The sequence below is a fragment of the Abrus precatorius genome, unplaced genomic scaffold (assembly GCF_003935025.1).
Source record: "Abrus precatorius isolate BTA unplaced genomic scaffold, Abrus_2018 Scaffold9, whole genome shotgun sequence".
Lineage (NCBI taxonomy): Eukaryota > Viridiplantae > Streptophyta > Magnoliopsida > Fabales > Fabaceae > Abrus > Abrus precatorius.
In genome coordinates, this window is record NW_020874439.1 from 11,310,055 (window position 1) to 11,373,375 (window position 63,321).

General features: G+C 28.8%; 7 protein-coding genes across 10 annotated transcripts in view; 3 read left to right on the forward strand and 4 right to left on the reverse strand.

Annotated features, from left to right (window-relative positions):
• LOC113850799 (methylesterase 3-like) overlaps positions 1 to 3,086 on the forward strand; it is a 4,160-nt gene extending 1,074 nt beyond the window's left edge. Inside the window, exons 4-7 of the mRNA XM_027481335.1 lie at positions 1,075 to 1,142; positions 1,203 to 1,547; positions 2,320 to 2,454; positions 2,799 to 3,086. Of these exons, the coding sequence (XP_027337136.1) occupies positions 1,075 to 1,142; positions 1,203 to 1,547; positions 2,320 to 2,454; positions 2,799 to 3,086 (836 nt within the window). The remainder of the gene's footprint in view (positions 1 to 1,074; positions 1,143 to 1,202; positions 1,548 to 2,319; positions 2,455 to 2,798) is intronic.
• A 2,366-nt stretch (positions 3,087 to 5,452) lies between these two features.
• Positions 5,453 to 8,698, reverse strand: LOC113850800 (cytochrome P450 714C2-like). Its single transcript, XM_027481336.1, has 5 exons — positions 8,401 to 8,698; positions 7,514 to 7,740; positions 6,967 to 7,208; positions 6,427 to 6,799; positions 5,453 to 5,878 (listed from the first exon to the last, which is right to left on the reverse strand). The coding sequence occupies exons 1-5, from the start codon at positions 8,696 to 8,698 to the stop codon at positions 5,453 to 5,455; spliced, it is 1,566 nt and encodes a 521-aa protein (XP_027337137.1).
• Positions 8,699 to 9,995: 1,297 nt separating this feature from the next.
• LOC113849973 (acetylornithine aminotransferase, mitochondrial) lies at positions 9,996 to 13,402 on the reverse strand. The gene is made up of 4 exons (XM_027480257.1): positions 13,279 to 13,402; positions 12,285 to 12,743; positions 11,123 to 11,557; positions 9,996 to 10,707 (listed from the first exon to the last, which is right to left on the reverse strand). The coding sequence occupies exons 2-4, from the start codon at positions 12,711 to 12,713 to the stop codon at positions 10,174 to 10,176; spliced, it is 1,398 nt and encodes a 465-aa protein (XP_027336058.1). The 5' UTR covers positions 12,714 to 12,743; positions 13,279 to 13,402; the 3' UTR covers positions 9,996 to 10,173.
• Positions 13,403 to 30,394: 16,992 nt separating this feature from the next.
• LOC113850099 (phosphatidylinositol 4-phosphate 5-kinase 4-like) lies at positions 30,395 to 34,590 on the forward strand. The gene is made up of 3 exons (XM_027480466.1): positions 30,395 to 31,297; positions 32,889 to 33,150; positions 33,853 to 34,590. The coding sequence occupies exons 1-3, from the start codon at positions 30,450 to 30,452 to the stop codon at positions 34,030 to 34,032; spliced, it is 1,290 nt and encodes a 429-aa protein (XP_027336267.1). The 5' UTR covers positions 30,395 to 30,449; the 3' UTR covers positions 34,033 to 34,590.
• A 4,665-nt stretch (positions 34,591 to 39,255) lies between these two features.
• LOC113850319 (60S ribosomal protein L37a) lies at positions 39,256 to 40,794 on the reverse strand. The gene is made up of 5 exons (XM_027480814.1): positions 40,717 to 40,794; positions 40,547 to 40,586; positions 39,660 to 39,748; positions 39,490 to 39,572; positions 39,256 to 39,394 (listed from the first exon to the last, which is right to left on the reverse strand). Exons 1-5 carry the CDS (start codon positions 40,717 to 40,719, stop codon positions 39,331 to 39,333), a joined length of 279 nt encoding a protein of 92 aa, XP_027336615.1. The 5' UTR covers positions 40,720 to 40,794; the 3' UTR covers positions 39,256 to 39,330.
• A 2,543-nt stretch (positions 40,795 to 43,337) lies between these two features.
• On the reverse strand, positions 43,338 to 48,256 carry LOC113849559 (beta-fructofuranosidase, cell wall isozyme-like). 3 transcript variants are annotated; one of them, XM_027479549.1, is made up of 7 exons: positions 48,099 to 48,256; positions 47,967 to 47,975; positions 45,929 to 46,806; positions 45,623 to 45,781; positions 44,948 to 45,189; positions 44,784 to 44,874; positions 43,338 to 43,517 (listed from the first exon to the last, which is right to left on the reverse strand). In XM_027479549.1, exons 1-7 carry the CDS (start codon positions 48,253 to 48,255, stop codon positions 43,338 to 43,340), a joined length of 1,716 nt encoding a protein of 571 aa, XP_027335350.1. In that variant the 5' UTR covers position 48,256. The 3 variants fall into 3 exon arrangements, with proteins under 3 accessions (XP_027335350.1, XP_027335351.1, XP_027335353.1); XM_027479550.1 differs by lacking the exon at positions 47,967 to 47,975; XM_027479552.1 differs by lacking the exon at positions 45,623 to 45,781.
• Positions 48,257 to 49,250: 994 nt separating this feature from the next.
• LOC113849065 (actin-related protein 4-like) lies at positions 49,251 to 60,418 on the forward strand. 2 transcript variants are annotated; one of them, XM_027478658.1, is made up of 21 exons: positions 49,251 to 49,517; positions 49,597 to 49,688; positions 49,826 to 49,917; positions 50,021 to 50,197; positions 50,307 to 50,380; positions 51,672 to 51,752; positions 51,840 to 51,900; positions 52,001 to 52,050; positions 53,102 to 53,156; positions 53,807 to 53,884; positions 53,984 to 54,037; positions 54,595 to 54,648; positions 54,722 to 54,782; positions 55,196 to 55,247; positions 55,419 to 55,485; positions 57,285 to 57,347; positions 57,441 to 57,503; positions 57,996 to 58,058; positions 58,997 to 59,061; positions 59,741 to 59,809; positions 59,982 to 60,402. In XM_027478658.1, exons 4-21 carry the CDS (start codon positions 50,042 to 50,044, stop codon positions 60,025 to 60,027), a joined length of 1,212 nt encoding a protein of 403 aa, XP_027334459.1. In that variant the 5' UTR covers positions 49,251 to 49,517; positions 49,597 to 49,688; positions 49,826 to 49,917; positions 50,021 to 50,041; the 3' UTR covers positions 60,028 to 60,402. The 2 variants fall into 2 exon arrangements, with proteins under 2 accessions (XP_027334459.1, XP_027334458.1); XM_027478657.1 differs by lacking the exon at positions 49,826 to 49,917 and having other exon boundaries at positions 59,982 to 60,418.
• The last annotated feature ends 2,903 nt before the right edge of the window (positions 60,419 to 63,321 follow it).

Consider the following 63,321-nt stretch of genomic DNA (forward strand, 5'->3'; position numbering starts at 1 on the left):
CACTTCCATGATTTATGATATATTAAATATAATTCTAATTTTAATTAGTAAATAAAATAAACAGAACTAAAAAATAACTAATAAGTTTTATCCAAAATAACTAACTTAGAACTACTGCATATACAGGACCAGATAATCTATAGTTCTATCAGGAATATCATTCTATGTTTATTTTATTCTCTTTAATTTCTCTTCCCTTATTTTCATTTTTATCCAAATAGAATGATGAAGTTTATTTTTAAAAACAATTTAAAGTTAAACTTTTGTCATTAAATAAATAAATTCAACTTAATTTATTTAATAAATAAGTTTGAAAGTAACCAAAGTCTGATATAAATTAGATTATAAGTTTCCAACAACTAACTTGTTTTCCAAAAGTCTTGTGTTACAACAAATCATCGCTGGAACCACGATTCAGAAACCTACTTTCATCTTTCAAAACTTTACCTTATGTAACAACAAAAACAATCGCTGCAACCACGATTCAAAACATCACTGAAAAAGAAAACATCATGAAGAAGAGAGAAATTTTAAGATGTGACATAAATGAAGTCTATGATCACAAGAAGTTTCAGATATAATTTAAATGTTAATAAAATGTATAGCGTGCAAATAAAATTGATACAGGATGTGATTCCAAAATCTATAATCCTGATATCAGTAATAGAAATAATTACTATTACACTGAAAAGTAATTGCACCTAATGCATAGTGGATTGGAAAACTTATATAACATACTAGATGACCTAAGAAGGCTCCTTCACCTTGTGAGAAATGAGTGCATTTTACTCAAATTTTGAAATTAGCTTTGTATGGCTTGACTTTCATCATGAGCTAGTTATGTACAAGTACCTACTCCTTTTATTTTTTTTTCATCCCGTGCTGCAGAGGGTATATTATATTATATTACATTGCATTATATACATATATACATATATATATATATATATATATAGTAAATAAATTATTTATGAAGTCAACAAATATATAATTAAACAATTAATTATTCTAGGGAAAAATAACGTATTTTAGTAGACATATGTGTATAAAAAGACCAAGACTCGGTATTTCTAGCAAAAACCATCAACAAATTAAGGAAAGAGAAGGCCAAAATTTTGAAGATGTTGAAAAAGGAGAGGCACATTTTGGTGGTCCTTGTCCTATTCTTTGTCTCACTGATCCATTGTGTTAATGGGAAGCACTTTGTGCTGGTCCATGGAGCCATTCATGGTGCATGGTGTTGGTACAAAGTGGCTAATCAGCTGAAATTAGCTGGTCATAATGTCACAACTCTAGACATGGCTGCTTCTGGTATTAATCCAAAGCAAATGCAAGAGATTCATTCAATTTCAGAGTACCATGAACCCTTGATGAAATCCATTGCCTCTCTTCCTCCAAATGAAAAGGTGATTTTGGTGGGTCATAGTCTTGGTGGGCTATCTGTGTCTATTGCTATGGAAAAGTACCCTCAGAAAATCTCTGTTGGAGTTTTTGTCACTGGGGTTGTTGTCTCTCAAAACTTCACTTACCTAGCTTTTCTTAAAGAGGTACTTTTTCTCACTATATTTACATCTAATAATCAATACCCACTAGCTGCATGTTTGCTTCAACTTAGTTTGGACTAGTTAGTTTAATTTTGGTATGTTTAGATAAATAATTTAATTGATTATGAACTTATTTCATAATTTTTTATATAAAATTTCATGTCATAATTTTGATAATAAAAGTTATTATGATAAATTAAAAAATGCTTATTTTGATAAAATATATATAAAAAATTAATTAAGTTAAAAGAAGCTTATAAGAGTTCCAAGTTATTTTGTAAATTTTATATAAACTCTTCAAAATGTTCTTTTAACAAAATTTAAAAGATATTTTTAAAAATTAATTTGTTTGAGATTTAACTGTACTTTTAAATTTATTTAATTTGGATTATTTACATTTATTTTTTTAAGTTTTTTAAAATAATTATATTATGTTTTTGTTTTTAAATTAATTTTATTTATTTATTTAATATATATATATATATATATATATATATAAGACTCCTCTAATGAAAAAGTGATCATATATATATATATATATATATAAAGGGAGCATACCAATCTGAACCTTATTTAATTTAAATTGTGACTGTGAAACTGTAGCTAGAATGAATGTAGCACACAAAAGTGCTTGAAAACGGCTTTCATCTTTTGTTATTTGTCATTTGAATCCATTAAAGCACTACTTTTTTATATGGTATAAATGTCAAAACACTTTATTAAATTAGTACTGTGAATATAGACAATTTGAGGAATTTTTGCTTGGATCGTGTAGCAAAGTAGAAGATTGGGCTCCATTTTAAACATTCAATATTTCATATTTAATGGGACGTCCAACAATCCTCCCATCCTCTCATCGCTTGGAATCGAATTCTTAACATCCAGATTGTACCAATTATCACCACCTGAGGTAATTACATTTTCAAATGAATTTTTGTCTATATCTTTCCTACAGTACAATTTGATTTTTGTCTATATCTTTATTTTATTTCATATTTGGTTTTAATCCGAATCAAACCTGATTTTAACTGTGAATGGTGTATATAATCACATAAAAGATACATATTTAGTTTTAAATGTAAAAATAAAAATTTATGAGTTAAAAGAGGAAGAATTGTGAGTTAGCATGTATCAAGGGTCATCATAATTTATTAGTTAAAAGATTATAATTCTTATAAACTATATCTTTTGTATATATGTACAATGTAGGTTTACTTATTATTGAAGCCAAATTAAACCCAATTATTCATGCAGGATTTGACGCTTGCTTTATCTTTGGTGAGGCCTTTACCTCCCTTTGCAAATGATGTTAAACTATTGGCAGAACAAACAGCTGTTACCAACAAGAACAATGGAAGGGTATCTAAAGTCTTCATCATCAGTGAAAAAGACAATTTGGTAAATGCGGATTTTCAAAAGTGGATAATTGAGAAAACAGGTCCATATGCTGAGGTGAAAATGGTAGATTCAGATCGTATGGTGATGTTCTCCAATCCAAAAGACCTTAGCTCCGAATTATTAGAGATTGCTTACAAATATTAATCTCTAAAGTTTCATGTAATATGCACCATGAAAATAAAGAATGTTTACTACCATGTATAATAAATTTAAAGGTCTTTTCATTTTCTTTTTCAGTAATAAAACACTACATATGTACTAATAAATATGTGTTGATCCATGGAGGCCTTCATGGTGCATGGTGTTGGTATAAGGTGGCAAATCAGCTTAAATCAGCAGCTGGCCACAATGTCACAGCTCTGGACATGGCTGCTTCTGGCATCAATCCAAAGCAAATGGAAGAGATTCATAAAATTTCACAATACTATGAACCTTTGATGACATTCATGGATTCTCATTTTTATTTTTTTTAAACAAATTTACAAAAAAAAATTAAATTTCTGTTTAAATATAGTTTTACTCCTTATAGTTATCACTTAATTATAAATTAGTCTTTATACTTAAAAAAAATATATATTTTAGTTCTTATACGAGTATTTTATTATGTTTTAATTTTTATCATTATAACATTATTAACACGATTAATGACAGAGACTAAAATATAATATTTGTAAGTATAGAAATTAATTCATAGATGTGTGTCAACTCTAAGATTAAATATATAGTTTTACTTTAAATTATTTATAAATTTGTTATTGCAAATCCATGGAAACTAGAAATTTTGTTTGGATGGTGAGAAGATTTGGCTCCGTTTTGGAGAAATAATATTTCATATTGGATGGGACCAATTATGACCACTTGGAGTCGAATTGATGGCATCCAGATTGTACCAATTATCACCACCTCAGGTATACATTAAAAATTCCAGTAACACAGATTATACATCTAAAATTTAATGAGTTTAAATTTATATTTTATACTTAAAAAGCTGGTCCAAACATGATTAAAATTTAAATCACAAATCCTATGTTTAGTGGAGTTAATCGGACAAACCTATTTTATAAGTGATGTTAAATCATTGTTAGAACAAACAACAGTTACCAAGAACAAGAATGGAAGGGTATCTAAAGTATTCATCATCAGTGAAAAAGACAATTTGCAAACACAGGAATTTGAAATGTGGATAATTGAGAAATCTGGTCCATATGCTGATGTACCATGCATTATAAAAATAAATAATGTTTACATACCATTGGTATCATAAATTAGAAGGTATATGTTTCACCGAAGGTTTTTGTCTAATGTTTTAGTCGAATATGTATTTTAAATTAATTAATATAGTTTTAGTTTTGTTTTTTTTTTAACCCTTATCATTTTTAAAAGATTAAATGTTTGATTGTCATATTAAAATATGTATATTTTAATTCAAAAATTAACCTAAAAATAATTAAAATATTAACAATTAAAATCAATATTCAAAATTATTTTAATTATATTTTACTGTGTTATCCTTAAAATGAAATAAGCTGTAAGAGTGGATAGAGGAAAAAAATTTATTAATATTTTGTGAAATGTAACATCTAATATTTATATAAATAAAATCTTATCAAAAAGTATAATTTTGTAAAAGAATATGAATATTAAAATGGCCGCATAACATGACAATCATATCAAAAAGCTATTGTATTAGGAGTATCTATGAAAGAAAAATGCTAGCAACACATTTTTATCTATTAGCTAAAATTTATTAAAAATTATAGAAATACCAAAAAAATAAAATTAAGAATAAAAAAGAGTTTAAACTAATATAAATTTTATAGTTTCTAATAAATTTTAACCAATAATTAAGCCTGTATTACAAAAAGGTATTACTAGTATTCATTTTTTTACTATCATCCCTTAACAGTTTCTTTCAAAATACAAAATTGTGCAGTGACCCATTTTGATGTTTTCAATGAAACCCTTGATAACAAAAAGTTACATTAAGCTTCAAGTAATACAAATCAAGTAGAGTATAAAACTCTTAGGACCTATTTTTCTTAATCACAAAAATCAAATCCAAGACCTTACTTTCGAGGAACAAGTTTCTTATCACTTGAGGCAACAAGCTTTGGCTGGATGTTTACATTCTGAACAGATTATATCTATATTTCTTACTCCCAACATCTCATATCATCTGTTACTTTAAGATTTCAAAACTTGTCACTCAAAATATTTGTCACTTCAAGTTCTTTCCTCCATGTTTTAATCTTTTCATCATTCATTAGCAAGAAAAACAATTGTCACATGATTATCTACGTTTATTTATTGTAACTCATACGTTAAATCCACATTTACTGATCTTCTAACGTAAATCCAAACATACACTGTGTCAACCATCCCATTTAGCAAGCACAAAACATTTCCTGCATGTTTTCATCATTCATTTGCAAGATTATGTCAACCATCCCATAATTCCCAAGCACAAAAACAAAAAGGGACTCCAACTAACAAGGGAAGAACCCTTTTAGTTACATTCTTGTCATCTTAAGAACTACTCCATGGCCAGGTTCTATAACCAAATGGAAAGCAGGTGCATGGCAGTAACTTGGTGAGAGAGAGAGTTGAAACTTCATCAGAATGAGAGATAAAATCACCTTCAGTTCTGTCATGGCTAAATGCTGTCCAACGCAGACCCGTGCGCCTACTCCAAATGGTAAATAAGCTCCTGGTACCTTGCATGCCTCAAGCACCCCATTTTCAAATCTTCCTGGATTGAATATGTGAGCATCAGGACCCCAGAATTCAGGATCTTGATGCAGTAATGGAATTGGAATCTGAATATTCATTCCTTTTGGAATTAGGATACCCTTTAAACTAACATCTTGGAAAGCTGTTCTAACAGAAAATGCTGCTGGTGAATAAAGCCTTAAAGTCTCTTGAATCACCATGGTTAACTGCAAATGTAACATTTTTATACAAGGTAAGAATGCTTATAAACCTTTGAAATGATTTACTACAATTCTATTATATTCATGACTAAGACATACATATGTTGAATTCAGAAAGGCCTCTTTTAATTTATCTATGTTGCTTCTTGTTTTCAACTCTTTTTTGCATGTATTATCCATTTTAGGCCAACAAAATCTTGAGCAAGGAAATTGTATATAAAATCCTTTTGACAAAACCATTAGATATACCATGACACAGTGATCTCTCGATTTGTTTCTTCTTTTCAAGGAGATCACGGTGAATTGAAACAGGATAATATCGTAATGAATTTGTAATGAAATTTCTACAATTACAGACCCTCTTTTTAACTTACACAAAAACAGTATGAAATACATTGAATGTTATTTGTACAATGTTTCCAACAAAAATTTTATGGAATTAGATTTTCCATGTCATTTTCTATGTCCAAAATCAATATAATTAATCCAGGGGAAATAACTTCAATGTATTTCATGGAAACACTTAGCTTTAGCACATACTCTGTATAGCATACCGTTTTCATGCTCTTAAGCATACTTGCATCTGGAGCACCGTTTCCACAAACTTCAAGCACCTCAGCACGAGCACGATCTTGCCAATCTTGGTGTACAGCTAACAGCATTAAGCACCATGATGCTGTGATTGCAGTAGTCTCATGTCCAGCAAAGAATATATTTTTGCAATTATCTATCACAAACCTTTCACGTGAGATGGAATTTGAAAATAGGCCATCACTACTCTTGCAATTCTTTGCACCCTCAAGTATCATTTGTAAAAGATCCTGCTCATGAGTTTCCTCCTGGCGTTGTCTTACAATCTTTAATATCTTTGAGTGTATCTCTTTCTCCAATCTCCACATCTGTCTGTTGCTTTTGTTTGGCAAGAATCTAAAACAGATTATGACACCATTTTTCATATTAGTAGCATCACTAACAAAAACATAATATACAAATATATGATAAAGATACAAGCAAAAGGAAAACATTACAGTGGAGAACATGCGCATTACATCTCTCACAATTCATGAAAAAAAAAAAAAAACGTTCACACATACCGATAGCCTGGAATTCCAGCATGTATCTTGGACAAGAGTTTTTGAAGGTCTCTAAGCATTGAGAATATTTCTTTCCCTTCACTATAATTGCTCCCAAAACAAGCTCTGGTGATTATGTCAGCTGACAAACTTCGGAGATCTTCATCAATTTTAATCTCTAAAACTCCTCCCTCACTATCAAGTCTAGTCTCCCAAGACCTTAGTATTATATTTGTTGATTCAACTATCAGATTAACCATTGCCTTCACATGATTTACAGCAAAAAAATTATTAGATTGCTACTAAATTCAATGTTTAGGCAATATCAGGTTGATCAATGTTAATACATTCACTATTCTTTTCAACATGATTTACAGCAAGAGATAATTATCAGTTCAAGAAACAAGCAGTTGCATGTGACAGCAATATCATTACTACTGCTTATACGCCTGTCGTTTGGCTCTTGTAGAATAGTTTTCAAGATTAAAATACTTCAGCATACTAACTTTTTCTCTCTGAAGTATTCCATTTCTTTTGTGCAGGACAGGGTAGAGCATAATACACTTACCTTCACCTTATCAAGGTATAGTTCAGGAGCAATTATCTTCCTCTGATGTGCCCAAATTGGCCCACTTGATGACAATATACCTTGGCCCAAGAGTGGCCCCAAATCTTTGGATAGATATGTAGGCTTCCCTAGGTTCAAAGATGTGTGCATGATGACCTCCTTCACCATCTCTATATCTGCCACCATTAGCCACTGTATATTCCCAGAAGAAAACAAGTATATGGGCCCTGCATGTATCTAATAGAAATTAAATTTTGGACTATAAAATCACCTCAACTTACACTCAATTCTTGGGAGACTAAACTTTCCATTTAGTATTATATCAACCCTTATCAGCACTTCCTGCAAAGTATCAATTTTTCCTATGACTTTGATTATTGCAAGTGTCAACTTGTCATTGGAACACAAAACACCATTCCACCCATTCTCATAAAGAAAGTTACAGCGATGACAAATTTCTTCTCTTGAGAATTGAGAATCCGATTCTTTCTGCCTAAAATTGAGAATGCCACTACTGAAACCATTTCAAATTTGGCATCTGAATCTAAATCACAATGCTATGGAATCTGAAATTGGGTCTACCCATAGAACATCTCTGTCAACTTTATCAGATCAAAGAACACAAATGAGTTCATAATAGACCATCACCAAACTAAATTCATAAACTCAGAACACATGAAAGAACTCAAAACCCCCCAAATGAAAACATCAAGTGTGTGCTTTCATTTTGCATTTATAACATTTTATAATCAAAATATCGCCAGAAAACTCTTTAAAAAGTACTGTTTTAATTTATTAAAAACCACACATGAACTAAATAAAAAGAACAGTGAGTGATTGTTGATTGATTTCTCAACATGTTCATAAGAGAGTACAAAGTAACTGACCATATTTTTGGATCCACTTTTGGACGTGAGGGAACAAAGTGAAGGGCCATGTATGAGAAATAGAAACATGTTTGTCTTGGACTTGTATGGTTGGTGCTGACTGAACTTGAAGCAAAAGGGTCTTCATTTCTGGGATGTTGCCAAAGTAGAAGTGAGGTGAAGGACCATGAATCCCTTGCCTCTGAAGCTTTGCTCTCAGTGATCTTGGCCTCAACACCAACACTTTGAATACATGCATCAACACCACCAACACTGCTCCCAGCACAACATGCAGTGTGTTCATCTTCAACACTTGCATCTTCCTCTCCCTTCGCACTACAGCACAAAGTCCCCCTGACTCAAATTGAAGTTTATTGGTGGTTGAAAAGGTGAAAGCTCCATCATCTAAAAGCGTAGTATATTTCAATAAACTATTAAATAAATAAATAAATATTTTAAGGATAAAAGAAAAACATGAATGTAGTAATAATAGAAGATAATCATTTCATATGATAGAAATAGAAGATAAATACAAAATTTTAAATTCAAAGCCAAGATAATATTGCAGGTTATTTATTCAATGTCATTTGAAAGATTGATCTTTAATATTTTTATGTGTAAATTATTTAAATCAAATTTTTGATTTATTTTTAGCGAATACTATAGCTATTTCCACAATTAACAGTAGAAGATTATTCCTCTCAAAACGTGAATATTATTGATGAGTTTTATTTCTCTAATTTTAATTAGAAAATAATATAAAAAATATTCATAGTACTCAACATAGGTTTTTTCTTCTTCTGGTCCTCCACGAGTTCTCCTTGGCAAGTATGGTCACTGTGATGAGTCAAACAATGACTTCAAAGTTATAGATTCAAACCCATTTCATACCTAGTTTCCAACATACGCAACTTGCTAAACCAATCCCTGTTGTCTATAAGGACATGAATGAAAATCATGGCTACTTAAAAATGTTACATTTTGATTTGCTCACGAGCATTAATCACTTGCACTTATAAAACTTACTATATCGATACGTCTCTGTCTCTATGCACTGTCAACAACATATGAATCTCCCCGTAATAAAAGCTCTCATGGAATCTTCATATAACGTGGATTCATAAACGTGCTACAAGTTGTAAACTTCAGCAATATAGATTGATAGATTAGTAAACAGTAAATGACCGAAAGAAAAACAAAACACGTGTGTTTATAAAGATGGCGATAACTTTACATCACACAACATTTTTCGAAGAACCTAGTATCCCAATCTTGATTTTCACAAACAAAAACTCTTTTGCTTGCATCATTAATGCATTATAAAATAATCATTTTTTAATCAATACAGAACTTCACGACACCGGTAATAATAATAATAATAAAATTATTATTATTATTATTATTATGTATGAACAAATAAAAGTATATTCATTTTAATTTACAGTACATCGCACTAAAATTCAAAGACATAAATTTGAGAAAATATAACTTTAAGAGGCATTTACTAAAAAAAAGCAGATAAATATACTGGAAAAAAACATGGTTAACCACACAATTTCATTTTAAATTAAAAAAAAAAAAAAAAAAAAAAAACTCAAGTAAAAACGCCTACATGAGCACCACAAAAACAATATTTCCAGAAAGTCAGTCCATCCACATCCAGACTATGAGAGGTTTTCTCGTATCACTCTATGAGAGAAAGAAGGCTCAAAATTAACATATACCAAAAGATGGTTTATATAAATATAGATAATGATAACTGAGAAGACCCTGCAGTTATTGCTATGCTACACTTTATTTATTCTCATCAAGAACATCTAAAGTTTGGCACAAAATGTCAGCTGCTTGCTCAAGCTCCTTCTCTGTTATGATCAATGGCGGAACAAGTCTGACAACGTTTCCTTTTCCAGCAGTTAATACCAAAAGGCCAGAATTTCGGCATGCATCTACCATGGGTGCAGCGGAGACATCTAAATCAATTCCTACAATTAGCCCAAGACCACGGATTTCTTTCACATGCCGGTTCCCTCCTAACTTCTGCTTAAGTAGTTCTTTGAAGTAGAGGCCTTTCTTTGCTACAGATGACAAGAAATCAGGTTTTGATATTTTATCCAAAACAGCAAGAGCAGCATTGCAAACAAGCGGATTTCCTGCGAAAGTGCTTCCATGATCGCCATAGTTTATAGCAGAAGCAACTCTCTCAGTCACTAGGACTGCTCCAATAGGTAGGCCTCCAGCAAGAGGCTTTGCGAGGGTCATCATATCTGGGAAGACACCATATGCCTCATGGGCCCAAAGAAACCCTGATCTACCTAAGCCACATTGAACCTACAAATCATAGAAATAATATTAATACCCAAATGGAATAATTAAATATATGTTATAAATAGGACAGCTATACTTTGTCATTCAATGAAATAAGAAATTTCAGTAGATTTACAATAAGGTCACAGTATTAGATGATTTCATTCTGCTTTGTACCATTCAATCAATCAACCAACAATGATAAAAAGGCATAGTTAAACTAACCAATCATTTCAAGTGACAATGTTATTTTGAGTAAGATATTAAACAATCTTTTCCAAAGCTTCTTAATGCAACTGAAAAAATATTTAAAAGTGAAAACTAATTGTGTCTTTGCCTTTTACATACGGAAATTTCTGTTTCAAAAAATTAACTAACACAAGGCATTTGCAAACAACTATACAAATATTGTTGCATATCAGTGTTAGATAGCGGATACCTCATCAAACACAAGAAGTGCCCCAGCTTCATCACAAGCATTACGCAGAGACTGTAGAAATTCTTTTGTAGCACTATAAATTCCGCCTTCCCCTTGGATGGGTTCTACAAAAACTGCAGCAATGTTGCACTGCTTTATTAATTCTATTGCAGCCTGCGCATTTCCATACTCTACAAAGGTCACCCCAGGCATAACAGGTTCAAAAGGTGTTCTGTATTGCACTTTACTTGTCAAAGCAAGTGCACCCAAGGTTCTTCCATGAAAGCAGTTACTGAAAGCCATAAACTCTGTTGCTGGAACTTTCTCATCAGTAGTTGTGTGTCTCTGGTACTTTCTTGCAAATTTAATAGCTGCTTCATTTGCCTCAGTTCCAGAATTTGTAAAAAATACACGATCAGCAAAAGAAGCATGCACAAGACGCTTTGCAAGTTCTACCTGCATCAATCCAGACTAATTATAGAAACACATAAAGATATACTGCAACACTGTTCAGACGCAACATGCGGTTACAAGATATGAGCTAAAGTACAATGAAGCAACTATAAACAACAACAAAAGCCTTATCTAGAGTTCTAGAAAAACTAGAGTTTATAGAATTACAAAATGCACTTTAAGGTTTAGTAAACCTGGATAACAACAGTTGAGTTTCTCTTTGTTGAGAGAACGGTTCAGTATAAAACAAGTCTTCAATGCTGGAAATTTTCTTTTCTCAGAAGCTATGATAGATTACCTTTAAAGAGAACATGTTCCATGATCAAGTCTAAAATTTTCTTAGTATTCACTTTGTTAAATATCCTGACTCATCTATACCTTTCTCAAAACAACAGTTAAGGGTACAAAAATTTCAATCTTCTCCCTTGTCAATATAAGTTCGGTAATATTAATCCAGAATCTGCATTGAAGAAAAAACAAAGAGTTGACATACACCAGATCAAGGCAACATAAAGTAAGAGGATATAGTAAAGCTCATAATTTAATAACCATTCACACTTCCGATGATCCAACCCTGACATTGAAAACCAAGTTCTCTTGAAAGCATTTATAAAATTAAGCATACCTAAACAAATCAAAGAAATCCCAAACAAGCCAAAATTATGTAAGTTTGAATAATTTATAACAAACAAGTAAAAACTCAAACAGAAAAACAATAGCATGCCCAAACCTGAGGTATTGTGTAGAAAATATTGCTGGTATGAGTGAGGGTGCCAGCTTGCTCTATAACAGCTTTCAACCAGTCTGCATCCCCATGCCCTAATGCATTGACAGCAATCCCAGAACTCAAATCTAAATATTCTCTCCCTTCAACATCATACACCTTACAACCTTCTCCTCGCTCAAGCACCACCGGTGTTCTTGCATATGTGCCCACTAAAAACTTCCCTTCATTCTCAATCACAGCTTTAGTTTTCTCCAATGCTATCTTCCTAGCACTAGGTGCATTAACATCCACATTAAGACACGCACTCACACTCAAAGCACTCCGCGAATTCATTTGAACAACTGAATATCCACCTGTTAAAGCTCTCCCTCTCTCCAAATCAAAAGATTGACTTGGCTTATAACATGATTGACAAACGTGAACAGTACTCATTGTATTCAATTCTCCCCCTTTTCGTCTATGCTGAAAACAAAAGAAAGGCATGAACAAACAGCTTGCCATATAGTTCAGACTTCAAACATTCCATTTGAAGCAAAAGTTTTCAGGTTACCAACACTCATTGAAATAAAACCGATATACATTGTAAGTTTAAAAGGCCTTGTATAACTTGCAGAGAAGAAAGAGCAAAAACACATAAAAACAAAATCAAGATTTAGAAACATCAACAATGAAATTCAAATGCATGACAATGTTGGCCAGCAAACGAACCACAAAGCTCCACATAAAACCTTTACTTGGTTTGATTCCCCCAAAGCTACCATTCTACAGTCTATGATAAATTTTTACCCATATAATTAGTTTACAAGAAATTGAAACTGTGATGCAGTTTTCCATGCAAAACTACACTCACTAAACTCAACAAAGTAACAAACTTTTGGTACTTGAGAAACTGTCAATCTATTTTAAATTTTCAGCTTGCGGGTATCAAACACCTCTTCCCTAAACGCAATTTTGAAACACCCCTTTGCCCCAAAAATCAAAAAGAGCATAAACATACCTTTCTTCGTGCACGTTCCCAACTTGTAACGCGTGGTCTTGGGTGAGGGGAGATACAAGGCTATTAGCTATATGTAAGAGACGAATTAACCTAAAACCAGAGGAGGGCTAAAACAGCTTCCTGTGATCTATTTTTAAAACAGCTTTATGTTTTTAAAACTAAATTCTAATATAATATCAAACATATTTTTAAAATCTTTAATATTTGAAATTTTTATGAATAGTAGATAGGAAACTGAATTGACTAATAATCAATTTTATCTTAACAAAATTAGAAAAAAAATTCAAAAGGTAAAACAAACAAAAAAATAGTTGATAAAATTTTAAATTGTAATTACTTACAAATATGGTCAGATTTTAAAATGTTTATAAAAAAAATTTTGTTTAAAATATACAAACAAAAAGATTATAATTAAATAAATTTTTATTTTAAAAAAATAATTCACCATATAAACTTTAGTATTAAATCGATAATAAAATTTAGTATCAAATAGATGTGTAAACAATAATCAATTTATTTTTTTAACTTTATAAAATTACATATTTTTCTTATTTGAAAAATTATTAATTTTAATTTTTTAAATTTATTTTTTATTATCATTTTTATTAAAATAATTAAAATAATGTCCTTTTATAAAATTAAATAATTTACACTTATATAAAAAATTAAAATAAATATTTACTTAATACTATTTGATAAATAAATAATAATATTATGAGTAATTTTATTAACATCAACTTTTAAATTTAAATTTAAATATTAAAAATAACTCATTTATTATTAAAAATTATAAAAATATAATAAATTTTTTAATTAAAATTTTATTATTATTAAGAATTATTATTTAAATTCAACTTTAAATTTTAAATTTGATATTTTTTATTATTAAAATATTAGAAACGCTTTGATAAAATATGCAATAGATGTCTGGTACTGTTTAATGAACAAGGTATACTAATTTTAAAATAATACAAAAACTCAATACAGCAGAATACTGTAGACATAGGGTGGGGTGGACGGTGATGTTGACAGGAGCACGTGGAACAAGGTTTAAATTTTTTGTTTAAGAAAATACCCAATATTAATAATTGTTCACAAGAAGTGATTATAAAAAAAATATTATTAAAACATTTTCATCATAATTTTTAATGTAATTATACTGTGAGTTTTAATAAATTTTCTTATTTATTAATTCTTTATGATATGTGTGGTGAATAGAGTTTAATATAAAAGAAAAATAAAATTGTAATAGAAAAAAGATAAAATTTTTATTTTTAATTTATTTTCTAACAAAAATAAAAATTTAATATAAATTTTATATATTAATTATTTATTTATTTTTAATTTTTAATTCAAAATAGAAAATTATCAATTTTTTGACTTCTAAACATATCTTCAATGTTGCTTTTTCAATAAGTTAACAGGATGCTCAAGAAATATGTTTTTCTTTTTGTTTCTTTTTTTTTTAATTTTATAGAAAGTTACTTTAAAAATTTAACGTATTTTGTTTTATTTGACAAAATGTCAAATTTTTATTGATAATGATTTTTTTTAATTTTTTTTATTAATAACTTTTTATTGACAATAAATTTTGTAAATTCAATTGTTAAATTAAAATTTTTATTAAATAAATTAAATTTATAAAATTTAATTTAATTTAAAAATTATTTAACACTTTATCAATCTTTTTCATTTTAATAAATATTATATTTTTATAATATAAATAAATATTAATATAAAATAATATACTCGGATATTAAACTCAAATTATTTTGAACAATTCTTTTTTAAAACATGATAGAAGGTATCAGATAATTCCTATTTGTACTTAATTATGATATGTTAGTTATGATATTTTACTTAGATAGGCTAAGCAAGTTAAAAGTGTAGAAGAAATAAGATATTACATTATTACTAGTCATTTGTGTGGAAGGATTATGACTTTTAGCCATTGAAAATTAATAAGGTCTCTTGAATACCTAAGTTGCACAAAAGAATAATACAATATTTATAGAAATTAGTACAATAAAGAAACAAAACACAATCAACTTACATGTTTATTATATCTCACTATATTTATATCAATTTATTTTACAATTTAAAAGAAAATTTTCTCTATTAAAATATTGTTTATAATAAACTATAATTTTTAAGAATTTAAAATAAGTCATTTTAATTTTAATACACCTAAACATTGTTAAATTAAATATTTTGTTTAGATTGAATTAAAATGTTTTCAAATAATTATTTTATAAAACAAATATTCTTTTTATAAAAATGCTAGAATGTTCTTATACAATTTTGATGAAGATTAACTTTAAATCTGGATATAAACTCAAAATTTCATAGAAAAATTATTGTCGTTTACAAATTTCGCTTAGTGGCTTTGTCCATAATCAAAATATCACCTTACAAATTATAACAACAAAATTTTAAGTCCATTGTTAACTTTGACCCAAAAAAAGTTATTTTGATACGACACTCCTTATCAATTCTCCCAAACCTTTACCACCAATAAAAATAACGAAGAAGATAAAGGATCGTCTTATTTGAGACATCTACCATTCGTCACTTCCTCCATTGGGCTCCCATTAATTAGATCATAAATGACCACCATAAATACAAGTCAACATCTATATTATACACTTCTCTCTAAAGCTAAACTTTCTTAACATATATAACTTATATTCCAATCCACTAAATTATATGCTTTCTTATAATCTACTTTCAATACTAATCACTTCTTTTTACTCTTTTTAGCATAATTCATCACCTCGTTAACAACAAGTATATGATTTAACATGTTTCTCCCTAATATAAATGTTGATTGTTGCTCATTTATTACATTCATTAACACACCCCGTATTATATTTGCAATCACCTTTGAAATAATTGTATAAAGACACTATAATAAAGAGATAAGTCTATACTCACTTAACTCTTAGGACTCTTTGTCTTTGGAATGAGTGATTCAAATTAAGAAAGCAACCATTTGCATTACCTCACCCCTCACTAAGTCCCAAAACAATTTTACAAATATGAAATTGAATCTATCAAGATCCAAACTCTTGTCCATTTGCACTCCCTTATCATACTTGACACTTTTTCCATCGTAAAAGCATTCTCCAATTCCTCCCTCTGATCCTCTAACATGCTTGGCATATTATATTGTCAATTGTTGGTTTATCTCATTCATGAGCAACATATTGATCATGGAAAAAATTTAAAATATAAAATTTTACCTCGTTTATATCAATGTTTTTTCCATTTCTCATTTTTCCCTATTTTTTAGTGTTTTCTTTTTTTGTTTTCATCATTCTAGTAGAAGTGGAAATTTTGAAAATCTTTAGAATTTTGAATTTGATAAATCTCAAAAAGTTATATAAAATAGGTATATAATTTGTAAAAATCAAAGTTTTGTATCGAAAGTTATACCCTTTCAAAATTTTAAAAATTACAAACACGGACTTTTCTTAAGTTTCTACAACTTCTTGGAACAAAGAGCAAACATGACATGAATGAATAGGTATATCAATAGTTTTATCTTACTTCATTTTGTGTTTTCTTCCTTATTGTTAAACGATATTGACGAACAAGGATATCAATGGTTTTATCTTACTTCATTCTGTGTTTACTTCCTTATTATTAAATGATATTGATGAACATTGCAGTTTAACGATGAAACAATAAACATGACAAACCCGATGAAACGATGAACATGATGAAGAGAAACATAACTTTTAATTTAAATAGTGTTTTAAATCTTGAGACAAACACTAAATTGTCAGAGAAGAGAAATATTGACGCCATTGACAAATATGAACAAGACTAGAAGAATATTTTCTACATCGGTTATTATAAAAGACAGATGTAAAAAGTTTTAGATTTTCTATATAGCCTGTTTCTACATTAGTTGTAGAACTGACATAAAATATCTTTTTTAATTCATGTACAATATCTTTTTTCTACTACTGCTTTCTCTTTTACAATTTCTTTTTCTAATATTGTGTTGCATCAAACTCGCTTAAAAGTATTATTATGCATTAAATACAAAAAGGGACATGAACTAAATTTTAGGACGTAAGATTTATCATTTTGTTATTCTTTCTTCTTCTTCTTTTCAGTTCAAAGTTATCATGTTGTTTAAGTAACGTCATACAGTAGTCCAGTTTAATTTTTACTGGACTAAACCCTTGTTTTGGTACTTGAAATAGTAAGTGTCAGACATTTTAGTCTCTGAAATTTTAAAAATGTCATGTCCTTAACTTTCATCTCCGTCGGGCATTTAAGTCTCTAGACCTAGATATTGTTAATAGATAATAACAGAATGTTAACATGTTACGTTAAGTAACATGTGTGATTAATTGCGTGGCAAAAATGGCGTTGTATATGGTATGATATATATTTTCATTTTATTTTATCCTAAAATTTTAAAAGTATCAAATTAATCCCTAACTTCCATATCAGTCGGACATTTAAGTCCCTCGACCTAGACAATAGATAATAATAGAATACTAACATGTCACGTTAAGTAACATATATGATTAATTATATGGCAAGAATGACATCGTATGTGATATGATATATAATTTTATTTCATTTTATTCCTTAAGATTATCACGTGTTGGATATTTTAATCCTTGCTCTTAAAACCTTTCAATTATTCATCTTTCTTCTTCATTCTCCTAAAAACTACCCTTCTCACTATAATCATTATCCATCTCTTTCTCCCTCTCTCTTTCTTATTTTCAGGTGTCCAATACTTTCTTTAAATTAGATCCATAAGAACTACAGGACACATACATTACAGTCAAACATACTTAGGCTATGGGAGCAAAATAGTAAAATAAGACCATCGAAAGTTTAATTTTTTAAAAATTAAAAGGTTATTTTACAAAAATAAAGTAATTTACACTTCTATAAGAAGTTAAAATAAATATTTACTGAATACTATTTAATAAATAAATAATAATATTATTATGAGAAATTTTATTAATATCAAATTTTAAATTTTAAAAAATAACTCATTTATTATTGAAAATTATAAAAATATAATAAATATTTTTATGCTTAATTATTTTCTTGATCTTCGTAAAGTTAGTAAATTTTGTAATAAGTCCTTATAAAATTTTTATAATCATTTGTTAACATAAATATTTAATCTTAAATTATATTAAGGGTTAAGATTAAGTAATAAGAACTTCTAATTAGATCATATCGAATTTGTTAAAAAATTAAAAAATATTTGCATCAAGTTTTTAATACTACAAATTAAATAATATCGAGTGTAGAAAAATTTATAACCTGCATTAATAAAGTCTTTTGTTTATGTTTATACAGCAGTACATGAAAATATATTATCAATATAGCTACTGATAAAAGTTGAAATGGAGAATAAAAATTGTTATTAAATATTATATTCAATTTTTATACTGACTTAAAATACTAGATTATTTTAGTCTAAAGGATTATGTTATATTTTAAGAATATATTATTCATAATAAAATATATTTAATACTGTGAACTAACGAACTTTTATTTATTAAACATGTAGTAGAATCAAATTTGTTTGACTATCATGTAAATTATCTATATTGAATTGTAAGATTATGAACATATATTTAAAGTATTTTGTCATATATTCAATGACAAAAGAACATATTTACATGAATAAAATAAAAAATTATAATTATTTATACAACTTATAATTGTCAATTATCTTACACATTCTTAGGTTAAATAAGCTTTATAATTGTCTTATTATTATAAAATCATTATAATAATAAATGATTGAATTATAAATTATATTAGACAATATATATATGTTTGAACTTTATATATAAAATAAATAATAAATTATTATTGTAAAGACTTATTTAAAAAAAAATACATCATCATAAATAATAATTAAATGTTCTTTGTAATATTTAACATCAATTTAACATAAATTTTTTCTTAATTTTGGTCATATTAATGTGATCTTTTTAAAATTTAATATGTCTAATTTTTTTTAAAATTAGACATCTTAAATTTATTTTATATTTTTATTTAAATAATATATTTTTAAAATTTATGTATTAATTTTTTGTATTATTATGTATTAAATTTTTGTATTATTATATTGCTTATGTAAAGTTATAATATTTTTTTTTACATAAATACACTTTTTAAAAGCAGATATTAAGTATAAGTCCTAAATAAAAAAATTTACGAAAATATCCTATTTTTTGTTTTATGGAAATCGGTTATAATCTACCTTTTTAAGACCACTATAAATAATGTGGAAGTTGATTATAACTTTTTTAATTTTTAAAATATATTTGCACATAAATTGAACATAGTCAACTTTTTTTTACTTTAAAATGTTTTTAGAGAAATCGATTATAATTAATTTTTTTTAATTTTTAAAAATTCTCACACAAAAATTAATTACAAATGAATTTTAGTATATTCTAATACATTTTAAAAATAATTTATAACTAATTTTTATCATTGGAAATGAATATAATTCAATTTAAATTAATTGAATTCTAAATTATTTTGACGTTATTAATATTAATTATTTTAATACATAATAAAATATAAAAAATTCTAATATATTTTTATCATTAATTTCTTAATTTATATCCTCAAGTTTTAATTAGTAAGTTGTCTTTATTTGTAATTTATTTGGTAAAATAGAAGTGAAAGAAATGACAAATATATAAAAAGAATTTATTTTCTATATTTTTTGCACCTTTTTAATAAAAAAATACAGATTTTAATAAATGCTCATTGTAGTCATTTAAATTAATATGTTGATCATTTTAATTTTATAAAAATTATTTTAATGATTAATTTTAAAAATAACATTTATTTTAATTTTTGTATAAAATAAGATCAAAGTATAATTAAGCTAAATATAGTATTTTTATAAAATTAAATAATAATTTACACTTATATAAGAAATTAAAATATATTTACTTAATACTATTTAATAAATAAATATATTATTACATTTGTCAAGCAGGTTATTGGAAAACAAAATGGATCTATTAGTTCTTTTTCTTTTTATCTCTCATTTTGTTTAGATTCATTTTAAATTTAAATAATTAACGCAAGAGTATTAGCATTGTAGATTCTACTTTCACCTTGCATGGATTCTACAAAAACTGTAGCAATTTGGGACTACTTTATAAATTTTATTGCAGCCTTTGCATTTTCATATTCTTTAAAGGTTACTCTAATCATAACAAGTTCAAGAGGTAATAGCCTTTGTATTTTCATATTCTATAAGGGTCACTCTATTTATAACAAGATCAAGAGGTAAGAGGTGTTCTGTATTGCACTTTACTTGTCAAAGCAAGTGCACCCATAGAAACCATTATAAAAAGTCACAAAATTTATTAATGAAACTTTTTCCCATTAATAACTATGTGTGGACAGGTAAATTTAATAACTATTTCATTTGCCTCAGTTCCAGAATATGCAAAAAATACACAATCAGCATCAACAAAAGAAAATAAGATTATGTAGCAAGTTTTAAATGCATCAATGACAGAATAATTATAGAATTAGATAATTATGGACCGTTAAATTATTAGTGTGGTAATTCAAACAAACCAAGAAAATAACAGTAGTCTAATAAGAAATTTTCCATGATTTCTAAACAAACTGAAGACAATATAAAAATAACTCAAATAGAAGACTCATCATCGTTTGTATTAATGGATAAATATAAAGTTTTAAATTAAAAGAGTTGATGCAAGAGCATTAGCGCAGTAAACTCCACCTTTTCCAAATCAATTCCACAAAAACAACATCAATGTTGATCTCCTTCATAAATTTTATAGCAACCTTTACATTTTCATATACTATAAAGGTCACTCCAGTCATAACAAGTTCAAAAGATGTTCTGTATTACACTTTACTTGTCAAAGCAAGTGCATCCATGGTTCTCGCATGGAAGGCGTTGTTAGCAACCTATTTCAGTTTTAGTTCCTATCTTTAAGGAACATAAAAATAGGAACATAATGTGATCAAAATCCCCACTAACAACATTCAATTTTTATATGGAGCTTACCTCTGTTAATTTTTTGGATTGGGTTGATAGAGTCCTATAAATATTTATACTCTCATGGAAGCCATTACAGAAAGTCATGAACTTTATTGCTAAAACTTTTCTATTAGTAATTGTGTGTCTACAGTACTTTCTTGCAAATTTAATAACTGTTTCATTTGTCCTAATTCCATAATTTGTAAAAAATACACAATCAGTATCAATAAAAGGATAAGTCATCGCAAATATATTAGAGTCGGTAAGTCGTCGCCAAAGTTTGGTAAATAGTCACAAATATATTACTAGAACTATCAATGAGGGTCAAGGCCTTAGGGCCAGCCCTGTCCAACCCTAAAATAACCCACTTAACTTTGTATCTCATTAATTAAATATAATAATCAGGCCCTAAATTATTTAGCCCATAATATATGTGTTAGGGTAGGGTTATCATGGGTTAGCCCTGACCCTGCAGTCTTACTCAAATTTCAGATTTTACTCAAATTATTCCAGATTCATTCAAATGATATGAACCCTAACTTACTGCTATTTTCTCACCACTCTTCTTCCATTGTTTTGCTCCTCTTTTACTATTTTTTCTATTACTTCCCTCCTCTTCTGCTGCTTCACTTCTCTTCCAAGGCTCGTACCTCTCTCTGCATCTCTCTTCACTCCTCTTCCAAGGCTTCACTCCTCTTTCACTGCTCTACTCCTCTTCCGAGACTTTGCGCCTTGCTGTTTATTAATACCAATAGTCTTGTGACTTCTCGCGGCCAACACTGTTTCTCACTTATTGCATAAATACAGGTTTGGTTGTTTCTGGTTTATTATCTTGTCTTACTAGAATATCTGTTTTTTGTGTTAAAATCACATTGTCCATTCATTCTTTTATCTCCTGCTCTGATTTTATGTTTCTAAAAAGCTGATTAAATGCTACCCAAAATCCCAAAATTAAGGAGAATAGTTTTCTACATGCGTTGTATGAAATAGAATGCATTTATTTTAGATTTTCTGTCTTTATAAAAGTTAAAGTTCATTCTGTATATGAATTTGGATACCATCAGAATGATGGAGCTGATTTGGAAGTTTATTTGCAATTGCAAGACACACTGAATAGATAAGTAGGTTTCAATTCCATTTACCCATCGAAAGACAACCTAATTTTTTGAATTCTATATTTTTGATTTAAAGTTGAATAAAATTAATTTTAATATATTTGTTTTAAAATTATTAGTTGTAATTATAATATGTGATAAAATTAAACTTAATAAAAAATATTTATTAAGATATGCATTTTTTATATTAAAAAGTATATAAAAAATATTGTAAACCAAACAAACTTTATATCGTAGAAAGTAGATTTATCTTACTAAAAAGTTAAATTAAAATTATGTTCTTCAAGTAGCATTTTTAATTTGATAAATAATTATTCTATTTTGCATTATGGAGATTTGTAATATTGGATGTGGTGCTATGGTGTATTATAGAATTTTTTGACCCGTAAAACCCTGATCCTAACCCTGACCCACAGGGCTTTTTATTTGTTAGGCTTTTTGGCCCACGAGGCTATAAAGCCCTAACCACATGGGCTAGGGGTAGAGTTAGGTCAATTGTACTTTTTTGACAGCTCTATATATTACTATATTTTTTAAGTGAAATTGTTGGAAAACAAAAGAAATCAAGCTCTTTTTTTATCTCTCATTTTCTTAAAATTCTTTTTAAATTAAAAGAGTTGACACAAGAGTATTAGCACCATAAATTCCACCATTCCCGGATGGATTCTCTAAAAATTGCATCAATGTTGGCCTCTTTTCTAAATTGCATTGCAGTCTTTGCATTTTCATATTCTATAAAGGTCACTATAATCATAACAAGTTCAAGAGGTATTCTGTATAACACTTTACTTGTCAAAGCAATTGCACCAATGGTTATCCATGTAAAGCGTTATTGAAAGTCATGAACTCTATTGATGGAACTTTCCCATGGAAATTGTTACGAAACTTTTCCCATGAACTCTATTGATTGACCCAATTCTAGTTTATTGTAAAGTTAATAACTATTTCGTTTGTCTCAATTCCAGAATTTACAAAAAATACAGAATAAGCATAAGCAAAAGGATAAGTTGATAAACCGTCGCAAATATATTACTATATTTGTCAAGCTTGTTGGAAAATAAAATGGATCTCTGAGTTTTTTTTTATCTCTCATTTTGTTTAGATTCGTTTTAAATTAAAAGAATTGATGCAAGAGTATTAGCACTGTAGATTTCACCTTCCCTCAGAAAGATTCTACAAAAACTGCAGCAAACTATTTTATAAATTCTATTGCAGCCTTTGCATTTTCATATTCTATAAAGGTCACTCCAATCATAACAAATTCAAGAGGTAAGAGCATTTATATTTTCATATTCTATAAAAGTCACTCCAATCATAACAAGATCAAGAGGTAAGTAAAGGTGTTCTATATTGTACTTTACTTGTCAAAGTAAGGACACTCATGGTTTTTCCAAGTTATGGATGGAACTTTGCCATGGAAACCGTTATGGAAAGCCATGAAATTTATCAATAAAACTTTTTCTAATTAGTAATTATGTTCTAGAGCAAATTTAATAACTGTTTCATTTGTCCTAATTCCAGAATTTGCAAAAAATACACAATCAGCATCAATAAAAGGATAAGTCATCGCAAATATGTTACAGTCGATAAGCCGTCGCCAAAGTTTGGTAAATAGTCATAAATATATTACTATATTTTTTAAGTGAAGTTGTTGGAAAATAAAAGAAATTGAACTCTTTTTTTATCTCTCATTTTTTTAAATTTTTTTTTAAATTGAAAGAGTTGACACAAGAGTATTAGCACCATATATTCCACCATCCTTGGATGGATTTCCCAAAAATTGCATCAATGTTGGCCTCCTTTATAAATTCTATTGCAGTCTTTGCATTTTTCATATTCTATAAAAGTCACTACAGTCATAACAACAAGTTCAAGAGGTGTTCTGTACAGCACTTTACTTGTCAAAGCAATTGCACCAATGGTTATCCATGAAAGCCGTTATTGAAAGCCATGAATTTTATTGATGGAACTTTCCCATGGAAGTTGTTACGAAACTTTTCCATGGAAGCCATTACAAAAATTCATTAGCTTTATTGCCGAAACTTTTCCATTAGTACTTGTGAGTCTACTGTAGTTTATTGCAAAGTTAATAACTATTTCGTTTGTCTCAGTTCCAGAATTTACAAAAATTATAGAATAAGCATAAGCAAAAGGATAAGTTGATAAACCGTCCGCAAATACATTACTACATTTGTCAAGCTCGTCGAAAAACAAAATGGACATATGAGTTATTTTTTTTTATCTCTCATTTTGTTTAGATTTGTTTTAAATTGAACGAATTGATGCAAGAGTATTAGCACTATAGATTCCACATTTCCTTGGAATGGAAGATTCTACAAAAGTATTCTACAAAAACTGCAGCAAATTGTTTTATAAATTCTATTGCAGCCTTTGCATTTTCATATTCTATAAAGTTCACTCCAATCATAACAAGTTCAAGAGGTAAAGGTAAGAGCCTTTGTATTTGTATTTTCATATTCTATAAAAGTCACTCCAATCATAACAAGAACAAGAGGTAAGTAAAGGTGTTCTTATACTTTACTTGTCAAAGTAAGGGCACTCATGGTTTTTTCAAGCTATGGATGGAACTTTGCCATGAAAACCGTTATGGAAAGCCATAAAATTTATCAATAAAACTTTTTCTCATTAGTAATTATGTTCTACCAACAAATTTAATAATTGTTTCATTTGTCCTAATTCCAGAATTTACAAAAAATACACAATCAGCATCAACAAAATAAGATAAAATTCTAGAGCAAGTTTTAAATGCATCAATTGACAGAATAATTATAGAATCAAATAATTATAGACGGTTAACAAAAAAAAGTACTCTTGAAAATATTAATGCGATAATTCAAATAAACCAAGAAAATTTTCTAATGATTAGTATGATAATTCAAACAAACCAATAAAATAATAGTAGTCTATTAAATTTTTTTTCATGATTTCTAAACAAACTGAAGACAATATAGAAATAACTCAAATACAAATAGACAACTCATCATCATTGTATTAATGGATAAATATAACGTTTTATTCAATGAACGCGAAGAAATTGGATATCACATAATTCAAACATAAAAATAATAGCTTGCCCAAACATGAGATATTTGCGAGTAGAGGTAACTACTTGTTCTACAAGAGCTTTCAACCAGTTTAGATCCCACTTCCTAGAGCATTGTCAGCAATCACACTTTAAATAAAAAGAAAAGCGTAAACAAACCATCTGATTTACCAATACTCATTGAAATAAAACTGATACACATTGTAAATGGGAAAGGATATAACTTGTAGAGAGCAAAAGAACATAAAAACAAAATCAAGATTTAGAAACGTAGACAATGAAATTCAAATGCATGACAATGTTGATCACACAAACCCCACATAAAACCTTTATCATTCTACATTCTAGTCTCACCTCTTTAACAATGTGAGAGCAGTAAAAGTGGACTAAAAGCTTTAAGTCCTACTTATGTTTAAAGTGGTGAGCTAGACTAGATCGGGGTTAAGGGTTACTGTTCTTAAAATATAATTAATAACTATTATATTATTTATTTATAATATTTATTAAATTATTTGATTTAAATAAATTAAAAATTATATTTTTAATATTAAAAATATTTTTAAAAGTAAATAAAATATTTATTTAATATATTAAAATTTTATCATAAAAATAATATCAAGTATAATTATATTAAAAATATTAAAAATGAAAATAAATTTAACTTTTGCTTTTTAAAAATTTTTTAGTTAAATTTAATATGATATATTAATAATTTATTATTTTAATTAAGAATTAATAATAAATATTTTTAATTAAATAGTAATTAAATGATAAAATAGTATTTTATAAAATATTCTGTAATAGTTATTTTAGTAAATTTAATTAATTCTAGTATGTTTTGATAATCTTTAATGACTTTTAATAATTATGGATTATTATAATTTAGGTTTATACATGGTATAGTTATTTTTAATATAAATATAAATATGTAGAATTTTAAATGATTATTTTTAATAAATTTTACATAGATATATAGATACCGATAGATTTTTTTATTAAAAAATATAGTTATTAATGTATATTTAAAATTTAATAATTAATAAATATTTATATGAAACAAAAATAAAAGTATAAATAAAAAATTAAATTATTAACTAATTTATCAATGTATATATAATATATAAGTAAGTGTTTTAATTTATTGTATAGGTAATATTTTTTATATTACATTAATGTTATAATGTAGTTATCAAATTATTTGTTGATTTAAAATAATAAATTGACGAAGAAAATAAAATTGATTTACATAGATTGCTTCATAAGATCTTGACTTTAAACCTTGATATATAGGACTTTTTGGCGTATAGGACTTTTGATTGTTGAACTTTTTGGTCCTGATTCACATGAGATACGATTATGTTAAATGTACTTTTTGACAGTTGTTTAGATCCAATAATAACATGCAACATATAAATTAATTAGTAGTTAGGTAGGTTAAAAGTAGAAGAAAAAATAAGGCATATTGTTTATGTTACAAGAGGGAGCCAAAAAGAGATCAACAAATTATCAGTAGAAGGATTTAGGCATTGAAATGAAAAAGGTCTCTTGCATACCTGAGTTGCACTAAAGAATAATACACATTTTATCACTTTCTTTCATTTGTTTTCTCAATTGCTTTTTTAGTTATGATCTAGTTCTAACAACTTTTATTTGAGCTCCAATCATGGAGTCATGAGTATAAAATCTTTAAAATGATTTAATATTTGATGGAGAGCATTAAGGGGCTGATGTAGAGCTGTATTTTAAGACCATTGGAGTGATAAAAGAGGAAAAGTTATATTGAGCTACAACTAATTTGAGAAGTTTTGTTATCAATTGGTGGCTTTACTAGATACAATGTAATCAAAAGGCAAATAGGTGGACTATTTTGAAGGCAGTATTCAAGAGATTTTAACATGAATATGATCTATAATTATTTGTATCTATTGAGGATGAGAATTTTAAGTGCAAAAAAAACAAAAAATGATATGAAGAACTTGAGAGAAAAGAGCCAAAAGATTGGAGACCAATAGAAAAATATGCAATTGTCTAAGAAAATGAATAGAAAAAAAATGAAAACTAAAAATCTTGAAATCGAAGACAAACACAAATGAGGAAATTCAAAGGGAACTAATTCACATTTTGGATCAAGAATCATAACAAAAAAATTCACTAGATTGGGACAAATATTTAAGATAGAGAGACAATCAGGTGTTACAAGGTTTGAAAACAAGCTTGGTAGTGTGGAAGGAGACCCTCTTTTTAATTGTGAGATGCATCATTCGAAAAATAAATGACAATGAACTATAATTTGTTTAGAAAACATTGGATTCTTTATAAACTTGTAGAAGCAATGATATTTTATTTTAAGGCTAAAAATATTAAAGAAAAAAAAACATTAAAAAAAATTATTACAACCACTTATCTGTATTTGACCTAAAAGAGCTTAAGACTATTTTGGAACTAGAATAATAAAGTTGATATAATCATCATACTTAAATTAGTTGAAACTTCAACAAAACTTTCTTTGCATTGCCATAGATGAACCTTAAGAATAAGGTGAAACTTTAAAGAGAAATATTGTTAAGTAACTTTTCTTTGTAATCAATTATGACAAATTATTTAGAAACTCATTAATAATTAATTATAATATATTCGTTACTTATATTGAAATACAACATCTATAAAAAAAATTATTTTATTTGTAAGAAATAATTATCATTATTTTTTCTAAAGTAATAATAATAATAATAATAATAATAATAATAATAATAATTGTTAAATTCTTTTTACATTATTATTTATTATGAAATTTGTATTGACAAGACATTCATCATTTACTCATATAAATTATTATAGCTATTTATTTAATTAATATTTGAGTTATTAATTTAACTATTTTTATATGATTATTTTTAAAATTATAAATTTATAATATATAATTTTTATTAATATTGATAAATTATTTATTTATTTTTTATTAAAAAATCAGAGAAAATCTTACAACTCTTGATCAATACTCACCTAAAACTAGATACAATAATACAAATAATAAGTTCATGAATAATGTTTATAGTTAAAACTTATCAATGAATAAATAGTTAGATTAAAAGTTTACAATAAACTCTTACTTAGATGTAGAAAAGACTAAATGCCTATGATAAAAGTTTAAGACTAAACATTTTATAAGAAGGATAGGGATTCTCTAAAATATAGAATGTACTATAAAAGGTACAATATTTTTTCTTGTAATTAAATTTATTAAAATATATTATTTAATAAATTTTATATTATAATAATGCAATTTTAATGATTGAGATTTTATCGCATAAACTATTCCTTTTATAAAAAGATAAAAGAAAAAAAAAAACTTGTAGAAAAAATTTTCAAAAGTATTTTTTTTATTCTAAATCTAAACTCCATATCCTTATGTTTAGATGCTTTAAACAGTTGTAGTTGTAGAACTACAAAGAGTGTTGTTTTATTGGATAAATGTTTTATGGACATGAAAGTATGTTATTTTTTTAAAAAAATTATTAAAAATATCTTTTTAAATGCTTTTTTAGATTGCAAATATCTGCTATAAAAAATAACTATGTTTGAAGTGAATAAAATCACTGTAAACGGTAATTTATATGTGAATATACTTTTATAGTTCATTTAATAGGATGGAGTTAAGAAAAAACTAAAATTTTAATATTATTTAGAATGGAACTATATATATTCTTTTTTCAAACACTAACTTTATTATTATTATTTAATAATAATATTTTATTTCATTTAAATTTTAAAGAATTCATACAAAGCCTCAAAACTTGCTAGTTGTTAATAAAAACTAAAAGGAAACAAAATAATCAAAATTATGGAGGCTTTTCATGTTATAAAAGTTCTCTTTTAGAGGTTTAGGTTAACAAAATTGTTGAATTTATAACATATAGTGAAATATAACAATTTATTTTCCATAAATTAATAGGATAATTCTTTTTATATAACCATTCAATTATTATCATATTAATAAAAAAGATCACTGTTTATAATAACTAATATAAAAACAATATCTTTTATGCATTCTAATTAGCTGATAGTATAATTTTTTTTAACTCAAAGCGCACTAAAACATAAAACTTGAATAATAGAGTGTTTAATTTTAATCTAATAGTAGTATAAAATTTTGTATATTATCAGTCAATTAAAATATATAATATTACAAAATATAAACAAAATAAAAAATTGTATATAATAATTTTAAAAATATAAAATATTACAAAATTTAATATATTAATAATATTAAATACTATATTTTTTTATTAAAAAGTTATTATCCAGTAATTTTTAGTTATGTATTAGATAAACATATAAAAAATAAAATAATTGATTATACTGTACAATAAACCTTATTAAAACTATATTTAAAAACTGTAACTGAACAACTTATTAATCACAAATAAACTACTTTTAATTATTTATTTATTTATTTATTTATTTATTTGATTCCGTAATGGATGACTTCGTCAATTCAAATGCAGACAAATTAAAAGGGTTGAAATTAAACCAATGACACTTCCAAGAGACAAAGTTGTTTTCTTTTCTTTCTAATGATGTCATCCAAATTCAATTTTTAGTTTTTCTTTTTAAGAATAACTCTCAATCTTTCCCTTACATTTTTTTTTTCTATCAATTTTATCAAATTAAAAATATAAACATGACTAAATAACGCAGTTTCCATCATAAAAATTATACAATTTAAGTGAGTGTTACTTTTTTAAAATTTAAATTGATAATTTTTAATAAATTATACTGAATGTAAGCGTGTAACATTGATGGAGTTACCTTAAACTCCTCGCAAGCGCCGTTATAGGAAAAAGGTGGTTATTCTGCATAGAGAACCCACTATAAAAGAGAGAGAAGAGAAGATAGCAAAACAGTGGGAATAGGCAGAGAGAGAGAGAGAGAGCAATGTTGTGAAGATATTATGTAAATGCATCAAAACAAAACACAAATTGAGATCGGAAAACAAAACTCTTCCGATTACAGAGCTTATTATTATTCAATAAACCAAAACCATAAAATCTCATACATTCAAAGCCAAACAGCCACAGCCCCTTACAAAAGACCCTCCCACACCCAATCCCACTCTCCTTCGCACCCGCAATCCCCAGCCCCTTCCAAACCCCGCCACGTCACCACTACCCACCCCTTCGCTTCCCTCTCCGCCGCCCCCCTCCGCCGCCACCTCCGCCACCTCCTCCTCCTCTCCCTCCCCTTCTTTTACTTCCTCCACCTTCTCTCCGCCTTCGCCTTCTCCGCCGCGCTCCTCTTGTCGCTCAGCCTCGCCGGGCCGCGCCTCCCCTCGCTCGGCCTCTTCCTCTCGCGCTTTCTCTCCCTCAAGCCCAAGGCCCGCCCCGTGCTGCCTCTGTTCTGGACGCTGGGGACCCGGGCCGAGACGGGCCAGACCCATGGGCTTTGGGTGGTGGCGTACTCGAACGGGGACGTGTACGAGGGGGAGTTTGAGAAGGGGAAGTGTTGGGGGAGTGGGGTTTATTACTACAGCATGAGTGGGAGGTACGAAGGGGATTGGGTGGATGGGAAGTACGATGGGTTTGGGGTGGAGATGTGGGCCCGGGGGAGCCGTTATCGTGGGCAGTACCGCCATGGGCTCCGCCATGGGTTTGGGGTTTATAGGTTTTACAGTGGAGATGTTTATGCTGGAGAATGGGCCAATGGACAGAGCCATGGGTGTGGGGTTCACACGTGCGAGGATGGGAGTAGGTATGTTGGGGAGTTCAAGTGGGGGGTTAAGCATGCCCTTGGACATTACCATTTTAGGTACCTTTTTTTGTTTGGCTTATAGTTTAGTATAATTAATTTTTATATTATTAATGCGTGTTTGGATTCATGTTTCGATGACTATGGATACACCTTTACTTCAATGCTACTGGTTGTAAATTTTGTTTGTAGTTGGCATGTGTGTTGTCTTTGTTTGTGGGGTTGCGTGAAGTGAAATTGTGCGTGTGCCTGTTATGTATTTGTGAATTGCTTTGGCAGGATCTTGGTGCTTGATTTTGGTATGTTTGTGAAGATAATTGGCTGTGATGTGTTATGAGTGTGTCTTCATTTTTTAGGGTTCCTTGTGATTAGAGGCTTCTCTTTGCTGTTGATTGTGTGTGTTGTTGCGTTGTTATTTGTATTTTGCACCTTGACAATCAAGAATGGTGTTGTTGCTGGTTTTATATGATGTAAACTGATCACGTCTGTCTGTTTTGATTTTTCTGTATATAATCTACAAACCTTTTAGGAGTTGCTCTGGCAGGATATTGATGCTTGTTGGCTCGTTGTTGGTATGTGTGTGTGTCTTCATTTGTAGAATTATTTGCAGTTAGAGTTGTGGGTTTTACTTTCTTGTTGCGTAGTTATTCGTGTTTCGCATTTGACCATCAAGAATGATGTTATTGTGGGATTTATTGGATGGAAACTGATCATCATGTGCCTGTTTTGTTTTTACTTTTTTTGCAGAGTTATGTATGAACATTTTAGGAGTTGCTTTTGGCCGGATATTGGTGCTTGATTTACTTTTGCACTTTGTCTTCAGTTTCATAAATTTGTGACAGTTTCTTCCTTCTGTGATACCCTTTTGCTGCTCTTTCTGACCATAGTCCATTTGTGTGTTGGTTTTTCATTTTTGTTGACTTGTTTAGTTATTGACGTTTAGCATTTGACAATCAAGAATGATGTTATGGTGGGTTTTATTGGATGTAAACTGATCACATGCCTGTTTTGTTTTGATTTGTTGTGCATAAACCTATGAGTTGCTTTGGTAGGATATCAGTTCTTGATTTACTTATGTACTTTGTCTTCTGTTTCATTGGTTTACCGCAATTTCATCCTTCTGTAACCTTTCACTGCTCTTTCTGTCCATGTGGTTTATGTTAGGGTTTATACCTCTCAAAGCTGCAAACAATAGGGTATTCCATTATAATAACACGTCAAATAGTCTGAGAGGACAAGTAACCTCTTATGTGATCTTCAGGTCACATAGCAATAAGTCCAACCATTTTGATGCTATGTAATGAAACCAGTCAGTGAGAACAATGACCATCTGTTCTCTGGTTAGTTTGCTTTGATAGATATTTTGTTGAGCATCTACATTGATACTTTCTGTTTTTCCTTTTCAAAAATGACTTTGCCGTCAGTATCAGTGAGTAGGATCCTTAGCATGCATTAAATGAAAATCAGTGTTTAATCCTATGATGCATGAACGCATTCTTCTGATTGTTTCTTGAATGTGGGGTTGCCTCTCCTCTAAGGAATAATCATTAGTGTGTTACTGTTGAATTGAAGGGCATTGTCTGCATCCTTTTTCTTTGCTAACCATAAGTGTTTTACTTTTGTTGGAACTAACTATTTCTGTTTTTATTAGAAATGGGGATACGTATGCTGGTGAATACTTTGCAGACAAGATGCATGGATTTGGGGTATATAGTTTCGCAAATGGCCATCATTATGAAGGAACCTGGCATGAAGGCAAAAGGCAAGGTCTTGGAATGTATACATTTAGAAATGGAGAAATCCAATCTGGCCATTGGAAGGATGGAGTCCTTGACATTCCGAGCACACAGCATGCCACCTATCCTGTTTCTCCTGTTGGTGTCAATCATTCCAAAGTACTTAATGCAGTGCAGGTAATGTTCTCTCCTGATTTATAATTAAAAAAAAAAGAAGATTTTTTCAATATTTTCTCTTTTATGTTTACACGTTGGCTTAGATTTATCAGTCTGGATGTTTCTGTTCTGTCATTGCCTGTTGCTTTGAATATGTTATGACAATAGCAGAATGATATCAATTTTTACTTTTGCTGTAAAATATGATCTGCTTTAGTTATACTTATGTTCTCTTGATTATTTAAGTTATTGGAAAATCAAAAAGGTATCCCTCATTCTTTCTTGTAATTTTTTATTACTAAATTTACAAAATCATTATATTAATTTTTTATGTTATATGGTTCATTTTAAATGTGTTCAAGGCTAGTCTCTTGTCACTGCATGTGAATATTTTTTAACCGAAAATGAAAGAAAATAAATGCTACACATCCAGGAAAAATTAGCCACAATTTTAACAGAATTCATCTGGATTCAAGGGCTGTTGTTGGATAAGATAAAATGGTAAAAATCTCTCATTTATCTAATAGTCAATAAGCAACTGTCTGCAATTTTCCTTATTGTTAAGGCTGAGAGTACGGACAGATAGTTGTACATTTTCTTTTATATGAATCAACTTAGCAGGTTCATATAGAAGGAAGAAAGTGGCAAAAATAACTGCAAACTGTGAATTTACATCATTACATGCTTTCATTATTAATTATGTCTTTCTTTGTGAACAAACAGGAAGCAAGAAGAGCAGCTGAAAAGGCCTATGATGTGGCCAAGGTAGATGAAAGGGTCAATAGAGCAGTAGCTGCCGCTAATAGAGCAGCCAATGCAGCTAGAGTAGCTGCTGTAAAGGCTGTCCAAAAGCAAATGCATCCTAATGTTAATGGTGAGAGCATCCAAATCCCGGCTGTGTGAACTTTTGTTTAGTAGTGATGCAAAAGATTTCATGGAGAGGTTGATTTATTGAATTGCTTCATGTACACTGTCATCATCACCACTGGCTGAAAGCAAGCAGATTTATTATCCATCTGCCATAAGTCTTGTATAGAGGGATGAAAGGTGATGGCTTCCATATGGTAAAAAAATAATGCATAGGTATATATTTTTAACTTTGCCTGTAAATTTATGATAGATGTAAATGGTGGTTTGTGGGTGAAACCTCAACCCAGCTACTGTTGTAAGATCGCTTGTGAAAATAAAATAAGGAGAGAAACTTATAGCAGAAAATGTTCTATTTCCCCAACTTGATATCTGCTTTCAGACTTTGGAATGAGATACGTTTTATGTTACCTGTAAACTAGAGTTTTCCATTGGTTTCATTCGGCACTGTATACTGTAAAATTGAATGTTAGTGATGCAAATGCTAACCAGTACCTTCAGGATATTGGTTGAAAAATCAAAAGTAGAAAGTACTACTAATACATTCAGATTACTGGTTAAAGAATAAAAAATATATAATATTACTAATGCACTTTTATCGTGTATTTTAATGTAATTTTTATTTCTTGATTCCTTATCTAAGGTCTAAAGGATATTATTGGTCAGCAAGATTTTATATCAATAATTTTTGTGTGGTGTAAAGGTTGGAAGCATGATCTTGATTGGCTTAAAGATTTGGATTCGATGTTCTGCTTTTCGTACCAAATTGTCTGCACCTTTTTTAATTGTTAGCTCAAAACAATCCTCTGTATATTTTGAGCTGCATCTTTGGTCAGTTGGAATGGTGTGCATTTGAAAGAAAGCCAAATTGCACTGTATTTAGACCAGCTTTATGATGTACTCTTTTTAATATATTATTAATTATTGGATAAAATTTATTAAAAATTACAAAAATGTTAAAAAATTATAAAATTAAGAGTGAGAAAGTGAGATTTATGTAACTTATATAGTTTTTAACAAATTTTTAACAATGTTAAGAAATATATTGGAAACATTTCTCCTTTGTTATTTCACATGCTTAGTGAGATTGTGGGTATCCAAAAAGCAATTGAGTTAAATGGAGAAAATTAAAAGTTTTGTGGAGGATGGTGATTTGACTAAAACGGATGCCAATCCACTGTCAGTGTAGTTTTAAAGCAGAAATTTAAATAAACAAAACAAGTAATGAGAAAATGATTAATTTTGTAGGTAAAAAATATATGAAATAAAGAGAAGGAAAAGGAAAAGTGAATTTTTCTCATCACTTATTTCCTTAAGAAGAAAGTAGAAAGAAATACATTTTTTTTCTTAAATGCATAGCTATATCTCTAAATTTGATACAATATCAATATTTTTCTTGTATTTCATTTATTTACTTTTTTGTGTTACTGATAAAATTTAAAATTGAAACCAAACAAAGCATTAGAAATCATGGAACTTTAATCTTGTAATAGTAGTTAAGAAAAATACTTGTAATATAATTTTTAACACAATCATTAATATTTTTTTTATTAAAATATATCGTTAACACTCTTAATTATCAAACATTAATCGATCATGGAGTGATAAGATCCGTAGTTGAGTTGGCTTTGTTCTTGTCTCTTGTATGAGCAATTGATATTTGATTATAATATTGAAGAGTTTGAAATTGAGACATCCCCATCAACTCTTCCTCTCTTGTCACCTCATCATACCCCATTGCATCAATCCTATCAACTCTCCATCCACCTTAGCTAATCTTATTATTAGTGTGTGTTCAAATTAATTTAATGGAGATAATTTTGAATTATGGAATATAATCAAGATACACACGTGTAAATCAATTAAAATTATATATTTGTATTAAAATACGCATTTTGTATTAAAAATGTGATAGTTAATTTCATAATTTAAAACAAATAAGGACTACAATAACTTTTAGTGTGTTTAATTTTCTAACAGTAAAGTAATAATTAATTATTTTTCTGACATACGTTATTTTCTTAAATAGAAAATAAAATAAGCATTTTGTCTTTTATATTGTTACTTCAATTTCACGCCTTCAAGGTTTAAGACATTTGGGTTGACCAAACGATTGTTTGTTTAAACTTAAAAAGTGTTTTTGTCATGACATTTTCTAAGGTTCATTGATGGTTTAGATTCTTGTGAGCACAAATGATGATCATGCACGATTAATGAAAGTGATTTTTTTTTCTCTTTCACAAATTCTATTTTTATTTTTTCAAATTAGAACTAGAATTCATTGAAAATTGTTAAGGTAAAGATGAAATATTCAGCTATTTTGGATAAGCTTCTAGATAAATATTTCTTAAAAATACTAATATAAAAATAAAAAATTATTAATTAAAATGTATATTTTTCAAAATTTAAAAAGTTAAATAAAAAAATTATAAATAATAACAAAATATAATTAATTTTAATTTATGAAATGAGTTTGATTTACTTATTAATACTTTTTTATTCTTATAAATATTTATTAGAAATTTTATCTACTGAGCCTTAAATTTGAGAACGACTGGGCTAGAATTCACTGAGAATTGTTAAGGCAATGATTAAATATTTAAGTTTGAGTGTTTAAGTAAAATAAAATAGAATGAAGTATCATCAAATAGATAAATTAAAAATACTATTTTATTATTTAAATATTTTATCATATTGTAAAAAAAAAATCACACTTCTCAGTTTAAAAAATAAAGGAGTTAAAAGTTTTATTATTATTATTATTGCTAATAACGGTAGCCAAATGTATTATATTTTATTTTAAATAACTTAAAATGTAATATAATTTTATTTCATCTAATTTTAAGCAATGAACATAGATAACCTGATTGATTGGGATTCATTACATTTCAATATCTATTTTAAATAGCCTTACAGCCACTCACTTGCCCTGCATATATCACTAAAGATGCTTTGTCTCTTAACCTAATCCTTTGTTTGTTTTAATTGGGAAAAAAATAAGAAGGATTTTTTTTTAAAAAAAAAAATTGGAATTAAAGAGAGGAGAATTTTTTCTGTGTAATTTTATTTTTAAAAAATAATTTTTTTCATTTTCATTTTATTAAATAAAAATATATATATTATTATATGTTTTCTTAGGTCATGATAGTTTGATTAGATTTGAGTTTTAGGGAGCAAATGGAAGATATTATAAAACTAATTTATTACTTCTGTAAGCACTTTTTAGTTTTTCATTATTATAAATTTCATTTTCTTTTAAATTTTTTTAAAAATTTGTTTTTAAAATTATAGGATAAGTTTTCATATAAAAATTTACTAAATATATTTAAGTTGTTTTTTTAAAATAGTTATGGTATGTTTAGATAAAAAGGAAAAAGGAAAAAAAGAGAGAGAGAATGAAAGAGAAAAAGGAAATAAAAAATAGAGTAAAAATAAAGTTAAAAAGATGGTTATTTGGTTCATAATTTTTTTCATTCTATTTTATGTTTGTATACATAAATACTATAAACAACTTTTTGTGTATGTATTTTCTCTGATTTTTGTACCAATCTTAGAAACCAAAAAATAAATGAAAACGAGGAGAAAGAATCGTAATTAAAAGTACAAACAGAAGATGAAAATAGAAAATGTTTTCAAAAACCAGACTAAAAGAATGAAATGAAAAAAATTGTTTAAATGAGTTGAAATAAAAGATAATAAAAATAAGTAGTTAAATTATATTAAAATTAATCATAAAAAGTTTAATCAAACTTTTTTCTAATTTTTTATTATCATATTTTTAATAAAATATTTTTAATTCTTTATATTATTTATAATTATAAAATATTACTTAATAAATCAGAAAAAATATATAATTATATAAATATACATATAATTTTATTAGATTATACGTACATTTGAAGATTTAACAACAACTCATTCATGTTTGAAATTGAGGCTTTAAAAACATCAAGTAATGTGTTTAAAAATACAGTTTTGTCCAAAAGTAAAATTTTTAAAACAAAAATAAATATTTATTTTACTTGTAAATTTGTGAGTTCTTGAAGTTCCGTGATCTAATCAAAAGTTTGCGGTGCTGGTGCTATCTTCACTCATAATCTGAAAGTGTTTACAAATAACAACTATTGATTTGTGCACTTAATAACAAATAACATAGCTACTGAGGAAGATAAAACTCTATTATAAGACTCAATTATTGAACTTGTGATGTTTCTTAAGAAAGATAAATTCTTTGACACTAGAACTAAGAACCGCTGCTTCTCTTCACTCGAATTAATTACCTTGTGAAAGATACGTAAGAAACTGAAATAAATAATAAAAAAAGAGAACTTTACCAACATTTTATTAAAAATAATTGTAAGAAACTAGTAGCACATCTAATTATTTGAACCTCTTAAAATAATGTTTTAAGTCTTTAATACAATTCATTGTATGCACACAAAAAAATTGGATTTCTCGTCTCATTAAAAGGAGTAAGGCCAACTACAAATTTTAAAACAAAGTTAATTTTAATGAGAAAAACATCTACAAGTTAATATAGGCGTGTGCCCTCCTGTATTTCTCTACTTATTTACATTTCTTCTTTTCAACTATCATGATTTAAGTTCGTACAAGTAACGCCTCAATTATCAGAATTTATTTACAGTGCTATTTAAAAACAAAAATCTTCAAATTTTGTCCATTTTATATGCAATCAGAGTGCAAAAGCTTGGTTGGATTTTATGTTAACAATGGTGCAAATTCCAAAATAATGGCTGTATTTGAATGACTCCAAAAGTGAAATTTATAGTTCTAGTACTATCACTTAACATGTTTTGGCACTCAGTTGGTTGAAAGCAGTAACACTTTTCAACCTCTGTCACCAACTAAAATACATGAAATATGTCCTCAACAATGAAATGACAACATTTGAAGCTGGGTCGCACTTTTGTGGTTGCTATCACAAGGAAAACATTGTTATTTGACCTTGCATTTTTCAGGAGCTAAATGCCTAAAATATGTTAAGTTATACACAGTACTAGAAGTATAAATTTCTTGTAAGAACAAAATGAAATGTGTAAACTGCTTTCAACCAACCAAGTAATGCAAGGTTAATGAGTAGAAGTATAAATTTGAAGATAAAATCCAAATACAGTTTACACCGTTTAGAACGTCAGATAACTCGAGAAAATGGAAACTAGTAGCATTCAAGAATGTGAAGTAGCATTACTGATATACCTAACAAAATTCCACCAAACGTTGCTTTTCATCAACTATCCAAACAAAGTATGATAATTTTAAAATAACAAAATTTAGGCTTAGCTTCTGAAACAAAATGGAAAGTGTAAACTCCTTTCAACCCTCAGTCTGCTCTCTCAGCCTCCGGATGGTGCTTCGGACAGTCACAGCACTGGCGGTGCTGTCAAAAAGAACACACAAAAACAAATCATATCCATAACAACAAACAAATAGAAAGTAACGAAAAGGAAAACAAGACTCGGGGAAGATTCTTACTTCAATGTGTAAGCACCTCCAGCTTTCACTTTTCCACAATCTTTGCAGCCCCAAATACCCACAGCCTTTCTCTTAACTGCATACTGAATGAACACAAAACATAGCATTAATAATGATCTTAAGCTCTAGTTAATAATGATCACAAAAATCATTAGACACAAAAATAATACCTTTCCACAGAACTCGCAGAAGAATTTACTGTGTTGACTCACTTCCATCTTCTTAATTTGCTTCCTTAAACTAGCACCATATCGGGTGCCTAAAATTTGATTGCGAGCATAGGTCAGCACCTTACTCGAGTTAGGACACATACAAAATAACATAAACACTAAAAGCTACTCTAAAGTAAATTTGTCTCTAACAAGTAGAAGGGTATCAACCAGCACTGATTTAATTTGAAACACATCATTATCTTAACGCAGAGATTCAAAGGCAAATGCACTTGTACTTGTGTACTTTAGGGACAAGTTCTCTTTAAATAACCTCATCCAACTTAAGTATGCGCGACACAACCAAGTCAGACACCCAAAGAAAACATATAATTGACTGCATTTTGCTGAAAAAGCTGAAATAAATCACTCTTTGATAGACAAAGCTTTCAACATTTTATAAAGGAACATACAAAAAGGAAAACCATAATGTATATAATACAAACAATAAAAAGTAAATGACATATTAACCTCTCCAGCAATTTAGACCTTGCTTGTTTTATCTAATGAAAAACACAAGTTCCAATAAAAACTGTGATTCAGATTAATTTATACACGCATCTCAATCATATTCAACAACTCAGCATCAATTTTATCAAAATTTATTTTACTCAAACCAAGCAAGCCGTAATTTAGATAACAAAAGAAACCGGTGTCATTCCTGATACTCAAACAAATCACTATGATTCACACGTCATACTCAAACTATTTTTACTTCTATTTCTACTCTATCATATTATTTTCATTATATTTTCTGTTTAAAAAAATTATACAAAAAAAAATCAGTATAAATTTATGAAATCAGAAAACATAATGAAGATAAAACAATAATCCCTGAAAGCACGTACCGTATTTTCCAACAATACCAGCCTTCTTGGTTCTCTTTGTCTGCAACAATGATGTCAAATACAGAAAACATAAATAACATAATAATGTTGAAATATGGAAACAGTACAACGTGTGATTTCCCGAAACCTTAAAATTGCAGAACCCAATAACAGATAGAGAAAGAGATTACCATTTTGACGTGCTGTGTATGAGAAAAGGGATCCCTTCAACTTTGAGGCGCGGCTGCTACACGTTACGAAGGAACGAGGGTTTCCCAGTATAAACACTTGTTATAAGGGGACAACCACTAAGTTTTTTTTTCACAAATGGGATTTCCATTAAAAGACAGAAAGGCCCAATAACAATAGTGGGCCTCATGCAGCCCATAGTTAAAAGCCCATTTCAGCTTGTTAATAAGACTCACAACTGATAACTTTTTGTTGACAAAAACACAATGATAAATTTTAGTTGAACAAAAAAGAGGATAAATTGTTCAATTTCAGGACAAAAAAATTGATGTACCATTTGGGAAATTGGGATATAAAGATTTGTTTCAGATTAACAAATTCAAGACAGAAAACACAAAAATTTAGTTAGAATGAAAAGTGATTGAGAAGTATTAGTATCATATTATTTTTAAAACAAATTAGGTAATATACCCATTCTGGAATATTTATATATAATATCAAATATAATTAAAATTATATTTGTTAATCTATTTAAATATATTTTAATAAATAAATTTATATTGGTAACGAAATTATAAAATAATATGTAATCAAAACTTTTTAGTGTATATATTCAACTTTTAAAATAGAATCGGAAATCTGATTGGTTAATTCAATTTTTTTATTTACATAGTTTGAATCTACTTTAATTAGTTTGTAGACAATTTTATTATTGAGAAACTAAAATTACGTGTTATTTTATTAAATTGGTATATTTTTTTCATACTCTGTCATTAAATTAAACTAATTTTTGAATTAAATAATGAGAAATATATATTATATGACTATTTTAAAATCTAATCTGTTAAAAATAGTAAATATTGTAATACTTATTAATGATAAATATTCTAGTATATTAAATAAATTAAAAAATTTTAAATTAATATCAAATTAAAATGAATATATAACATGGAAAAACCTTCTTGGCATAATGAAAAAATTATTATAAAAATCCTTCCATTATTTGAGAGTTTGTTCTTTTTCTTATTATACTAAGTAATTTTTATTTTTTTAAACTTTAAACAATCATTTTAAAGTTAATATTAATTTAAAATTTTCATAATTTAATTTTTTATTTAGGGTAACTATTTTTTTGAGATACATCCTGTTATTTTAATATATTTTAAAGTTTATTATTAGTTGAGATCAATTTAAAGTTGTTATTGAGTCTCACATTTTTTATTATAATTGATAGTATAATTGGTTGTTCTAATTAGAATTTTGTTTTGGTCCAAAATAATCACATAACCTTCATGGAAGAAGGTTCTTTCATCACTAAGAAAAGAACCATCTATTGGCAACACAAAACACTACACAGCTCATGAATGCACTTGAAATCAATAGAAAGACCCCACTCCCACTTGCTCCCACACAACCATCTATTGGCAAGAAAAGCCATTGTTGCAATGCTAATGAGTTAGAACTTACAATGCTAATACCTTTGTTGCTTTTTCTACTTTCTCTACTCTATGGTCAAAAGATTGACATGATTTTTCATTTTCTTCTGTACTAAGTGTACATTACTTTTCATATTATTAAAATGTTAACCTGTTGTTCCTGAGTTAGAATAATGTGTTTTCCAAATTCAAAGATTATTTATTTGTATTCAATACTTATTATATAATATAATAAAAATATGCACTTTTGCAGTTAAATCTTATAACAAAATAAAAAGAAAAATAATGTGACATTAAGCTAATTAAAGAAAAAAACAATGTAACGAATAACTGGAAAAAAAAAACAATTGAAGTTCACATTCAAATATTATTGACTTTATTTTTTGAAAAAAATTTAAAGGTAAAAAAATATATTTTCTCTAAACTATCATTCTAGAGAATAAGTGAAAAGTTATAACTACTATAAAAATTTGATAATTGAAATTTATATAATTACATAAATTATTATATGTGCGTATATTTAATTACAATATCAATTATTAATTTTTTTAACTGATCACTATAACTATTTATTTTAGAGAGATTAAATTATAAAATGATGGATTTTTAAAAAAAATAAAAATATTTAGTTATTTAGTAAACCAATATTCTTTATCAAATTTTTTTAAAATATAATTATTAAATAAAATAAATTTATTAGAAGTTTAATGTAAGAACACGATTGACCTTATCATTGAACTGGCCCTATAAATGTTTTTAATAAAAAAAAAAAAGCAAAAGTAATAATACAAGAATCAATATTTAAATTGATAATTTTTTTTAATTTAAAAAAATCATTTTATTCAGTTTGATGCATATAATATGTCTCTTAATAACCATTTAAAAAAGTGGATAATCAGTGCATATATCATTTTTTTAGAACCACATAATTATTAGAAACTAAAAGCAATGAATACTGAAAAAATTAAAAATAAAAATTCATAAAAATATAAATAAAAAATATACTTAAACATAGAATTTGAACGTTCAGAATTGGACTAAACCAATTGCTTATCTTAAATAATTAAAAATGACAGAAGCATTTGGCAAACATGTTCCTCCAATGGCCAGACAAGAAGAATAAAGATACATTATTTTTGATCAATTATTTCATCATTACTATTATTCTTTATTTATTCTCTTATTTTTCAGTTCATCTTTGCTTTTTTCATATTCCAAGCACTTAATCTTGTGATCTTGACATCGACAGTTCCATTGTTGAACGCATGCAAGTGTGCTTCATCATTGACTGCTAACGTGGGATAAACTCTTGCTGTGATGCATCCTTTTCCTTCTCCTCCAAAACTTTCCACTACAGAGTGATCTATCTATGATAAAGATAGCCATGCAAATAGTTCTTAGATGTTTATCCATTATAGTAAACAAGTTCTTTACCTATATCACTCACTTTACTATAACAAATGTTGTTGAAGTAAGAAAGAATTAAAATCTATGTTCATGAATCATTTGAATTCAATTCATTAAATGTTCATTTTGTTTGGGAAAATTAATGAGTTCAAACTTAAAAATACTTTCAACTATTTAAATGAGGTTTGTAAATTAATAATAAATAATTTATGAATAGTTTGTATGTATATATTATTTAGATAATTAAAAATTCATTTGAAAGATTTAATCAATTTATGATTTAAATTTTATTAATGCTTATCTTATAAATATCAATTACCTCATTCTAATTCGAAAAGTTTTATTTTAAATAAGAAGACACACGAACCTTATTAAAAATAGTCTACTTTTCCTTTTATTTATCATTTTTATGAATATAAAATTACATTTAGTTTTTGCATCTTCTAACATAAAGGTGTTTACCAAATATTAAATAAATTTTCAACGAAAAATTTAATCAAAAATAAATTATAAATGAACTCAAATAATCATGTCTTGTTTTTCTAATACTTTAAAACTTTAAATAAATGAGTATAAGATTGAATAATTTTCTACATATTAAACATGACTTCAAGTGTTTGATTCAATTCAACTTATATTGTTAATTGAGATAATCTATAATTAAGCACACATTAAAATAATTATTTTTTTTTGTATTAGAATTAGGTTAACACACAATAAATATTTTAAATTTCAGTCAAATATAAATTTATCCTGTCATTTTATTAATGTGATTTCATTTCATTTAGTAAAGGTACCAATTGATGAGAATAACTGAATAAGTTAGAAAAATGTAACTAAAGTTTTTTAGTTTTACGACATTGATATATAATTAAAAACAAAACTAAAACTTCTAAAACAAAAGTTGTCAATTTTTTCCTTTTTTTTTTTGATCTATTCTTTTTAAAAGTAAAATAAATTATTTGTTAACATAAGTTTTAGTTTTATTTTCTTTTAAAAATAGCTTTTTAAAATTATTTGAATATATAATTTTTAAAAATTAAAAAGCAACCCAGTACCAAACCAGCTATTAATTTTCCTTTTCTCTTCTATTTTGAAAAAGTAAATGTAAATTTAAGCTTAAAAAGCTATATTTAAGATAAAAATTTATATGGGTTAAATCTTAAACGATATTAACTTATTTGTGATAGTGCATCATATATATGGGTTCATTACAATTAACATACCAAGCTTCTTAGAGACAACTGCTCATGAACAGGGTCCACATCCACAAAAGTTCCATAAGTGGTAAAGTCATTGTTGAGATTCAAAGAAGACCTACAAAGATTTGGTTAAAAGTGGCAATTAGGTAAGAATTTGATGGATAGTGAAACAGGAAGCATGTGTGTACCTGCTTTGGTCACTGCACATGAGCACCATGTATTTGTTGTTTGCTCTAAATACCTTAAAGAACACTGAAGTGTATTCTTGCATGCCCTTTGAAGCCAAAACTAGTAAACCAAAAGGTCCCAATCCCCCTTTTACTTTTGTACCATTTCCACTACAAAGAAGTTGAGGGTCCATTTTCCAACTAGGGTCCAATTCTTGTGCCTTTTCAAGATCATTCACTTCAAATGAAATTTCAACATCAGCCTGCAGGGGAAATTGAATGAGAATTTACCAAATCTTGCACGTTTAGTCACATCCTCAATAATTGTGTGTTGCAATCAATTTTCTTGTTGTGCTGGCTTCCACTTTTTCACTTGTTTAAATGTTAATTGAGGGAAAAAAAACTTGTTTTCAACCACTTTTTCACATACATTTTGTGGACTTCCAATTTATGTGAGATTCACAAACCTAATTGAGTAAAATGTATAAACACATTTAGAATGTATAAGCTATTTTCGATAGTTCTTCAAAAATGTACGTTTATGATTGCTAGATATAGAACTAAACATGCACTAAAATATAATTTGGAATCACTTATTTCATTAAAAATTATTTACTTTTTACAAAACTTTTCAAAAAAAAATTTAAAAAGTGCTTCTTTAATAATTTTCAAAATAAATTCTTCCAAGTTACTAACCTGTGATGCCACCACCCCAGAAACTTCAAGCAATGTGCCACCCTTTAGATTTTTGGAATACAAGTTGACAGGGTTGGTACGTAGTTTTTCAATTTCCTCTATAGGCCATTGGATCAATTGCTTCCCAGAGTTATGAAGCCAAAGAGTTCTAGGAATTGCCTACAAATTCAATTGCATGTATGTTTAGATAATAATTGTTGTTATCGATTTGGTTAATCTGTAGTGTGCATTCAAGTTCATGAGTTGAATAAGCAAATTTCAAGTCAAATTCCACTTCAGTTAGTCTGTGAATTAGATATATATTACCTGAATTCCAGACCATCCTTTGTGAATGTCATCTTCTTGAATTGAAGATTCATTAATCCAACCCCATAACACCCTTCTCTTTTTAGCATCATCATAAAATGTTTTGGATGCATAAAACTTTCCATAATCATATCTTGGGACTAAGGACAAGTCATTGTGCTCAAATCCCTCATCAGGAATAAAGATATCTTTGGTTGTGTCATAAGTTCCAATTAGATAATAATCATGTGAAACATCAAATAAGCTAACCTTAAGCACATGCCTAATGCGAGGTCCATTAATTGATGTGTCAAGGCCAATTGTGCCGTTGGTCAACACAGGAAAAAAATCAGGGCACTCCCACATTCCAATTCTTTTGGCTGAATGCAAAGGGTATTTGGCTTGAATCCAATGAACAAAATCTTTGCTTAGGAATAAAAGTGCCACACCCTTATCACCTTCTTGGCTTCCCACTACTACTCTCCACCAATTGTCATGACCAAGCCATGCAGTGGTGGGATCTCTAAATGAGGTTGCATTGATTTTGTTTGCATTAGAAGGTGCCATTATAGGGTTCTTGGGTGATTTTACCCATTCCCTAAGAAATGGGTCAGACTCATTTTTTGGTACAACCAAGTTTTGAGTTTGATGTTGCTTGTAGTCAATTCCTGTGTATAAAATGACTGGTTTGCCTCTAGAGTTTACTATAGTGGCTGAACCTGACCAACAACCATTTATATCATAAGGTTCAGTTGGGGTAAGAGCATGTTGCAATGAGAACCAGTTCACAAGATCCATTGAAACAGAGTGGCCCCAAACTGTACTGTTGTTACTCCATATTGCACCTTTTGGATTGTGTTGGTAGAACATATGGTAGAGTCCCTTGTATCTCATTGGCCCTAATTAACAAGCAAAAGCATGTTTAGCATATTTTTAAGCTAAGGCAAAAGAACTCACAATTAAAAGAATTTTGATTTTTGCAAGAATTCTTCATCATCTACTGATAATTAATAAACAAGTTCAAAAGAGACCATGTTGATTAAATAACATATTTTTTTAATTTAGTTTAGTACTCTCAATGATTTGCAGAATAATATAATTTTGTAGCTCAACATATATGATGAATTGATAACACCTCTGATCATGATAGGATAGAGCATGTGCAATACTGTTTTTTTAGAATTTAATTTTGATACATTGTGCTACTATTGTCTAACTTTATGACCTTGTTAATGAACCTTAATATATTAACACAGTTGTTATGTAAAGTATTAAATTTATTATATTTTTATTTTAATTACACTTTTAATCTCTATATTTTAGTATAGAGATATATTAACAGTTGTTATGTAAAGTATTAAAGTATTAAATTTATTATATTTTTATTAATTTCTTGCATTTAACCTTTCTAATTTTTAATTGTACAAACTAGCTCTCTCATTCCAAAATTTTGTCTAATTATTAATAAAAACACAATAATGATACGACACATTGTTAAATTATATAAATTAATAGAGAAAAATATATAAAATATTTAAATAAAAATATCAATAAAATGTATAAAATTTAATAAATAATTTTTTATTAGTTAATTATTGTATATGTTTTTTTCAAATTTGTATAAATTAATTATCTATTACATATTTATTAAAAATTTATTAATTATTGAATAGAATTTTAGACTTAATTTGAACAATTTAAAGTTAGAAAGACTAAATATAAGCAATTAAATTAAAAAAAAATCACAATCTCACATAAATTTAAGTATACAAACAAAAATACAATTACATTTATATTTTTCTTCACATCCAAAAGCTTTATGATATAGTTTTGTAAGTTTAGGCTCTGTTCACTTGTCGCACTAGCCTTTCCTATATCTATCTACCTTGAATTTTCTTTCGTCCTTTTCTGGGCATTTATCTGATTGAGTGTTCTTGCTGGAAATGAACAACTTAGTGTCTTTGTTTTAAATTTACTTATGTATGCAAATTAGCTTTTATATTCATTAAAAGAACCCAAAAAAAGACTAGAAATGAAATAGGGTCAAAGTAGAACTAACCATTAGGATCTGCAAGTCCATTTCACCATACATATCATGCAAAAACAAAGAAGGAAAGAGTTAGAAAAATAAAGAGAATATAAGGAGTTTAACAAGCATTTGATGAAGTTAAAGCTAAGTTTAATGAAGTACCATTCATCCAATTCTTGGAAGGTTGGAAGTGAAAAGATGGTCTATATGTTTGGTTGAAGTTGGAAGAATGAGTTTGATAGAAAGCTTCAATGGGAGCAACACCATAGCCAAGAAGAAAGGGAAGCATAGCCATCAACCAAATTGAAAAAATGGCCATGTTAAGGAACTTAGTGGGAATAACATTGTAGGTTTATGCACCTATTTATAGCAAGAAGAATCCATTGTATTTAAATTATAGGGAAAACAAGTTCATAACAAGGATTGCTTTTTGGAATTCTCAAATTAAGTAATTGCTTTTTGGAATTCTCAAATTAAGTCATGTTTCAAGGATTTTCTTAAACTTTAGAAGGTTTAATTTTGATTTTTAAATTCCTTTAAATTTCAAGTAATATTATGTATTTATTTAGTTTAAATATGTTTGTGGTGTCCATATATATTTTTTTAATCAAATTTTATTTTAATTATTTTTTAGTTTCTAGTATTTTGAAATTCAATATTTTTAATCTTTAATGATGACTTGGTCTCACAAAATTGATATATGGTATAAAAAACTGAGATGCGGTAACTTTTTAACTAACCACATCATCATTAAAAATTTTAAATTTAAAAAACAGAAACTAAAATAAAAAAAATAAAATCCAAATCTCATAGTAAGAGCTTATTTTTACTCCATTAGGTATGGGAAATGGATGAAGACATTATTTAATTACAAGTCCTTGCATTAATTTCAAATGATATTATCAAATAACATTATTTTATATATAATTTGGAAAATATATTGTACCTTTTATGTCATTATAATTATTCTAAGAATTGAAAATATATTGAAAATGGTGATCTTGTTGAGAGCTCAATAATCTTTACAAAAGAATAATTTTAAATTCTTCTACTCTTTATTCTTTAAATCCTTTTAGTTAAATAAATAAAATAAAATAATATTTTATATAAAGTAAAAAAAAAATTGAACGTGATTTGAGCATCCATAATATTTAAATTAAAGATGTATTTTATATTGTAATTTGATTTAACTTTTATCATTAAAATCGAATCAGATCAAAGTAAATTACATTTTTTATAATTTTAAATTATATTTTTATAATTTAGAGGAAAAAAGTTAGTTGTAAAAGTAACAGTTGACTGTGGTCTGTGATACTCTGATTTGTTTTTGTGGGCTTATCCAAGTATCGTAGCCCCTACCATACCCTAATTTTCTTTCTTCAAACCGCGCGCGCTCCTCACTTCCACTTCGTCCTCCGACTACGTTGCCGGAAATTGCCGCGGCGGCGCTCCTTGTCGCCGCAGCTCCGTTCTCTCTCTCTTCTCAAACCCTAGAGAGAGCAAAATTCTAAAACCCTGAAATTCGAAAACCCTAATTCTCTTGTCGAGTTCGTAGGATAGTTACAGCCATGTATGGCGGTGGTGAGTGTGAAACCAATTCTTCTTCTTCTTCTTCTTGCATGATGTGCACTCAATCTTCTTAATTGGCTTGAATTAACAGATGAAGTATCAGCAATAGTAATTGACTTGGGTTCACACACTTGTAAAGCTGGTTATGCTGGTGAAGATGCCCCCAAGGCTGTGTTTCCCTCTGTAAGTGTGTTTGCTACACTTTCTCTTTATATGTGGCTGCATTTTTTTATTTTTGTTGTGTTTTCTGTTTTACTGATATTGTGAATGGCTTATAGATTGCTCTCTCTTTTTGTTTTGTTTTGTTTTTTTGTCGGTAGCATGAAAGTGTTATTGTGCTCTCAGTTGATAATGAAGTGTGCACTGGCATCTTCTGTGGTCATTGGCTATTACTGCTTGATAGTGTAATTAGGTGCATGAATAATTTATAGTTCGTTAGAATAAAATCTGGAAAATTTATGGAGGTTTAATCATTGATTATGAATTGGTGGTTGTCTTGGCATGTGTGAACTTAGGTTGCTGGGGCAATTGATCAAATGGATGTTGATGAAGCAGATAATGCTGAAAAGAACTCTGCCTCTCCTGCGGAATCCAAGAACAATCTTAGAAATGCTGATTCTGATAAGGGCAAGGGAAAGAGGAAACTGTATGTAGGATCCCAGTCCTTGGGGTACCGTAGAGACCATATGGAGGTAACCTTTTTAATGGTTTTCTTGATTAGGCTCGGATTAGTAATTTAAGGACTTTTTATATACTGAATAGTTGTAGTTGTAACTTGTTGGTTTCTTCCAATGCTCTCAGGTGCTGTCTCCGTTTAAGGATGGAATTGTTGCTGACTGGGATATTGTTGACAGCATATGGGATCATGCCTTCAGGTCAATACTGATTCTATAATCAGACTATGATCTGTGTTGTAGGAGTTGATTATTGTTTTGATTTCTACAATTGTTTTTTTCATAGCATATGTGAATGGCATTTGTTTAGGTTCTTTGGCAGCACTGGTGATTCCTTTTTTAATTAAAATCCCTTGATGATTCTTTTCATAAGCAATGGTCTCATTCCCATGAGTAGTTGACCTGTAAGTCTGTTAACTGTATCTCTAAACTCTAAAGTACAAAAATACACAAGACATTCAATTAGGATTGGATGGATAATTAGTCTTTGATACTTGATAGCAAGGTAGTTAACATCGTAAATCAAATCATAATATTTGACAAAATTCATATATACGCTTATAAATTCATATTATGAATATAAAATAGCATCAATTAGTAAAACAACCTTTAAATCAGTAAAAGCACTTAAGTAAAGTAGCACTCACAAATCATAATTTGTATTCTATAAGAATGTCATGCATCGGCATGAGTAAAAGTAGACCAGAACAGAAAAGATGCAAGAACAACAGCACTAGACTCAAAGTCAGCAATAGCAAACTGCTGCACACACTGGGAGGACTGTTTAATTGACAACGACATTAGGGTTCAAAACTGTTAGAGGCAAATTGGGTGAAAAGAGATATGAAAGAGGCGTCAAGTACATTAGGTTTCAACAAATGAGACTTTTCGAGGAAGTTTCAGAATCAAAGTGAAATTGTAAAATCTCACAATTTGAGGGATTTTACCATTTAAATTGGGATTTTACAACGATTTTACTCAACCATGATTTAAATCGGTAAGGCTTCCAAAATTGTAAAATTGTAGGATTATATGATTCAAATTGGGATTTTCATTACCATGCTTGATAGTAATTAAGATTCTTCTCCAAATATTAGTGATCCATACGCCATATCATAAAGTTCATCAAAGTGTCTTTTGGGATGGCTGGTTAAGACCTGATTCAACTGTGCCTTTTTAAGTAAAGATGGACAACAAAACATGACCTAGGGATAGTTAGCAAGTGTAAAGTAGCAATATTTGGGATCACATCAAATCACAAGTTGCACATTTTAGTTACTTTGGATATGTCCTACAAAATGGTTAAGTGGAATAAGGCTTCTTGTTGGTGGTGGCTCTTTTTGCAAACATGGTTAAGTGGAATTTGTTAACGGTGTAATGCTTCTTTTTCCCTTGTTTTTGATGGTTCCATTTAATTTTTGTAAGTTGTTATGTCATATACCTTAGGAATTATTTTATTCGTCACTGGGCTAGCTTTCATTTTTTTCGGTAGGGAGTGCCTATTGATTGATCCTAAAGAGCATCCTATGCTCCTTGCAGAGCCTTCCTCTAACTCTCAACAGCAGAGAGAAAGGTATTCTCATTATAATTTATTCTCTAGAATCAATACAGCTCAATTTAAAGCATTGATTTGTATAATTCAGTTTTTTTATTATTGCAGGACAGCAGAGCTTATGTTTGAGAAGTACAAAGCACCTGCCTTGTTCTTGGCAAAGAATGCTGTTAGTTCTTCACTGACCTATGCCTATAACTTGCATAATATATGTTATCGAGTGAGGATGAAAAACTACTGAAAATTTAATCCATGTATTTGATGTACAGGTTTTGACTTCTTTTGCATCAGGGCGTGCTACATCATTAGTTGTTGATAGGTAAGAGATCATGAGGTTATTGAATTGTAGTTTTGTTCTTACTGTGTGGTAGTATCAATACGGACATGATCTTTTTCTACATTTCTAAATATCAATTGCTTACTTTTTAAGATATTATGTATGGAATACCTGAGTCATAGTTGTCTTGTTTCATTATTTGTACATGTCCTACATTTGCGAAATATAGTAGGATGATAGGAATTTGGGTTTAGAGAAAAAAAATATAATGGTGATCAAGCTCCTTACAAGCAGAGGTAGCTTTCAGTTGAGACTGAAATCACAAAGAAAGTGAAGGAAAAGAAATAAAATAACGGGAGATTTTGGAGAGACACAACACCCCACCCATCCCAAAACCTCTGCTCCTTTCTCAATTCTTTCCTACCTCTCCCAGATTCTTCCCTCCCCCTTTTTCCTTACTCCTAACCAACTCCCTCATTTTTCCACATTAAATGCTATGTAGTCAATCTTGTGTGGATTGTTACAACCCTTTGCAATGTAAATTCCTCTTCTGTTCCACTTACATTATCCTAAGTAGTAGTCATATACTTTTATGAGGCCCTATAGAGAACATCGCTGCATTAGACTTTGCTTTAGTAGGAGGATAAAGGAAATTTTATTTATGTAATTGCAATCAAAGAGTTGAGAATGACACATAATAAAATATATCTTTGTATTTTCGTTCTGGAATATTTTTCTTAGTTATAACAGTTAACGGAGAAATAAAATATCAAGAGGCTTTTACTTATTCTGAAACGAATGTTGTAAAATAAATGAGTGAACTGTGTATCTTCAGTTGCAGAATTAAAGTCAAAGTTTCTTTATAATGTATAATTTTACATGTCTAAACTCAAAGATTTTTTGTTTTGCTGCTTGACCATTTATGGTCATCATTTGGGTTTGGTAATAAGCAACTTGAAAAGGAGAGGGAAATAGAGCAACCTTTAAAGTTTAATATATTTGTTCTATATTTATTACTTTTAATATGTCATATATAATACTGGACGGAAGCATTTGCTGATGAGAAGTTTTCTTCAATAATCTGTTGTCTCAGTGGTGGAGGATCAACTACAATTGCACCGGTACATGATGGTTATGTTCTTCAAAAGGTATTTCTTATTAATGAATCACGTAGAATTCACTTGATAGCATGTAACTGAATTGATCCATATTTTGATTGAAATTTCAATATTTAGTTTGTTATCCAATTTCTTGTGTGACTTTAATTGTTCCAGCTACCTGAGTTGATCTAATTTCTTTTATCCACTGCTCTTTTTGATTGTAGAAAGGTTTTAAGGCTTAAATGGTGAAGCAGGTTATAGATATATTTGAAACAATGTGATTATTTGATTAATAATTGGATTTATATAATTAAATATATGAAAGCAAATCTCAAAAAATAACCTGGTGGTAAAGTCTTCTAACAGTGTAATTGCTATTTTTGCCAATTAGTAATAAATAGATTTATAATTGTGTAGTCAAATGCAAAGAACAGCTATATATAAGCTATCATTTGTATACTACTACTCAATCATTAGTCATTATGTTTTACAAATATACAACTATTCAAAATTGTAAGACAGACTGGCTGTGTATGTGAGGCACTAATGCTTGCCTAGGTAATGTTTCTGAATGTGAGTCTGCATATTCATGTCTAAGAATTTAAGATCTCATTGTACTCAATATTTATGTTTGAAATTTGACTAATGCTATTTGTCTTTCTGTCTGCTCGTATTTTCTACTTTGTCTACAACATAAGGCTGTGGCAACCTCTCCAATTGGAGGAGAATTTCTTACAGACTGCTTGATGAAAAGCTTGGAAAGCAAGGGTGTCGTGGTGGGTAAACATTAGCTATTATAATTGTCAGTGATCATCTGACATAAAATTGCTGTGATTTTATCTGTCTGATATTTCCCCTTTTTTTGTTTGTCACAGATAAAACCACGGTATTCCTTTAGGAGAAAGGAAATACGCCCTGGAGAGTTTCAGGTATGATATGTTTTCCTTTTAATGATCTGTGAGTAACATGACTTTTTTTCATTGTTTTCCCTAAATTTTGAACTTGGGCAGTGTGGGGTTCCATCCCTTGTGTATTGTATGTACTATTTGTGCCTTCAGCACATCCGATGGTTTCAATAATTCATTTTTTCCATCTCTTTTATCTGAGTGGTCTTCTCAAATCTTGGTCAATTGTGGATCAAATTCTGTTACATTTGCATGTGCCAGTACACTGCTGCTAGTGACATGAACTGAATAATATACCTCATGTTAGCAAATTAATTTTATACTTAAGGTATCAAAGAGTGAATGGTGTTAGTAGATATAGAAGGGTGCGAACAAAAGATAGTTTGAGGTGTAATTATCTTAATTTACTTTATTTGTTTCAATTACATACATAACCCTGCATCTTTTTGGATACCTTTATCAGTTCCACTGAATTTGGTTTCATGCATTTACCTTTCAATATGATGTTGGCTGTAAGTGCAATTCTATGCATAAATGATTATTATTTCTTATTATCTTTTTATTTTTCTGAATCCCAACAGACTGTAGATCTTAATTTTCCAAATACAACTGAAAGCTACAAACTCTACTCCCAGGTCTGTGAATGACCATGTAATATCTGATTACTTGTTGCATTTCTTTTAACTGATGACCGTTGTCTTATGACAGAGGGTGATTGGTAGTGATATCAAGGAATGTGTGTGCCGTGCTCCAGATACTCCATATGATGGTTCGTCTACCTCTTGTTCTCATCTCATATAACATTTTGCATCTTACTGGCCCTGTGCTTGTGTTTGAATCTTAGTAGTCCTGTGCTTGAGTACTTTTGTTTTTTCAAAGGCATTTGTGGATAAAGTTTCCTAGTTTTTATGGTGGCATTGGCGTATTTTTATTTTTTTTTTCCTCCTTTCTTTCTCTATGTATACCTTAGATAACTTGATTGGTCATGCCTCTTGTGATGTGATTGGCTTTATTTGGTCTTTGTGCTTTCATTTTGGTCACATATGATGATTTTTCAATGACAAGCTTATATAGATCTTTTTAGTTAGTTCTTTATAGCTCTAGAAGATGCTTTTAACGTTGTAGTTCCAATAGAATTGTGGTTTTTGTGTGTGACTTCCATTTTTCCTCTTTATTTGACAGAGAGTGCATATTCAAACATCCCAATGACCCCATATGAGCTTCCTGATGGCCAGTAAGTTGAAGTCATTCTTGTTGATTGGAACAGTGAGGAGGGTGGAATAAATGAAGTTTCAAAATGCCTTCTTTTATGTGCTACCACATACTTCATAGCCTAATTGTTGCTTTTGGTTTATCTGTAATTTAATTGTCAGAGGTGGTTGTTTGTGACATGCTTTTTATTTAGGACAATTGAAATTGGAGCTGACAGATTTAAAATTCCAGATGTTCTTTTCAATCCGTCTCTGGTTCAGGTGTGTGACTTGCACTCAAAGATGTGAATAATTTACTTGTTCATTTAATATGAAAGATTTATGATATTGCATGTTCTTTGGAATATGCTAAGCTTTGGCAATGTTGTCAAAGGAAAAAGGTGCCCTTAATGCACTAAGGACTTTTAGTGTCTTTAGGTGAGAGGTGCTAAAGGCACATGCCTTACCGAAGATTGGTTTTAATGATAAAATAACAGATAAAATTCTTGCTGTCCAACATTTCTTTGCTCCAACCTCTTTTAATGTGAAAGCAAGAACCAAAAACAATTCAAATTCTATCATTTTGAGATGTTTTTAATTAAACAAATTATAAATTTGTTATATTAATTATAAAAAAGTTATGTTTGTGTGTTGTAAATAGATAGAATAGAAAGTGACAACATTTGTAAGTGATCCATGCGGCATCATCAATACAACAACAACATTTTGAGTGATCCATGTATAGGTTTCAACAAGTTTTACAATAGCTGCAACATCAGTATGAAAAAAAAAAAAAGCAGACAAATATAAGTGCTACATGGGGCATGGAGTCAAAAATAGAAAAAAGCACAGGAGCAAAGCAAATAAACCAGACGGATGGAACAGTGGTGCTTGGATATTGTATACAATAGGAACGGTTATAAACATCTTCCTCGGTGGTGGAAACATAATAAATTCAATAGTTTGAAATTGTCACAGAAAGTGCCAAATCATAGGCAAGAGAAAAACAATTGGAAATTAAAGAAGGTAGCTGTTTGATTTAATGGGATGATATTTTACACCATGTTACATAGCTCCAATTGTTGTAGTTGGTAAAAGCTCCTCTACAGTGAATTTGTTTTTAAAGTTTCCAGGGATGTATTGACCTTTAAATTTTTGTGGGTTAGTAATGATGTAATTTAAGTTAAATTGGATACATTCTTTCTCACTACACAGGAGTCTTTTCCTATGTAATTCATATGAAACTGACAATTTTTATGGACCCGGGTATCATCAAGTGCACTACCCATTACTAGTCAGGTGCTCATATGGAACCCCTCTGCATTAAGTAAAAAGCATTATCAAGGCGTGAAAACATGCACCACAAAGAACAAAAAGCGCTGGACCCTTGCCGTGCCTTGCCTATGGCATGCCTTTAGGCTTTAACTACAGTTGGAAATCCAAGATTATAGGGACTATATGGCAGACATGTACTGTTATTGGTTGAATTTGGTTTAGGAAGTATCTTGGTTGTCATATTGGGATTTGAATCATGAAGGGAAGGTGTATTTTTGAAACTGTTAATCTAAATGTATGATGAGTTGTAAGATTCTTGATAGCATAATTTTTTTTTTTTGCATAATAAAACTTAACAAACATATGATAAATTAGTATCATCAAGCTCATAATCTGCAATAGAACCCCAAAATAAATCAAGTCATAATAATTTTAAAAGAAGGAATTCAAGGACACTGACTGCATGGGTGTTCAGTCCCTAAAAGGAAACAGCAGATCACTATTTTTTAACATATAATCTAATTATCATAACACCTAGCAATGCCCTCTGAGATTCTTTTCATTTTGGATGCAATATATCAAACAGTTTAGCTTCTTCAAAGCATCTTTTTTTCTCTCTTCCTGTTGTACCCTGGTTAAATTTTCTTGCAGACTGGTTGGGTGTTGTAGTGCACAATCTTGCTAGTTCATTTTTTTTTTGTTGTACTTCTATTTTGTTTTGTGGTTCTGTAGATTATTTCAGAATCAATATTCCTGTTCTGTTGTTCTGTGTACTAATTTTCATATTTTGTCAATGATAATTACAGTCAATTCCTGGCATGGAGAGCTTTACAGAAATTGCTCCTTCAGTTCGTGGCCTACCCCAATTGGTAATCTAATTTTATGTAAATTTATTTTAAGTATATCATTAGGTTTTAACTTGCTGTTGCTGATTGTTTTACCATTCTTTTAAATATTTGCAGGTCATAGAAAGCATTAATAAATGTGATGTAGACATTCGAAGAGAATTATTTAGTAGTATACTGGTAAAGTTGATTTTTTTTTGTCTCTCTCTTTTACTGTGTATGCATATACTCAGGTAGTTCATATGTGGAGCTTAATTTAATTAAGGATGGACATTTTTGGTGTAATAAAAAAAGAAACAGATACAGGATAAGGCTGCATACTGTTTAACCAATCCAGACTCCACAATGATCAGAGTTTTATAGGAACCTCATGCAGGGTGCTATCCCTTTTTTTTTTTTTTGGAGAATTGTGAAGTTATTTTGAGATTGGGATGGAATTGTTACCAACATTAGAGTTTCATGATATTGCATGAAAGTTGAAACTTAATACTTTTATCTTGATTGGAATTTAATTTTTGACTTGTATTTTTAGTCAAATTACCTTTACTCTGATCTTTGACCAACAAATACCTGCTGAAACCATATGATATGCTTATATATTATGTATACTTTATGCTCCTTGTAAGTACCATTACTTGAGAAATTAAAGTGTATTTCATTTAAAACATGCAGCTTGCTGGTGGTACGGCTTCTATGCAACAACTGAAAGAACGCCTTGAGAAAGACTTGCTAGAGGTATAGTTTAACAAATGAGCCCTTGTCTATTCTATCCTCTGAATGGCAATTTGGTTGGGGCTGAGTTTAAATACCTTTGAAGCTTAGTTTACAGTTAGACTCAAGAATTTTTTCATTTATGTTGTTTTCTTGTGTGGTGATTGTTAAGGCATAAGGACTTAGTGCATCTGTCTATATCTTAATTTTAAAATTTATGCCAAAGTTTTTTGTCTTGCCATTTTTTGTAGATTTGGACTAGGCATAGAGGGCTTGTGGAATTTTTACTGCTTTTATTTTTTTCATCTTCTTGTTACTTCCAGATGAAATTTTGATGAGCAATCTATGCTTGTGGTTTCCCTTGGGGTGTTTCTACGAGAGCTCTTTTGTGCTAACGTTTTTTTTTTTTCCTTTGCCTGCTTTTGGGATGGAATTGTGCACGATCTTTTATGTTAATTTTCTAGTGAATTACCTTTATCATAAAGAAAACGTATCAGTGACTAGGAGAATGAAAAGGTAAAAAAATTTAGGGAATTTAAATGCTTGGGAGGTTTAACTGGAGATACCCTCTTGTCAATTTTCATCAAGTGTTTAAAGCTTTATAAAATTTGTTGATGAAGTAGCTTAAAACATTTTATATTTATTTCTTTAATTGATATATTGTGTTTTAAGTGAAAACTGACGATGTAATTGTGAAGCACAAGTTTCTGTAAGATACTGCCTAAACTGGATTAAAAGCCTTTAGCCAAAGCTTCTGCGGCACTGTTAAGAGAAGACAATTAAGTTTAAAACATATACTGAAATTTCTCTCAGGAATAAGATTTGAGTTCATATTATAGAATGTCTACACATTTGATCTTTTTGAATTAAGTCATCTGGTGGCATGCGATTGTCTATGTTCTTTAAGAAGTTGGAATTAATTCTAGTTGTAAAAATTGACTACAATTTCATTTCTGATTCAGGAGTCCCCTCAAGCTGCTAGAGTTAAAGTATTGGCCAGTGGAAATGCTACTGAAAGAAGGTTTAGGTGCGATATCTATCTTTATGTTAATGCACTTATTATGGTTTTGGTGTTCGATGACATTACCGTTTCCTGGTTATTTCCTGCGACTGAGTACTCTGGTTTATTATAAATTCAACAATCTTTTCCCTTTTTTATGGTTAATTTTAAGCCTTCAAAATTACACATATCAGCATATAAAATAGCTATGATTCTATTCATCTGGGAAGCATTGTTTACGCTATCACATTTATTAGCAAATTTTCTTTGATCTTTATTCTCTATACATTGGTGGTGGAGTTTAATATCTTAAATTAGCACTGAATATAAACTTAATATTTTCCTAACGAATTTATATGAACACTTATTTGTTTGTATGTCTCTATTGATGTCATTTGAAAATTCACTTATCAAATTTAAAAAATGGCTAAATTCAATTTCTAGGTAGTTTGAAACTGGCACTGGATGATGCATAAACCATTTTAAATTGTTTGATCGGTCTAGTCTTCTGGTTATGCCTTGATGTAGATTTTGTTTTCTTGTTAATGTTAGGTTTGAATCGCCCTCTTCCCCAACCGCTGATTATGCTTCCATTTTTGTCCAATATAGGGGGGAGACTCAGATTATTGTTTTATGTGGGAATAATTGTTGATGCATTATAATACTGTCTCCAGTTCTAACTCAAAATGAATGACTTTTTATGCAGTGTTTGGATAGGGGGTAGTATATTGGCATCCCTTGGCTCCTTCCAGCAAATGTGGTTCTCCAAATCCGAGTAATTACTGTTCACCAATCTTACGATTATACGAAGGCATTAATTTTCAAATGCATTTCACATTGGCAATCTCTTTTTCCCCTTTTATAATAAGAAAAGGAAAACTGAAATTGTGCTTCCTAAATTTCTCGTTAAGAATAATTTTTAACATAATCATTTTAATGCACTTTAGGTATGAAGAGCATGGAGCTTCGTATATCCAAAGGAAGTGTCCTTGAGTTGCTAGTGGTACGCGTATAAGTTATTTTCCTTCCAGTGGTTATCTTGATGACTTCAGGAAGTCCTATGAACACTGAAGTAGTGCTTATCTACTAATGGATTTTTCATTCCTATTAATGGCCATTCCCATTAGATCCGATTCTAACTACATTATTGACCTCAGTATGCATCACAGCCCAGCTATAACTAATCTATATTGATGTAAAGTAAAGTGTGCCTAGAGTCTGTCTGTAACAATCTTCATTTATCAGATTAGATTTCTCTTCTCTATACGTCTCTATTTTGTCTTCTCTTTTTTTCCCTTTCAATTTTAGGTATGTTTTGTCATGACTTGAACCTGCGTTCTTATTGAGCAAAAATAAATAAATAAATAAAAGTTGAGTTCATGACTCCTGGGTAACAGACACGTGCAAGCCTCTAAATCTACAATTTAGCTATAATCTCACAAATAAAAAGAGCCTCTAAACCTATCTTAAATAACACTTGTAGAAATTTTCTTAGCGCACACAAACAAATTTGTTAAAGATCGATGCCGTATAGTGGTGATCAACAAAACCAACAAGCCACTGATCTACGAACACAACACATCGAACCCAGGTACGTCGTTGTAAGAAATCAAATCGAACCCAGAGTGCATTATGTTGGATCTTGATTGAAAGATTCGGATATGATTAAAGAATTTTAGGAGTATATAATATATTTTTTTTACTTTTGTTTGTAAAGAGGAAATAAAATAGAAAAATAAATTATAAAATATGTAAATTATCTAAAACTGAATGTTTAGAAACTTTATCTTAAGGGTAAAAGAAATTTTTAAACAAGGATGTCAAATGAGATAATTTGTCTCCACTGAGTTAACTTCATAAATAAGATGATATGTGAATACATGAAAGCAGCTTTGCATGATATGATAAATATCGTAAAAAATAAAACACATTTCAAGAGAGATCAATCTTAATTTTTTTATAATAAGGCTCACTGCTTTAAGCAATCAGGTTCTAAAATTATTTTATCATAATCTTTTAATTTGTCCAAGTTTTCAAAAGATTGCTTTCAATTTTGTACTAAGAGCAGACTTTTACCAAAAAAAAAAAAATTTCATTAGTCATTTATCACTACAATCTTGTATAACATGACTACAACTCATATGATTCATCTTACAACTATCATCCATATTAATTTTACAGTACTTGAAAGATGTTGGATCACATGACATTTCTAAACAAGATGTGAGTTTGAGGGCTAATTTATTTAAAAAATTAACAAAGTGCAATCATTTTTAGACTGACTAATAAAATCCAAAATATGATATATACTATACCTCTTCTTGTCAAAGAGTATACTATTCCTCCAAATTCAAAGCCATCAAAGAATGAATAAATAGGAAATACAATTTTTAAACTAAGATATCAATTCAAATCGTAACAGTCATAGAAATTATAATGGAAATATTGTAACTTCAAGTGAAACTAAACTTCTTCAAAGGAGGAACATAGTTAATGTCTTCAAGTTCATAAGAATATCTATGACAAGAGTTTAAGGAAGTAAACTCATGATAATGTTGCAAAGCCTTAGTGTGGATAAAGATCCATGACAAATAAGTTAATGAAAAATTTAACTTTCTTCATTATTAATAACTTCTAAACCTAATCAAAATATGAAATTGGTGAAGTGTTAGATCTCAAATCACTAAGCCAACCATAAACTACCTTTGCAAAATAAGTCTTCTTTGTATCTTCCAAATATCTGTAGTCTTTAATAATTTTGTTTGTTGGTGTATGTATGAGCTTTGATTTATTGTGGGATAGAATTGACAAAATAGCTCAATTTCCAAATCTCATGAACAAACAACTCAGTAACTTGGAGGTTTGTATATGATATGTGAGTAAAATCAATTAAATTAGCAATTGAGTCAAGATTAGTTCAATCACAATATCATACCAAAGATGAACCAAAATTCAACTAGAACTTAAAACAATCTCTCAAGATACTACAAACCTTTAGAATGCTCTTTCAAATAATAAAATCTTTTGAGCCTGCTTGAATAGCTCACAATGAATTATTTTTCATATATTTTTCCTTCATGATCTAAATTCATGATTTGGGGTTATTCCGTAAAATATCTCACACCAATTTACCTACAAGAGAGATATTAATCATTCATATATTACAAATACATAAGTCTCTATTTTTTAGGAGAAATAATTTTATCCAAATCAAATGGATGAATGCTACTGAATTTATTAGAAGACTAAACAAAACTTTTAACTAATTTATTTGATAACAAACAGATTGAGGTAACTATCAAATTTGCATAGCTTATATTAAAAAAATCTAAAATTATATGTTTTATGTTATTTTATATTTATTAATTAATTCAATGATTAGTTTTATTAAATATTATTAATACAATAAACCTGCAGCTTAATAAGTTTCAACTTGCAACTAATAAATTTTAGTTACAAACTATACCTTTTAATTTTCAGATAATGTACTTTTCCTAACCATATCTTGAATAACTAATTAAGTTCAAAAGGGTTGACATGACTTAATATCAAGTTTTAAAGAATACTAAATGATGAGAAAAATATATATAATAAAAAATATCTCACTTTAAAAAGAAATTTAAAAAAAAAATCAAATTTTTATATAGAATAATGAATTAAATTGAACATATATTAAAATAAATTCACTAGTAAATTATTGATGGAAGATTTAAAATCTTAATTATACAAATCTTACAATTATGTCAGCTTTTATTTTAGTTGGAAATTAAATAAAATCTAGTAATGTAAACTTAGTATAGATATAAATTGACATTAACTAAATACCTAAAATCCGAAGGATTGGGGTAACAAAATAAAAGATAAGCATTACAATGACCCGTAAAGAGTACACCAAAATCATGTTTTTAAAACTGTATACCAACCCCAATGCACACGACAGATTCATATTTTCTTCATTTGAGTCTAGTCAGGACCATTCTCAAATAATCAAAGTTTTGAAATAAAATAAAAACTGGTCATTCTGTCTACCTTGCTAATACGTGACCATTCTACCATAGCCATATATATATATTATTCAACTCTTGTATCTTCACACCTAAAAAGGCATAGAGATTATAGAGAATCATGGATAATCCTAAGCAAACACTTGGGATTTTAACTACGGCAACATTACTCTTTGCTGGGCTTATTTTTCTGTTCCACTGGTCTTCTTCTTTCCCCAACCAATTGGTTCTAATTACCCAAAATGAAACACCACTCTGCAAGCAATCAAATTTTGTAAGTTCA

Coding starts and splice junctions, on each gene's coding strand:
- LOC113850800 (XM_027481336.1), bottom strand. CDS start 8,698: ATGCAAGTGTTGAAGATGAACACACTGCATGTTGTGCTGGGAGCAGTG. Junction 7,209..7,513: donor TATACCTTGATAAGGTGAAG/GTAAGTGTATTA, acceptor AATCATGTGAAG/GCAATGGTTAATCTGATAGT. Junction 6,800..6,966: donor GCTGGAATTCCAGGCTATCG/GTATGTGTGAAC, acceptor AATCTGTTTTAG/ATTCTTGCCAAACAAAAGCA.
- LOC113849973 (XM_027480257.1), bottom strand. CDS start 12,713: ATGAGTACTGTTCACGTTTGTCAATCATGTTATAAGCCAAGTCAATCT. Junction 11,558..12,284: donor TTTTCTACACAATACCTCAG/GTTTGGGCATGC, acceptor GGATTGATGCAG/GTAGAACTTGCAAAGCGTCT. Junction 10,708..11,122: donor CACTTCTTGTGTTTGATGAG/GTATCCGCTATC, acceptor TATGATTTGTAG/GTTCAATGTGGCTTAGGTAG.
- LOC113850099 (XM_027480466.1), top strand. CDS start 30,450: ATGCATCAAAACAAAACACAAATTGAGATCGGAAAACAAAACTCTTCC. Junction 31,298..32,888: donor CTTGGACATTACCATTTTAG/GTACCTTTTTTT, acceptor TGTTTTTATTAG/AAATGGGGATACGTATGCTG. Junction 33,151..33,852: donor AAGTACTTAATGCAGTGCAG/GTAATGTTCTCT, acceptor GTGAACAAACAG/GAAGCAAGAAGAGCAGCTGA.
- LOC113850319 (XM_027480814.1), bottom strand. Junction 39,573..39,659: donor TCTGCGAGTTCTGTGGAAAG/GTATTATTTTTG, acceptor GTGTTCATTCAG/TATGCAGTTAAGAGAAAGGC. Junction 39,395..39,489: donor GGAGGTGCTTACACATTGAA/GTAAGAATCTTC, acceptor TCTTTTTGACAG/CACCGCCAGTGCTGTGACTG.
- LOC113849559 (XM_027479549.1), bottom strand. CDS start 48,255: ATGGCCATTTTTTCAATTTGGTTGATGGCTATGCTTCCCTTTCTTCTT. Junction 45,190..45,622: donor CTGGGGTGGTGGCATCACAG/GTTAGTAACTTG, acceptor TTTCCCCTGCAG/GCTGATGTTGAAATTTCATT. Junction 43,518..44,783: donor AGTTGTCTCTAAGAAGCTTG/GTATGTTAATTG, acceptor TCTTTATCATAG/ATAGATCACTCTGTAGTGGA.
- LOC113849065 (XM_027478657.1), top strand. Junction 49,689..50,020: donor CCAAGGCTGTGTTTCCCTCT/GTAAGTGTGTTT, acceptor GTGTGAACTTAG/GTTGCTGGGGCAATTGATCA. Junction 59,810..59,981: donor ATGTGGTTCTCCAAATCCGA/GTAATTACTGTT, acceptor AATGCACTTTAG/GTATGAAGAGCATGGAGCTT.